General features: G+C 31.8%; 3 protein-coding genes and 1 pseudogene across 7 annotated transcripts; all 4 read right to left on the reverse strand.

The window, feature by feature from the left end:
• Window positions 1-9,369: 9,369 nt before the first annotated feature.
• LOC130967090 (putative cell wall protein) lies at window positions 9,370-9,828 on the reverse strand. The gene has a single exon (XM_057891912.1). It carries the CDS (start codon window positions 9,826-9,828, stop codon window positions 9,466-9,468), a length of 363 nt encoding a protein of 120 aa, XP_057747895.1. The 3' UTR covers window positions 9,370-9,465.
• Window positions 9,829-22,187: 12,359 nt separating this feature from the next.
• Window positions 22,188-26,832, reverse strand: LOC130969397 (probable protein phosphatase 2C 52). 5 transcript variants are annotated; one of them, XM_057895089.1, is made up of 7 exons: window positions 26,627-26,832; window positions 25,738-25,830; window positions 24,585-25,095; window positions 24,145-24,489; window positions 23,943-24,060; window positions 23,622-23,845; window positions 22,188-23,049 (listed from the first exon to the last, which is right to left on the reverse strand). In XM_057895089.1, the coding sequence occupies exons 3-7, from the start codon at window positions 24,843-24,845 to the stop codon at window positions 22,582-22,584; spliced, it is 1,416 nt and encodes a 471-aa protein (XP_057751072.1). In that variant the 5' UTR covers window positions 24,846-25,095; window positions 25,738-25,830; window positions 26,627-26,832; the 3' UTR covers window positions 22,188-22,581. The 5 variants fall into 5 exon arrangements, with proteins under 5 accessions (XP_057751072.1, XP_057751069.1, XP_057751070.1 ...); XM_057895086.1 differs by having other exon boundaries at window positions 24,585-25,122; XM_057895087.1 differs by having other exon boundaries at window positions 24,585-25,130.
• A 5,028-nt stretch (window positions 26,833-31,860) lies between these two features.
• Window positions 31,861-33,031, reverse strand: LOC130965684 (sodium/proton antiporter 1-like; annotated as a pseudogene).
• Window positions 33,031-33,264, reverse strand: LOC130966369 (uncharacterized). The gene has a single exon (XM_057891161.1). The coding sequence runs from the start codon at window positions 33,262-33,264 to the stop codon at window positions 33,031-33,033; it is 234 nt and encodes a 77-aa protein (XP_057747144.1).
• Window positions 33,265-72,089: the final 38,825 nt, after the last annotated feature.

Here is a 72,089-nt window from a genome sequence, read left to right on the forward strand (position 1 = left end):
TTGTAGCCATTTAATTTGCTTGGAATCTTCTTCATGATGTGCCAAATACACCAACGGTGAATTGTTGTGGTCATACAAGTCTCGATAACCCTTTGCATCGATGCACATTGATCAGTGAGAATCCCTTTCGGAGCATTTCCTCCCATGCAACGAAGCCAACATTGAAATAACCATTTGAATGATTCAGTATCTTTGTTTTTCATCAAAGCGCATCCAAGAAGTATTGACTGATCGTGGTGATTCACCCCAACAAAAGAACCACAAACCAAATTATACCTGAAATAGATTACGAGAAAATAGAATTAAAATCAATAAATACACCCAAATAATTATCTTACACACCCAAAAACCTCCAATATACACCTCTACAGCAGATTCATAAAACAACATGAATTCAGCATCATAAACCAGAACAGCATGTTACCTGTTTGTATTGTAGGTGGTGTCAAATGAAATAACATCTCCGAAATATTCAAAGGCAGCTCTGCTCCTTGCATCCACTCAAAAAGCAAGCTTAATGGACTGATCATCCTCAAGTTTGAGCACGAAAAAGAAATTCTGATTCTTCTCTTTTATTCTTAATAAGTATTTCCCGAATTTTTTTGCATCCTCTTGTTCCGAATGCACTTCTCTATTGATGTAATTCCTCACGTCTTTTTTGATAAAATTTAACTCGCAGTGACCCTCGACTACTGCAATAAATGATTGGAAAGTTTTGCTAGGTCTGATACCGGCTTCCTCGTTATTCTCTATTGTACGATGCACGGACATGCTTAGTTCCCTGTGCTGTTTGAGCATCTGTGCTTAATCTGGACAGTAAGGATGTAAATGATGCGACAAGACCTTCGAAATGATCCAAACACCAACATCTTTCAATACGTGTATATAAATTCTTGCAGGACAATTTAAACCAGTTGAGAAATTTGTCTTCTCGGTCGGAGATATTTTCGATTTCCATTTTTCCTCTCTGCTACATGCAATCAATTGATTCTTAATTTCGTTTTCCTTTTTATTTGTGCTCCGAACTCTTATAGAAAAACCTGCAACCTTTGAATAATCCTTGTAGAATTTTGCAGCATCTTCAAGGGTGTTAAAAGTCATCCCAACCTTGGGGACAAACTGGTCATCAACACCACAGAAGGTCTGCAAAATACACTCAAAATATACCATATTAAAACAAGCATAAACTATAGAATGCAAATACAACTATAAAACCATCATCAAAAATAAGAAAACTAGATTTATGAATCATAACTAAACAGAAACTAAAACAATTCAACTAAAATAATAAGACAATTCACTCTCCGTCAGATGAAAAGTCATAAACTGTAAATACCCCCAAACTTTCCTGAAATACACCCAATTATTACTGATCTACACCCGAATGTCTAATATAAAATGGACAAAATTATTTTAATTCTAATGAGAACTAGTACATTAGATTCAATTCAAACAAGGAAGAATAAACAACAAATATCACAGGTAAGGTTCACGTATTATTCAGCTACATAATCAAAAACTACTAATTGGATTCAAATTCAGATTCAATTACTAATTAAGACTAAATCACACCTCAGGAACTTCATTAGATTCAGTTTCAAAATCCACTTCGCTCTGGTTCAGCTGACAATCTGAAGTTGAATCATCCATTATTTTCAAAAACGATTTCACAGCTTGATGTAAAAAAATAATGGATAAACGCACAATGAAAAATCTGAAGCACGTAAATGAAGAAGGAGAAAGCAGAGAAAAACGCACGTAAAAAATAAAGGAGAAGGCAGAGAGCAACGAACGAAAGAGATCGAAGAGAGAAGGCAAGAAATTCGAAAAAAGAAAACGAAATCCTTTCAAAAAAGGAAGTTATATATTCGCGCGTTGATTGAGTTAAAATCTGTTAGAGGCGCGTGAAACATACATGCATAATAGACGCGTTTGAGCGTAACATCAATTAGAGAACTTATAAGACTTGTAGAGCACTTGTATGACAAGATTAATTATTTTCTTTTTTAATAAATATATAAGGTTCTTAAATGGGTGAAATATTCAATCTAAGTCAAGATTTAATCTTAGAAGATTTTTAAAAATATCTAATATTCTTAAGTTAGATGTAATCTATCTAAGGTCCAGTTTGGGTAAATAACTTAAATAAGTTCTTTTGGAAAAGGAGTTTAAAACATAAGGACTTTTATTAATAGCAGCTTATAAATAAGTTATTTTGTGTTTGGATTTTTAGTTATAAAAGTACTTATTTTAAAGTTGTAGCGTTTGGATAAATAACTCAAAAGATAAATTTTTTTTACAAAAGAGAATGAATATTAAAATAACAATGATAACAAATACTTTTCAATATTGAATGTTGATTTTACATAACCTAATCACTAATATTGTGTATGATATGGTAGGTGAAAATAAAAAATAAATATAAAATGTGTGTCAATGTATATTTTATTGCTGTTTTTTATTTTTTATTTTTATTTCTATTAGAACTCTCTTCTCCTTTATTGAGGTCAAGAACTTGTTATAATTAACTATGAAAATAATAATAAGCTATAAAATTACATATGAAAAAAAATAAAATTAAAACTGAAATTTCATACCACACTTGAATACAAATTTAATAATAAAAAATAGTGATAAAATGATAAAAAAATATTTAGAAGGAATATATGCAGTAAGTTGTTCAGATGTAATATTGTCTGAAAATGTGGTGGAGGATCAATACTTCCATCAGATGTTTCATTACGTAAAAATGGTGAAATTTGCAACATTGCGTGAGAATGATGGTGGAAGGTCAGTGCTTCTAGCAGACCTTGTGTGAAAATGGTGATGAAGAGTCAGTATTTTTCATAGAGTCAAGAAGGAAAGTAAATTTTTTTGTTTTAAAATTAATTTTTTTTAAGTAAGTGGTAGAATGACTTCTCGAGAAGCAAGAAGTCGTATATTTCTACTTCTTCAAAAAGTTGCAAATTAACTTTTCGAGAAGTTAAAAGTTTTTTTTAAAATAGTGTCAAACACATAGATTATGACTTTTCATAATCGAAAAGTTAAAAAAAAAAAGTAGCTTCTGCTACTTCCCAAACGGGCTCTAAGTCTTACTTAAAAAAGTCAATTAAATATTTAAGTCATTGGTTAGTGGAGTATCTAAAATTACTTCGTGTGTGTTTGGATTTCAGTTTACAAACGGGAGTTTGTATAAAAGTGATTTTGCAAACTTGCTTTTGATGAAAAGTAAATTTGTGTTAACGTGATTTATGTTTGGCAATCTTTATATCAAAATTGATTATAGTAAAATAAATATTGTTTGGATTATACTATTCAAAATCACTTTTAGATGAAAAATTACTAAAAGAGACATCAATTAAAAAATAGAATTCATATGAATAAGAAATAATAAGAATATCATAAAAAAATTAATAAAAAGATGAGAGATTAGAATACTCAAAAAATAATATAAAAAAGGTCAATGATAACAATAAGTAAAAGATATAAAAGAACAAAGTCAAATAAAAATAAAAAAGACACCTCACATGTTAAACATAAAGAACAGTAAATGATAAAAAAAAAATTGGAAAAATTATTGTAAAGGACCGCTAGGAAGATTTAATTATTAAAAAGGACCTTTAATATTAAAATTATTAAAAAGGACCAAATCTTCTTATAATATTTAAGAAGAAGAACCAAATCTTTCTATAAAGAGACAAATATATTTTTAATTATTTTTTATTTATTTTTTATAATTTTCCCTTAAATAATAAAAATTACTAAAATAATAATAAAAAATAAAATTTTAATAACAGTTTTACTAAATATTATTTTCTAAAATTGGTCATCTAAAATTTTAAATTAATAATTATTCTTCAGATACTTACACAATAATACTTATTTCGTGTTATGTATTATAGTAAATTGAGTTTATGAACCGATTCAATTTATCATGTATTTTCTATAATAATAAATTAAATTGGATTGATTAGATTTATTAAAGAATTTAGTGCAGATATAATTTTTCACTTGTTTTAATAAATTGAAATGGCCTAATTCGATTTATTTAGATATTTTATCTTATTAATAATTAAATTTATCTAATTTAATTTATATAGATATATTTAAAACAGATGTGTAATCAAATAATTTTATGTAGGACATCTGTATAACTTTAATCTCTATTTATTAACGTAAATTACCTTTGAATTTATATCATGTTTTATTATTATAATTTAATGGCTAAATTAACATGAATGCTTTTTTTTTTTCCAAAGATAGAAGACTCGAATCCGTGCGACCTCTTAATTGAATATGGGGAGACCTCTTAAAAAAAATTAACATGAATGCTATACCCCAAAGAAAATATAAAATGCATGGTCTCTAAAAATTATAATCTTTATGTTGATAAATTTTATTTTTCTTAAAATTTTAATAATTTTTATTTATTTTTTAATTTTGTGATCTTTATCCAACAAGAAAAATAAAGCTAAAAAATTAGAAAAGTAAAAAAATACATAAATAAATAATAAAAATTACTAAAATTTTAGAAAAAAAATGTTAATATAAAAATTATAAAAAATAAATAAAAAATAATTAAAGATATATTTGTCTCTTTATAGAAAGATTTGGTTCTTCTTCTTAAATATTATAAAAATATTTGGTCCTTCTTAATAATTTTAATATCAAAGGTCCTTTTTAATAATTAAATCTTCCTAACAGTCATTTACAATAATTTTCCCAAAAAAATTCATATGAACTAAAATACAATAAAAAATAAAAATATAAAAGAGAGTACTATACATTTTATAATGTCAAATAAAAAGATAATATTTTATAATTTATTTTAGTTCCATGAGTACTTTTTAATTTAGTATATTTTAGACTATAAATTTTTATTATTTATAACTCTTTTGTTACTTATAATTAATATACAATAAAAACAAAAATAAAGTTCAGTAAGAAGTACAATAAAAATAAAAAGCAAAAACAAAAAAAATTATGCAAACATAGTATATAATAATTACAACTAACAAAATATATCATATGAACAAAAAAATTATAATAAAAAGTAAATAAAATTTATATAAATACAAAAATAAAAAAATTTATACATAACATAAATATAGTACAATAAAAAAATAAAAAAATAATTTATATAAACAAAAAATAATAAAAATTAAAAAATACAATAAAAATATAACAATAGAAAATTAAAAAAATAACATCAGAATACTAAAAAAAAACATAAAAATCAAAATATGAAAAAAAGAACTAAAAAATAATAAAAAAATAAAATCTTTAACTTGTCAGTGATAGAAACAAATATGAAAGAGTTTGATGAAAAAAACAAAATCTATAACGAAAGAACATGAACTTACAAAGAACTACTGTGAAATAATGTAGTTATGGGCATCCTTTTCATAGAAGAAATGAGGGGTACAGTTGGTAGATATGAATTAAATTTCTTATCTAATTCCTCCAAGGATAGTTAATCTTCCCAACGTGAACGCAGAAGCTTAAATTTTTAGCTTCACCTGAACGTACGTTCAGAGATAAAAGCACTTCTGGGTTAGAGGTTATAAAAAATTGCCAAACATAACAATGAAACGTTCAAGATGTTCAAACGAGCTTTTTTACTCCTCAACGTGAATCTCAAACACACCCTTCTTAGTCTGAAAAGAATTGCACTTTTTAATTTAGATATGGAAGAGAGAATGGTGTAGAATGTAGTTATGGAGTATATGGATATTTTACGCAGCTGTGGTGTTCAAAATTCGGACCGTTTGATTTGTAAGAGATATAAAAATGGGACCGTTCGATTTTTTGGTACAAAAATTGGACCCTCTAATTTGTGTACATTCCACAATCTTAAAAAATATCAAAAATTATAATGTTAAAGTATATCACTCATCTTACTTCCATATCTAAATTTTTTAGTCAAAGATTTGATGTAATAATATCTAATATTTTTATATTAATAAGAAACTAATTTGATTCTTATTTGAGAAGGCCAAACAAATATCTAAAATACTTGATTAGTGAAATAGTCATTTATTCACTTAAAAAAAAAATTAAGACAATAATATTTAAGCTTCTTAATTCGATGAAAAATCACCCAAATTTTATATAAGATGGTCAGTACAATATAAAATTGTTAAATTGTATTGCGATTCACAAAGACTAAAAAACCTTTATGCAAATAATATTTACTAGACACTTATTTTATTAGTGAAATTCTAAAACTTCCTCAAATATTCAAGGCATCTTTCTCTTTCGGGGGTTCTGTTGTTGTTTAGTTGTATGAAGGGAGTCGGGGATCTGAGTATTCTTTTTTATTTTAATTTTACCAATCATTAATCTATCAGATCCAAATTTATTAACTAATGACTTATTTGGATTACGACTAATGACTGAGAAATGGGTTGATCACTTGTCTATCCAAATATAGAAAGGCTCATCCAAACCCAAAACGTTCAGTCTAAAAACAAAACCCAAAAACTGAAGTTCGACCCAAGACAAGAAAGGCCAATCCAAAAACTAAATAAGAGAGATCCTCATTTGTCAAGAAGATTCAAAGCTGCTACATTTCGAAAGCAATGGCGAAGCTCAAAGAAAATGACGATCCCAGAATCAAGAAGAACAACAGGAACCATGGCTCTACGGGCTTCTTCGTCTTCGTTGATTACCTTTTCATCTTCATTTTCATCTGTTTCTTATGCTTCATCATCTACAAGTTTATCGGCATTTGAATCCTGATTCGAAATAAAATAAATAAATAACACAATGCATCAGGTATCAACTTTACTCGTTAATTAGATGCTTCATATGTTCTATGTTCATGTCTTAACAAGCATTTGCAGCATTTCCTTGATCTCTTGATTTACTTGTATTCTCATCTTCGATTTAATTAATAATTCTATGCAATCGTGACCTACGTTGCTTTTTCTTGTTATTATTTATGTACATAATGTTGTATCATGGAAATCATTGGATGTAATTTTGGTAGTTGTATTAATTATTATTATTTTGCTGATTTTCTTTTCTTTTCTTTGGTGCAGGATATTTTCTATTTGACATGCCCTATGGCAGATCTGGTTCCAAGCTGCAATGCCATGGCAGGTGTCGGTTTTGGTTTATCAGACTCTACCATGTTTTTCTTGAATGTATCATCCTATTCTTTACTTAGAAAGTTTTGCTCTAGAATCCCAAATTTTGCATAGTTGATTATATTTTGTGAGTTACATTTGATCCCTCCTCACATTCAATTCTACTAAAACAATGTAGCTAAAATACCTATAACATTTTTCTATTTAGTGTTTTTGTATCATCTTCTCCCTTGGCTATGATAATCAAGGATGACAATGTGTGACAGCTAAAATCAGTATCAAAATATACAGGGGTTGGTTATAGAAATCCAAATTGATTTTGATTCTTACAGCAGACTAATCTCTCTTTTCATCTAAGAGTTGTGTTACTTGGACATCTATAATTCGATTTGAATTTAGATCCTCTAAAGTGAGGAGATTAGTAAAGTTATAAAGTGAGTGATTAATCGCTATTGAATTTGTAACTCCGAAACCCTACTTTCTTAATTTAAGAATGATTTACCCTTCACTTAATCACTTTGTCAATTTTCTCACTTTAGAGAAGTTTGATCCGATTTATTTGTCCTTTGAATACCTAACTCAATCTTACTTGTGGAGTTGATGAACTAGATGTCAACATGGTGTACAACTATGAAAAATGAACTAGTTACATTTCCTTTCATTTAATACTTGAATGTGTCATCTTTTCTGTGTTGAGAAAATTTTAATCTGGAGTATCATATTTTCATAGTTGATTTCGTATCACATTAACTGTAGTATAGTAAGGCAATGTAGCTATAACATTTTCTATTTGCTATCATCTTCTGCCTTGGCCATGATACAGAAGGATGACAACTAAATCAGATGAATGTAGTTTTGAGTTACATTTGATCCCTTATCACATTTAGCTTCAGTAAGTCAATATAGCTATAACATTTTCTATTCATTAGTATCATCTTCTACTCATATAGAATGATGAGAGTGTGACGGCTAAAAGGTTGGTTTTAGAGATGCAAAATTGATTGTGACAGCAAAATAATCATTCTTTTTTGCCTCATAAACATTGGAATGAGGGACTTCTTTTGAAAAATGCTGATATTCTGGTCTCTGGATCAAAGGACAAACTTGCTTAATGGTGCTAACTAGTGTCTCAATATCTTTCAAAGGGGAGAGGGCCAAAACTTCGCAATATATTGTGTAATTATGTCTATTTTTTCAATTTTCGCAATATATGGTGCTAACTAATTCTTTGCATGTGATAGACCCTTGTGTTACTTCAGCCTATTGCATGTTGATGGTACACCTACTATGGATTCAAGTGCATCATTTTCTGTCTTTCAGTATGATGTGAGATGCTGAGGAAAAAAAAATGAATTTGTTCCCATAATCCCATAGTTGTTATTCCTTCATGCATTTATTTATAACGTATCATTTATGGACAGTTAGATTTATTTTTAAGAGTGAAATTGGAAGTTTGAAAGGTCTGTGATGTGTTTCAATGTTCAGTTTCAAGGGGATTGATTATTATGTCCTGCTTGGTATCAGTTTTTTGCGATTGCCAACATTAGTTCAGTGTGATGTGTTGCTTAAATATGAAGTCTGCATTAATTTTTGGTCAATTAGTTTGCATTAATTTATGATAAATGTTATACCAAGTAGTACATATTCTTATGTGAATGCTAAAGCCGTAAAGCGCAGTATTTTTTGAATTTTAAACTCTACATTTTAACCAGAAATTTTAAACTCTCAATTTAAATCATTGATATAAAGTATAATAAAATTGAGAATTAAGATTTGTTTATAATGAAGAGTGCATCACTCTTTAGTCTTTACTAATTCTTGAGCAAGTTACCATTTCTAATAACGAAAAATTAAAGCACAGACCATGTTGAGTATGAAAAATATAAACTAACTTGATACCATCAAAGATTGGATCAACGTTCCATAAAACTACCTAATGAACTATCTATTTTGAATAATTTGTTGAATTAACCTAATCTTTTCTGAATATAGAGTTAGTTTACATCTTTTATGATTAGAACTATCAGAATTTGAGTCTTTTATAACCAAAGATGATAGTTTATTCCAAAATTTTTTTAGATATAGCATGCGTGTTAATTACCCAAATTCTTGCCACATATAGAGTATTCATTGACTAATAATTAAACAACAAAAAATATATAGATTACAAGAAAAAACCACAAAAGATGTAGCAGAGCGGTCCTTAGTGTCCAAACCAAGTAGAAGCCAGTGTGTTACAAGCACACATATTTATTTGCAGAAAGCGCACACAAAAAGAAGGAAACAAAACGGGAAAATCTTAATCAAACCATAAGAACAGTCACACCATTACAAATAAACTACTTTAGCTATTGCACTAATGCATGACTGAAACTCATGGATGAACTGAGCCTGGAATTCTGCCACCACTGCCACCGGGAACCGGAACCTCGAATCCGGGGTTTGGTACAAAGGTGTCATCGCCACCGGGAACATAACTGCGGCCAGTTGGTCCTGTTCCTGCGCCGGCTCCTCCACCTCCAATGCCCCGGGTGAATGGATTATTTGGTATAGTCCCAAGAGGTGGAAATCTCACTGGTCCAAAGCCAGGAATGTGCACTCCTCCATGAGACTTGAACAAGAATTTCTTGTCATCATTGTTGGGATTCACAGCAATGGTGCGTGCAGAAACAGAGAAAAGAAGGATGTTGGATATGAGAATAAGTGCAATGAAATAAGAGGAAGCTTTGTGAGCCATTTTTAAGCCAAGCTAGCTAGCTAATATGTTTTAATAGTTATGCTTTGTATCTTTTCTGTGTTGAAGAATGAATTGTAGTGCATGCATTATATATAGTTTCTGTTCTTCGGTTCTGATGCAGAGTTGAGAGTGAACTTTGGCGGCGAGTAAATTGTTTCTCTACTTGATGAGTAAATGTGGTTGGCGGGGATATGATCCCAATTCACAAATGCATGGGGTTGGGATACTACTACTTTGGTAGTTGATCATCACTGATTCTTTTTCAGGACAAGTTCATGAGTTAAAAAATGGTTAAAATGTTGGTGGGAATCTCCTATTATTATTACATGCTATTTGTGGAAGATTGTCACCAATGTTATGGCGGCCACTAAATGGTGCCTTCAGCCCTTCACATGGCTGATTTATGCACCGCGGTCTAATAATAAAATGCTTCCAATTGCTTCAAGCTATATTTCGGAGAAAACTTTTAACTCTTCTTAAAAAAGAAATCTTCATCATTTTCTCTAAATCATTCGATTTTCGATTATTAAAATCAGTCGTAGAGAAATTATTAGTCGGATGTTTTAGTGTTCAACAAATTTTGTTATACAAATCATTCCACACATCATATTATTTATCTATAAAAAAGGATTGATCTAAAAGTTTTAAAAATTTATAAAACTTATGTCTTTTATTAAATAACGATAAAGACTATTTTATCTATTTTTTTGCCAAAATTTAATATTAAAATTAATATGAATAACAAAATAAATAGTTATAGATTGATTTAGTAATTATATTAAAATTTTCTGAGAATTAAATTATCCAATTAAAAATTTTTTGAAGAGTAATTTAGGATATTACCTCATTTTGGATTAGTTACTAAACGATGTTTTTTAGATGAGGGTCTTCTTTGGATTCGGTGTAAAGCAGGATGCTCTCTATGCATCATCTTTCAAGGGAAACAGAATCGGCTGCTAATCATGTAATTTTCTTTGTGCTTGCTAATCATATTCCTTATTCCACTAATTCTTGTATATGACAATGACTTGTGGTTCAAAATGTCCTTATTTATCATAACTTGTGTATGTTGTCAATTCTTCCAAGTCTGGGTGGGGGGCCTAGACCTATGTTCAGATAGACCGTACGTGCATTTTCTTTTTATTCATTCCTATTGAGAAAACAAGCGGGAAAAAAGTTAATTGAAATACGTTATTGTTTTAGTTATTTAATTTGTACACTTAAAATTAGAGTAATATTTTAAATAAATCTCTAAAGATTTAATGATTGGATAAAATTGTCCTTCAAAAAAATTAATTAGGTATTCAATATCTAAAATTATTAGTATATCTCATATAAATTTCTAAACCAGATTGAGATGGTTAACACGACACCCTCTCTCTTACGTGGAGGTTGTAGGCGTGACGTGTCAAGTAAAGCAACCCATGTTACGCTTATGACACATTAATCCTTGGATACTTAACTAAAACGACATCGTTTTAGAACAATGTGAAACGACACCATTTTTAATGAACAGATTTATCTCTTCATTCGTCTCCTCATCTTTGTTCCTCCACTTTTTAGTTATTTTTTTAAAAAAAACCAAATTGAAATATATTTTATAAGTTAAGAGACTTTTTGACTTATAAGTTATAACAAAAATTTTAAGAGATCTATTTGACTTATATAATAATTTAAAAAACATTGCATTTTCTTAACAAAGTTGTTTTATATATAATAATATAATAAATACAAACTAATTAATAAAGTATTAAATTTTGAAAATAATAATTATTTTTATAAAAACAAAATAAAATTATTTATGATAAAAAAAATAATTAAATTTTATATAATTGTTTAATTATACTGGATTAACCAGTTCAACTAGTGATCTAACAGTTAAACTATTGATCCAATAATTTAATGTCTTGAGTGAATCAATTATCAATTCGGTTCTAATAACTATATTTTTATGACTAAGATACTTTATTAGGGTTCGGTTCAAATTTGTTATTTAAGATATTCTGACTTAAGGTTAAAGTTAGTTGTTTAACATATTTTGATCTAAGATACTATACTAGCTGTATTTTTTTTGGAGATACACGTCTATGAGTTCTTCCAAAAACGTAACTACAAATCCCCTAATATTAAACCATTCACAAACGCAAAAATTTTACCTTTCTTAACAACACTGTCATTTTTTTCTTCTAACATGAGTTCTTTCAACACCTTAACTCTCTCATCTAAACCACTATGAAACTTGTGTTAGATTTTTTGGACTCTCTTCCTATGTGGAGAAAAAGTTCAAATGCTAGTATCCAAACCCATGAATAGTTGAAGTGGCTGAGGTGAGTTAGGGTTGAGTGAGAGAGGTCATTTTTGCAAGGAGAACACCAAACACTAGAGAGAAGAAAAGAGAAAAAGTTATTTTCGCACATACACAAAGTTGTCTCTGTAAATTGGTCGCTGCAGATTCGTTAACCGTTGGATCGAGCTCAAATTTGGACAGTGTGTTCTACACACCTGGTTCTTTGTTTTCACCGTTCAGATATTTAATTCGATATCTGTAGTTGGAGATATTGACCACACACATCAGCCCTATTTTTGTGGTATTTTCATCTTCTTGTTCTTGTTTTGTAAGTTTTGAAGCTTAGGTTGTTTGGCTTGTTGTATGCACGTTTTGTGCAGTAATTTGTGACTCTCTTGTACCCTATTTTTCATCATAGTGAAGCTATTTCCTGGTCTTGGTGACTCGTGGTTTTTACTTCTCTCATTGAGGAGGTTTTTCACGTTAAAAATCTTGGTGTGTTAGCTTGTTTCTAATTTCTGGTTTATGTGATTTTTCTCCTACTATTGGGTATTATTGTGCTGGTGTTAATACTTGTTGCGAGTAGATATTGTTGCTCCTCTAATTCTTGCAAGTAGGGAATTGTGTTTTATTCCTATCTATTGGCATCAGAGCTCAGTTTTGGGTATTTGGTTATAATTTGCTTGAAAGATGGAGGCAAATAATTCTACTAGGATGATAAGTTTGAATGGCACTAATTATCATCTATGGAAGGGAAAAATGAAAGATTTGTTGTTTGTCAAAAATCTATATTTACCCGTATTTTCTACACAAAAACCAGAATCTAAAACAAATGAAGAATGGGAGTTTGAACACCAACAAGTTTGTGATTTTATTAGGCAATGGGTGGATGATAATATTTATAATCACATTGCTAATGAGACTCATGCTAGGACTTTGTGGAATCAAATTGAATCCTTGTATGCTTCTAAGTCTGACAATAATAAATTGTACTTGTTGAATATGTTGATGAATTTGAGATACAAGGAGGGGTCACAAGTATTAAATCACTTGAATGAATTTCAAGGGGTTTTAGATCAGTTGTCAAATACGGGAATCAAGTTTGAAGATGAGGTTCAAGGATTGTGGTTGCTAAATACTCTACTAGATTCTTGGGAGACATTTTGTATCTCTCTTACTAATTCTGCTCCGAATGGTAAAGTGAGCATGCAACTTGTTAAATGTGGCATTTTAAATGAAGAGGTGAGAAGAAAGACACAGAATTCTTCGTCACACTCTGAAATATTAGTCACTGAAATCAGAGGGAGAAATCAAAATAGAGTTCAAAAGGGTAGAGATAAAAGCAGGTGCAAATCCAAGGAAAGATACAAGAGTGTTGAGTGTCACTGCTGTCACAAAATGGGTCACGTTAAAAAATATTGCTATCTTTGGAAAAAGAAAAACAAAGGTAAGCAAGAAAAGAAGGATGATAGTGGTAACGATCGTGTATCTTCTATTTTAGATGATCTTCTTACTGTTGATATTGCTGATTATGAGTACAAGGTCAATCTTATTTCTGATGATGAGTTCAGCTGGGTAATTGATAGTGGCACCTCAATACATGTTACACCGAAGAAGGAGTTCTTCACTTCTTATACTCTAGGTAATTTTGGAGTACTTAAGATGGGTAATGATGGCTTGGCCAAGGTTATTGGTGTAAGAAATGTTTGTCTTGAGATTTATATGGGAATGAAGCTGCTACTCAAAGATGTTAGACACGCTCCAGATATTCACTTGAATTTGGTTTCAGTTAAAAGGCTTGATAATGAAGGCTTCGTAAACACTTTCGGCTTTGGACAATGAAAGCTTACTAAGGCAGCTTAGTGGTGGCTCGAGAAAAAGGTACTTCAAGTTTGTATGTGATGCATGCCATGATTGCAAAAGGTATTATGAATGCAATTGAAAGTAAAGAAGTTTGTAGCTTGTGGTATAGAAGACTTGGTCATATTAGTGAAAAAGGACTTAGTTATCTGGCTCAAAAGGATGCTCTTTCAGGTTTGAAGAATGCAGAGTTGGAGAAATGTTTTCATTGCATGGCTGGCAAACAAAGAAGATTATCCTTCAAGAAGCATCAACCTTCAAGAAAATCAGACTTCTTGGAATTGGTGCACTCCGATATTTGTGGTCCTTTAAAGGTACGGTCTTTTAGTGGAGTTATTTACTTTATTACTTTTATTGATGATCATTCAAAAAAGAACCAAGCTTTGGACTTATGTTTTGAAAACAAAGAACCAAGCTTTGGAACAGTTCAAACAATTCCAAGCTTTGATTGAGAGGCAAACAGGTAAAAAGCTTAAATATATTCGCACTGATAATGGTGGTGAGTATTGTGGACCATTTGATGAGTATTACAAGCAGCAAGGCATTAAGTATGAAAAGACACCTCCTAAAACACCTCAGTTGAATGGTTTGGCAGAAAGGATGAATAGAACACTGATTGAAAGAGTTGGGTATATGCTTACTGAAGCTAAGCTACCTAAAGTCTTTTGGGGTGAAGCACTACTTACAGCGGCTCGTGTGATTAATCTGAGTCCTACAATTGCTTTGGACAATGATGTTCCGGATCATGTTTGGTCGGACAAAGATGTCTCGTATGGTCACTTGAGAGTCTTTGGATGCAAAGCATTTGTTCATGTTCCAAAGGATGAGAGGTCCAAGTTGGATGTGAAGACAAGGCAGTGCATTTTTATTGGATATGGTCAAGATAAGTTTGGTTACAAGCTTTATGATCCAGTTGAAAAGAAGCTTGTAAGAAGTCATGATGTAGAGTTTATTGAAGACTAGACCATTAAAGATATTGATAAGGCAGAGAAGAGTCAATTACAAGAGAGCAGTGACTTGACTGATGTAGATCCAGTTCAGCTGCCTCCTTCGTCAGAACAAACAGAGAATCAAGATCAGGAGCATATGCAGCAAAATGAGCCTTTGGTTCCTAATGACCAGGAGATGGGAGATCTAATTGATGCTCCAGTAGATGATGATGCTGATAATCAACCTGAGCTACCTGAAGATCCACCAGATTTCCATCCTAGGAGGTCTACTAATGAGCGAAGACCTTCAACGAGGTATCTTTCTAATGAGTATGTAACATTTACTGATGGATATGTGATCTTGACTAATGGGGGAGAACCTGAATGTTATGCTGAAGCTATGGAACGTGACGACAATAAGAAATGGTTTGATGCAATGCAAGATGAAATGAAATTCTTGCATGATAATCAAATATTTGAACTTGTGAAGTTGCCAAAAGGAAAGAAAGCTTTGCAAAACAGGTGGGTTTATAGGTTGAAGCATGAAGAAAATTCTCAGTGTCCAAGGTACAAGACTAGATTGGTGGTCAAGGGCTACAGGCAGAAAAAGGAAGTTGACTATAATGAAATCTTTTCATCGGTTGTGAGAAGATCCTCTATCAGGACTGTTTTGAGTTTGGCTGCAAGTCTTGATTTAGAGATAAAGCAGATGGATGTGAAAATTGCTTTCCTTCATTGTGATCTTAAGGATGAAATTTACATGGAACAACCTGAAGGTTTCATGGTAAAAGGCAAAGAGGATCTTGTTTACAAACTGAAGAAGAGCTTGTATGGCTAGCTTGAAGCAAGCTCCAAGACAATGGTACAAGAAGTTTGAGTTTGTTATGGCAGAACAAGGCTACAAGAAGACTACTTCTGATCATTGTGTATTTGTTAAACAGTTTGCTAGTAATGATTTTATTATCCTTTTGATATATGTTGATGACATGCTTATTGTTGGTCAGAATGCTTCTAGAATTGATATGTTGAAGAAGCAACTTGCAATGTCATTTGCAATGAAGGACCTTGGGCCAGCAAAGGAGATTCTTGGTATAAGAATCGAGCGTGATAGAAAGGAGAAGAAACTTTGGTTGTCATAGGAGAAATACATAGAGACAATGTTGCACATGTTTCAAATGGAGAAAGCAAAGGCTGTCAGTACTCCTCTTGCTACACACTTCAAATTAAGTTACAAGTAAAGTCCATCAAGTGATCAAGAGAAGAAAGACATGGAAAAAGTTCCATATGCATCAGCCATGGGTAGTTTAATGTATGCTATGGTGTGCACAAGACCGGATATAGCTCATGTTGTTGGTTGTGTTAGCCGTTTTGTTTCAAACCCAGGAAGAGAGCATTGGAATGATGTAAAATGGATAATGAGATATCTTCGTGGTACTTCTAACATGAATTTGTGTTATAGAAGTGATAAGCCTATTCTAGTTGGTTACACTGACTCAGACATGGCAGGAGATATTGATTCTAGAAGGTCCATTTTAGACTTCTTGATCAACTTTGCGAGGAAGATGTGTTGCTTTGTCTACTACCGAGGCCGAGTTTATTGTCATTACCAAAGCGTGCAAGGAGATGCTTTGGATGAATAAATTCTTGAAAGAACTCGGATTTACTCAAGAGAGATATGCGTTATTTTGTGATAGTCAAAGTGCTATACATCTTGGTAAAAACTCTACTTTTCATTCTCGATCCAAACATATTAATGTGAGGTATCATTGGATATGTGATGTTTTGGATGCTGAGTTATTGGAACTTAAAAAGGTTCATACTGATGAGAATGGTTCTGATATGATGAACAAGGTATTACCAAGATGGAAGTTTGAAGTTTGTTGCTTAATTGTCGGATTGGCGGTTACCACCACATAGTCGTGAGGGGGAGATTTGTTGGGTTTTTTTGGGCTCCCTTCCTATGTGGAGAAAAAGCCCAAATGCTAGTATCCAAACTCATGAATAGTTGAAGTGACTGAGGTGAGTTAGGGTTGAGTGAGAGAGCTCATTTTTGCAAGGAGAACACCAAACACTAGAGAGAAGAGAAGAGAGAAAGTTATTTTCGCACAAACACAAAGCTGTCTCTGTAAATTGGTTGTTGCAGATTCATTAACCGTTGGATCGAGCTCAAATTTGGACAGTGTGTTCTACAAACCTAGTTCTTTGTTTTCACCATTCGGATCTTTAATTCAATATTTGTAGCTGGAGATATTGACCACGCACAGCAGTCCTATTTTTGTGGTATTTTTATCTTCTTATTCTTGTTTTGTAAGTTTTGAAGCTTGGGTTGTTTGGCTTGTTGTATGCATGTTTTGTGCAGTAATTTGTGAATCTCTTATACCCTATTTTTCATCATAGTGAAACTATTTTCTGGTCTTGGTGACTCGTGGTTTTTACTTCTCTCATTGAGGAGATTTTTCACGTTAAAATCTTGGTGTGTTAGCTTGTTTCTAATTTCTGGTTTATGTGATTTTTCCTCGCTGCTATTGGGTATTATTGTGCTGGTATTAATACTTGTTGTGAGTAGATATTATTGCTCCTCTAATTCTTACAAGTAGGGAATTGTATTTTATTTCTATCAACCTGTACCATCCAAAGAAGCATTCAAAAAAGCCAATTCAATTCAATCTTCTATACTTTCCTTAGCTTCGCATAACAAAAAATGTTATCAAGTTGCCGAAAAAAGAGTATAATATATATAATATATAAATCAAATAAATTTTTAAAAAATTTTGTTATAAGTCAAAAAGATTTCTAAATTTATAAAATATATGTCAATTTGGTCACCTCAAAAGAAGTAATTAGAATATGAGAGACAAAAGTAGGAGACGAATTTATTTATTAAAAACGACGTGGTTTGGTGTTGTCCCAAAACGACATCGTTTTAGTCACATATCCAGAGACTAATGTGTCCTAAGCGCGACGCGTGTTGTTTTACTTGACACGTTATACCTACAACCTCCACATAGGAGAAAGAGTATCGTGTTAATCAGCTCAACCTAATTTGGAAATCTATGTACTATATATCTAGCAATCTTAGAGACCAGAAACCTAGTTAATTTTGTTGGAAGGACAAATATGTCAAACTATCAAATCTTAGACATATTTGAGGTAAGAGTTATGCTACACATACAAGTCTTTTTGACTTACAAGTCTTACAAGTTTGGTCAAATCTAACAAAAACTACCTTCACCTACTGGAGCGTGATAACACGCGCGTCACTCAACCATTTCCAAAGTGCACTCTCACTCACCACTATGGAAGATACTTCTTCTTCTTCACGTTCATCCTTCTCCTCCTCCTCTTCCTTCTTCTTCTTCTCCTTCTTTTTTGTGTTTCTCCTTCTTTTTCTTCGCGTGTTTTATCTTCATCGATGTTTTTTTTATTACTGTTGTTGTTGCTACATTTTTTTCCTCCTCTTTTTTCTATTGATTTTACAATATTATGTATTTTTTTCTTCTTTGTTTGGTTTTTTCTCCCAAGAAGAATTATAAAAAAACAAAATAAGAAGATGAGGAAGAAGAAGCAGTAGAAGATGAAGAGGAGGAAGAGGAAGAGTTTTGAATTATGCAAAACTTATCAGAATAAAAATACACCCAAAATTTTTTAAAATACACCCAAATATCTTCGTGTTACACCCAAATTTGCTGTAAATACAGAAAAATATTTTTTATAATGCTGCACTTTTTTTTTCTTCTTTTTTTCCTTATTTCTTTCTTTCTTTTAGTTAAATGAATGTAAGTTCATTATCTTTCAAGTAATTCTGCAGCATTTCTTCTTCTTCTTCTTTGTTTGATTTTTTTTATTCTTGTTAAGAGAGTAAAACAAGAAGAAACTTGAGAAGACAAAATAAAAAGAAAAAGATGAATAAGAAAAAAAGAAGAAGAAGATGGTGATGATGATAAAAAAAAAAAGAAGAAACAGTAGAAGATGAGAAGGAAGAAAAGGAAGAGTTTTGAATTATGCAAAACTTATCAGAATAAAAATACATCAAAAAATTCTTAAAATACACCCAAATTTGCTGTAGAAAAATATTTTTTCTAATATTATATTTTTCTTCTAAATTGAACCACACCTTAGCCACTTGATTGGATTCAAAACAATAATCAATTTCGTTCTAGTTTAATTGACAATCTGAACCTGAATTATTTATTATCTTCAATAACGAGATAACTGATGATGAATGAGAAAGAGAAAAAGAAGAGAGGAGAAGAAATTTAAATAAAAAAAAAAGAAGGAGTAAGAGGAGAAGGAGGAAGAGGTGGTGTTGATGACGATGATAACGAGAAAGAAAAATTACGAAGAAGAAGAAGAAGAGGCACAGAAAAAAAAAAAGAAGAAAAAGAAGAAGAGACACGGAGAAAGAAGAAAAAGAAGAGACATGGAGAAAAATGTAAAAGCGCGTGAATATAAATGAGTTGTATAATTTATATGAGTATAGATGTATGTGGAGAATAACTCTTGAGGTATTAAGTGTTTATTGATATTCAGCTCAATCTTAAAACAGATAAAAGGCATGTTAAAGTGTGTCAACATCATTTCTAATTTTTCACAAGTAAACTTACTTATTAGGATATATCATGATATTTATATATCAATTAATTAATATTAGTTTATATTTTTATTAATGATAGAATATTTAATATTTAATATTTAATATTTAATTATTTTTTATTTATTTATTTATTATCTATAAATAAACAATATCTTGTATTATATTTTACATAACCAATACTCATAAAATTCTCTTTACTTTTCTCCTTCAATTTTTAACATGATATCAAGTATTTAATATTTTTTTCACTGATAATTTATTCACAAAACTCTTTAGTTTTTCTTTTTCTCTTCGGTCCTAAGTTCTCTCTCCTTTTTCGGTCATCTTTTTTATGTTGTTTTGTATCACGACCCTACCATTACATACGTTTCATTGTTTCGAGTTTAACGGGCCCAATCCTATTGTCAGAAGCCTCCGGCCGCACTTGCCAACCTGAATTTTTTTTCTAACTCTAGACTCGTCCTAAGATCGCCTCCCCTCCCCCACCCATTTATTGATATTCGATTCAACCTAAACAAAGATGAAATGAATATTGAAGTCTTTTAACATTATTTCTCATAAGTGAAATTGCCTTTTGATTGTTTACTTAGAGGAATAATTTACCTGAAAACAAACATGCTTGCATTGCACTTATCAGCATTTAGAAAAATTTTAAAATGTATAGATATAATATTTCATTGATTTTTAATCGTTAATTTTAATTATAAAATATATATAATATATAATTAAAATCAATAATTTAAATTTACTGAAGCACTGGTGTACTAGTATACTTAAAAGATTTAAGATTACATTATTATAAGTCTATTTTAATTAAAAGAAAAAATTGATGTAAAAAGCGAAGAGTTACAACTTAACTTATAATGCTTTTAAAGAAACAAGAAAAAGAGAGGAAAAAACTGGTTTTAACATGTCTGTTATGTCCTGGAGCTACGAGACTAATCTTTAATTATGTTGAACCTCTCTTGACTAATTCTACAAATATTCTTTATAAGACATCTCTTATTGCAAATTTATCATTATTTTTTTCTTTTGAAACCAAAGAAGCTCAACACACAAGTACTAGTAACCTGGAGATTACCAAATGAAAATTACACATTATAAATACACTTAGTAAAAGACACACCAATAGTTATCTCAATGTTATCTTCGGCATTGTCATCAACAACAAAAGGGATCATCACACCTCCACTCCTTATAGTGATTCATAGACATGTTGAATATTTCTTCGGACCCTTTTCTTATGATCTGAAACAACCTCTTGTTCCTTTCTAGTCAGACGTTCTAAACAACCGCAAAAAAACTTTTGAACTACCTGTTATACTCCTCTTTCCTATTCATAATGTCTGTTTAGTTTTGGAAATGTTCCTTCAAATTACCTGGACAAAACCATAGTCTCCCAAGCTCAGATAACCACACACACCACACTTGTCAAGTAAATTCACAGTCAAGAAACATTATTAAATAAAACGATATAATTAAAGAGCTATGTTACTGCAATATAGCAAAAATGAAACGTTATTTTAATATATTGTTATCTATTATCCACTGTCAAATAAAATGAGACACAAACAAAATTAAATTCACATTCAATTAAATAATAAATCGAAAAATATTAAGGCATTACTGCACAAACAATATTTTTCACTAAAATATGATAAATAGTAATTTTTTTTTAAATTATTTGAAAACTCAAACCTTGGTTGTTTTTGACATATTATTCATGATGCCCTCTACTCGTTTCCTAATATAATTGACATATGCTACTATATTATAATGGCAAGATATAGTATAATGAGCATTTAAACTCTAAAAAGGAAGATGATAATTCAACGAAAAAATTCAACTAGATTCACAGCATAAGAAAGAACTCTCTCCATTCTAATTAGGCATCGCCAAACCTCCAAAGAGTAAAATTCTGTTAGTTGTTACCTTCACTTCACATAGCTGTGGAATGTGAGTTAAATGGTAGGTATAACTAACCCTGTCCCTAAAAAGGTGTCCAAATTACATCATTACTCGTTTACTAATTCATGAACAGCTTTATCAGACGAAAGAAAGATAGAAAAGTCTGAAAAACACATCATTGGAATTACATAGTTCACATCACACATAATTGCAAGAATCTGAATGGAGGTTGGCTTAGCTTAGCTTAGCTGCAGTTCAAATAAGACATGTCACATTCATGTTACTGTGACTGTCGGAATTTCGATGCTCTCTTAGCCACAAATTCTTAAATCAAGGACACTATCATAACTACCTCTATCAAAGCGTGCATTAATTTTCATTACAATAATTGTGTAATAACGTTACTTTCACGTTTAATCTAGTAGGCTGCGACCACCCTTGCATGAGCTCATTATATTATTATTTGGACTATTATCATTAGTCATGGTTCGGTGTATAGAGCTTATATATAATTATAATTAGGATAATTCTAAGGTTGCCTCAATCATAATCAATTAAAAATAATCTGTTAAGAGCATACATAGCTGGCTACATGGAATTTCCTAGGTGGAACATCTTTTTAATGTGTCTATAAAGCAATACTATTTTCAACCAAGATTTGCTGGAATATCTTAGACTTAGAGCAACAAAATGTTCCTGTTAAAGTTGAACGTTATTGGGGCCTTAAATTGTGCTAAAAGGAAGAACCGCTTTTAATGGTTCCAAGCTAAGCAAGAACAAATTAGTATTGTAATGCTTTTATCATTCATTGCATCACACATAATCTATATTGCAAGAGTGTTGGTTAAAACTTGTACATACAATTGATGTGTTACTTTGAATGACATAAAGTTGATTACTTGATTACTTTCATTTTTCTTCAGTTGAGTATCTAAGAATTTGTCATGATGAAACCCATTAATCCATTATGCTTTTGTGAGCTTAATGATTAAAAATTTAAAACCTACTTTTCACCTTTTTTTGGTGTACTCACTTTTTCTTATACAATCAACTCTTCATAGTAAAAGTGAGTACCAAAAAAAAAGATCTTGAAATAAAATGATATTTCACTTGCAAGAAAATTTTTTCTTTTGCTGAATAAAGTAAACAATCTCCATTAGTTAAAGCAACAAATTTCATGATTTTGGCCTTTCCTCTGAAAATCTAGGTAGTTGGACCAATGAGTTCACACGAGTAACACCCTCCAAACCTGACCAATTTTGATCATCAGCTGATGATGCTCCATCTTCAACATCAATGGATTGTACACCATTATTAGGCTCATTTTCCTCTGAGGATCTAACTGTGAAGTTCCTCTGCAAAGATGGCTCGGATTTTAGTCCGTCGTCTGACTCGACCGGGTTTCCAGAGTGATTGCTCTGGAGGGTTGCAGAAGAGAAGCCTTGTTCGTCATAGTCGGATTCTGTGTCCATTTTACCGTCCAAAAATAGGCAGACCACGGCGCAGTCGTCCATCTTTGAAGTCGGATACTTAAGTTTCCACTCCCGGGCTGCAGCATCTACCAGAATCCTTGCGGCTGATGACCGTGTTGGTGCCGAAGATACTATCTCAACCACCTCTTCATTGCTTAAAACATCCCAGACCTGGAAAGAATCAGAATCAGTTACATTCGGAGGAGACATGGAAAGATTCCACTGCTAAGTGCTAACAAACTATTGGCATAAGGAGAAAAAGAAAATAAAAAAGTTGAAAAATCAATTATTGCAGAGAATAGATAAATTATTGAAAGCATACTTATCCAACAAAATACGAATATTTGGCAATCAAAACAGTAGCTGATTTGTTTCTTATTTTCAACTCATGAAAAATCAAGATGTTTGACATGGCAGTCTCAATCAAGTTAAATTTCATGCAGCAAAGTATGATTATGAACAAAGCTCCAAAGTTCCCACTATCATGCACAAGCTTTGCTGCCAGTTCATAAGAATTATTAGTTCTTTTCAACATTATTAAAAGCTCAGTTCTACTAGATGGTTGGATCCTCACTTTTTTCTGTTCCTTCATTTTTTTTATTGGATTCTTATAGGCCATGTTAAATAGTAAGTTAGTAACCAAATTAAACAAGAATAACGAAAAATATAGTCCAACATTTGAAAGATACAGACAAAAGTGAAAAAAAGATAATTAAATAGAAACGTGGGTTTAAAATTCTTACACCATCTGAGGCAAGAACAACAAACTGATCTTTGTCAGTAAGCAGCCGGTGAGAAAATTCAGGTATGGAAATCACACCATACTCCTTCAAGCAGAAATCTCCGAATGCTCTAGCCATCGCTAATCCCGGTGCGTCATCAAAAGGCAACCATACCCTTGGCACCTCAGGCTCATCTTGCAAAGCAAACACCCTTCCCTTGCATCGTTTAATTCTTTCTGCTTCTCCTATGAGGATTTAAAACCAAATTGAAATGGGTTAACATATAGCAAAAAACACACATGGAACAAAGAGATAGGATGAATTCTGATGCAAATAACAAACTTGGCAAATCGGGCTTCAAATCAATGGTCAACTGAATTGCCACCATGGAGTCATTGCTGTCCTTGGATCCCATAACTGCTCGAGAATCCCCGATATATCCCATGAACAAATTTGAGCCCTGGTAAGAGAAGAAACTGAGAAAACCATAATGGAATCAGAAACCATAGCTAGATTCTCTTTATTACTTTCTCCAATGTGTTACCTGCTTCACTATAGTGACAGCCGTGCTGCCACTACAAAAGCAGTCCAAATTCGGATGAGACCTGAGCTCTTTGTCCATAGACTTATATGCCTTCATGAAAGCCTCTCTCCATGTTGAATTCAGTTTATCCTCGGCTGATAAATCCTTCTGAAAGTCTCCATCGTCCGGTTTTACATTCCCCTTGAAGCAAGCTTTACCTGATCCGTTTCGCTTCGATTCAGAAGAATGCAGAAATGAGAGCAGTTTCAAAGGCAAGGCGTCCCTCACTTTGCGCGCAACGAGATGACCATGTGGACCGTGGCCATCAAAGACACCACAAAAGGTCATATCTTCAGACATAAAATCCTGCCCAAACATAGATTGAATTTGGTATGTCAATGCCTAAAAAATGTAACCAAGAATCATAAACTGTTCCTCTGATAATACAAAAACATACTTACTTCCCACACAATCATTGCATCCTGATTGATCCCTTTGCGACCCTGCTGCGTAAATATGCAAGAAGCTCTACTCTTTCCATTAGTGAAAATCCTGCTCGGCAACGACGCCAAATGGTGTAGTGAAATAACATGATCAGAGAAGGTTCTCCTTGCTTTCTTATGCACACAGCATCCGATTTCTAAGCAAGATGGATTCGCCATCTCTCCATTGCTCCGGCTGCTACAAGTACTCTTACTACTAGTTGAGACACAACACCCCATTTTCCTCAATTCCAGAATACAGACATCTGTGTTGAAAATAATGCCAAAAATCGAAATTCCTTCTGTCTGTTTCAACTATATAGATCTCACACCATATTGCTGAGGTTTCAAGTTTGATCAACTTAGTAAACAACTTTATCTCATCAAAGAATTCTCTTTTCTCTCAGGTCAAAACATTAGCCCACTTTACACTTATTTATAGAAAAAATGGGATCTTCATTCCTTGGTCAAATGCAAAATCTGGTGGCGCCTATTTGAATAATTGATTAAAAACCAGCTGAGAGTCTCAAACACAAGTAAGACATGTGAGTTTAATAGTCAATAGAGGGGTATCCGAAGACATGTAAAATTGAAACCGAAAGTTAAAATATAAAAAGGGGTCAGCAAAAACAAGCTATGTGAATTAAAAGAGGCCTAACATGTGAATAAGGAATAGAATATACTAAAAATCTGACTGGTCATTGAGAACATTTAAAAATGGAGTGCTTTGAGAACTATTTTAATGCAGAAACTGCGCCTTAAAAATTGAACCAGCAAACAAGAAAAAACAAAAGCAGAACACGAGTTAAGACCATGTAACACATTTTTTTTCTTTTATTTTTTCACACAAGTTGAGACAGTCAAATTTTGTTGTCTTTCCTTCTCACAGAAACATAGATCCAAAACATCTAAGTGCTTCTCTCTCTAGCCTTCACTCTCTCTCTCTCTCTCCTTAAATTTAAACAGAGATAAAAAGGAGAACGTGCCTGAAAAAAAAATACAAACTTTTTGTCCACCAAGATAAGAATAAAATAAAAAGAGAAAGAGCATCTAATATAATCTAACTGGAAGAAAAGAAGTAGGAACAAAATATAGGATTCGAATTTCAAATACTTTACTAATTTTCACTAACCTGAATGAGATCCACTTCTTTGAAGAACGAATGAATTCACGTGATTACAAGCATGAAAGCTAATTCCATTGAACCCGTTTACTTGTGCAAAGACTGCAACAAAGTAAAGCACAAATTTGAAGTTCAAACTTAGAGAGAAAGAGAGAGAGAGAGAGAGAAGAGTACAAAAAAGTGAGGTTTCCCACTACAGAAAAATACGAGAAGCGATAAAGTGAAAAAGCACAAAAAAGCAGAAAAGGACGAAATAGAGTTATGATCTTGTCAACAATGAACAAAAAAAAGAGCATAGTGTAGCGTAGGGGTATCAAGTAATTATCATTACCGAATAAAATATTAATTAGTAATGTAACAAAAATTGAATAAATAACTAAAAGAGCACGGGTAATTAGGTAAAGAGATGCTCAATCAAATTAAGAAAATAAGCACACAAGATGTCAGAGGAAGAACAATGAAAGTAAATTTCAGAATATAACTGAAGTAGCTGAAGGTGGTTACTCCATGAAGACTGAAGAGACATCTCGGTGTGAACTGTGAAGTTAATATTATAAATTATTAAATAATTTGACATAATTCTCTGCATATATTTGACTAAATTATTTAATTATTTATAATATTATCTTCGAGTAACTACCGTATCGTAGCTGAAAGCCTAACACATAATGCAAGTAGAAACATTTCACAATTAAAAAATATAAGAAAGTAAATATAAGAATAATAAGAATAGTTGTGAGAAAGAAGAGAAACATACACAACATGCAAATCTGCAATTAACAATGGTGCTAAAAGAGAGGAAAGAAAAAGATGCTAGTGTTAAATGAAGGCAGATGCAACATTAACCACCAAATTAACCAAGTAAAGAAATGTGTTGAGGAAAAAGAGGAATGGTAACCTTAGAAGCAGGGAAAGTGGGAAAATTGAAGAAGAAGAAGATTCCACCACCTTTGTTTGTTGTATTTAATAGTAATAATGCAGAAGATAAATGGGTAGTAATGGATGTTAGATGGATGAGTGAGAGTGAGAGTGAGAGAAGGGAGTGAAAGAAAGAGCGTTGGAGTATTAATAAGGAGAGATGAGAGTAGCTGAGTAGGTAGCGTGGTGTGGTGTGTGTTGCTGCATTCATTTAAAAAGCAGAAGTACACACAACATAAAGAAGGGGAGTGACAGAGAGAAAACTAAGCTTTCATCATGAAATCATAAATGCTATAGAGTTTTCGCTAATATTTTTTTATACGAAACAAATATTAGAGTTTTGGCTAATATTTTTTTATACGAAACAAATATTTGTATTTTTTTTTGGAAAATAAATTTATTTGATGTAATTATATGTCACTAAATTTTGCAGGTGAAAAATTAAGTAATTAATACAAAAACTGTGTGTTGGACATGTGTTAAGATGCAGTAACACATTTTTACATGTATCGACATTTTCTGCACATTTATAATAGTGTAATATATTTTAAATATTAATATTCAACTAAAACATTATTTTTAATTTATTTTTATATTTAAAACAATTTCTGTAAAATTTTAGTTTTTTTTATTATAACATATTTATTTTTAAAATTCTACTACCTTGTATCCTAAAGATATAAGTTAAGTATATGCATATCATAAAAAAATATTTTATAAAAATTAATTATTTTTATGTTTTTAATATTTAAATATATCAAAAGTATTTAAAAAAATTTATTATTATATTTTTAAAATATATCTTTAAACTACAAATTAGCTAAAATTTTTTTATTATAATTTGCATAAAATTTGTTTTTTGGTTTTAATTCAATAAAATCTAATAGGTTTTTATTTTAGTAATTTGTCACGTCTATATTTGATATTTTAGATTAACACTTAACGAAATAAATAATATTGAATTAAAATAAAAATGTTTAAATTTTACTATATTAAAATAGTAGAACAGTGTTATAAAAGTCAAAATCAAAAGATAATAATTTATGAAAATTAAAAATTTGTTTATTTCTCTTTAATTTTTTTCGCAAGATGACAACCCATTTACCGTGAGTTATTTAAAAAAAATAAAATAGTTAATTATTTTATGAGATATATTTTTGGAATTTAATTTAGATGATAATATAAAAAACATTGAATTGAATTCATAAATCTAAATAACTTTTTAAATAATTTATTTAAATTGATCATTTTTATAAATATGACAACATTATTTTTTTTTGTCATACCACAACATTATTTAGATATATGTATATTATATTATTGCTAATACATGAAAATAAAATCATTTTATGCCCATTTGATATTCCAACTCTGGGTGTCTTAATTATGACTCATGAGAGGAAATGATGAGTCTTCTGGTCACATCTCCGTGTGGTAGGCATTTTTTACTTTTATTGTTTTTATAATAAGACGGGACTAATGTTTTAAAAAAAAAAAAAAAAAAGTTACAGAAACTCCCCACCGCAATAAAAAAAAAAATGAGTTCTATGATGTCTTTTATTATAGTGTCTAAATTACCTAATTTTTTTTAAAGTAAAAAATAAAATGTTTAAAACAAAAAATAAAATATTTAAAATTTATTAAATATTATCTATTTTCCTTTTTTAGTAAGTTAGGTACAATATCAAAGGCATCATAGCATTCACAAAAAAAAAAATTGGTGTATTTGTTTATGTAGGATATTACTATAAAGATTTTATAATTGTCTTGATATAAAAATATTTTTAGGGAATTTTATTCTATTCTTTTTAAAATAAAGGGTAAATTACCCCTTGTGACATATATAGTGATTATTCACTAATTATTTTTCTACCAGAGTTCCAAGATTTACGTTATCTTCTTTTTTCTTTTCAATTGACGCGATATTTCTCTTGAAACTTGATAACAGTGTCATTTTCATAATTCCCACCAAATACACCTCTTCTTCTCCAATTTTAAAACCATAATTCCTCTCAAATCCAATCACCATTTCCAATCAATTAGGTTAGGATTTTAAACTTGTTCATATGCTTTCAATCTCCCATTTCAACGAGCATATCTATTAATTTTTCAACTCTCTTCTTTCTAAGATTTTTTTTCTAGTATTTTTCTTAAAATTCAGTCGGATCAACAATGACACTCCTCTTCAGATAACCAACCCTCATAATCTTGTATAACTATATAACAAACACAAATCAAAATATTAGTTAATCATAAAAATAATGAGTCAATAATTACCATTTTAGGATTTTTATTATCTGAATAATAATTAAAAAATAATTTAAGAGAAATTAAAGAAAAAAATAAAAAATAAAATACCTTGGTGTCTTCTTTCACGCACCAATTACCATCATTTTTAACTAATATATCACAAATTTCTATAAGTTTTTTAGCTCTCTCCTTTTTAGGATTTTCTAACGATCGTATTAGAGATAGCAATTAGATTTAACGATCTTATTCGAACTTTGAAACTCTGGTTGAAAGATAATTTATTAATAATTACGGTATATGCCACAAGGGGTAATTTACCCTTTATTTTAGAGAGGGTATGGTAGAGTTCACCAATATTTTTTATTATTAAATAATAAATTGTAAGGTTTAATTTTAATATATTATAAAAGTATTTTTTTTTAAAGTGTGGCTAAACAAACAAAATACACTTCTAATACAAGAATTTTTATAAAAAGATATTTTTAGCATCTTCATTTGAGTAGATAGGTGCCTTTTGTTTAATATTGACAATTAGAATATTTTGTAGATATATAGGTGTAGTTCAATACGCGAAAGACGTGTTAGAACAACATTTTCAGTCTCGTTATTGGAGCAACATGTAGAAAATGTGTTTGTCCAGAGATTCGTCGAAGACATAGAAGTACTCAGACAACTGCTGGAGGCGTGCTGCATCAAAGATTCCAACCAGCTTTTACAGAGAGTTGCCACATATTTTCGAAAAATTATAAAGTCCTTTTTAACACAGAAAGGATGTGTTAAAACTGTGTCTGGATGAAGAAGACAGCTCTTTTCTACGAAAATAAATCACACAATGCTAAAACTTTTTAAAGTGAGCTCAACCCTCCCCTTCCTCTGTTGCATCCGGGTGAAGAAATAAAGATATATAAATGAAAAAAATTTTAAGAGAAAAGAATTCTGCAATGAAAAAGATAAAGAGAGTTAGTAGTTTGTTAAAATAAAAAAAAAAGTGATTATGCATTAAAAAATATAAATTTGTATTAGTAAAAAATGATACATAATTATACCGTACTTAAAGAATATATTATTAATTATTTGGTTCATCTTATTTATGTAAATTAATAAATCTTATTTTTTTGTATGTAAATTTTTTAATTTTAATTAATTTTTTTTAGTATCAACATCATATGTTGATATAACATTGTTATTTTAGTATTATTATTTTTACTTGTATTTAGTTTATTATGTTATTTAAATTTATAATTATCAAATTTAATAAATAATATAAATATTAAACTATTTTCGAATGATATTTTTATTTTTTAGTATAATATTATTTTATTTTTTGTAATTAATAAATAAAGAAATAATATAAATATATAATTTTTTTTAATTTTTTTGTTATAATGCGATTATTTTTCTGTAGATTTAATAAATAATTTAAATATTAATAACTAAATAAATATGATTATTTTTCATATTTTTGTTTTTGTATTTTAATTTTTTGTTGTCATAATATGTTTTTATTTTAATTTGTATTTAGTTAACTTGATGGGTAATAAAAATATTAATAAATATTTTTTATTTATTAAAATAAATAAATAATATAAATATAAAAAAATAATTTTTTTCGGTTATTTATTATAATAATTATTTGAGGATAATAATATTATTATATTTTATTTTATGTTTATTAAAAATAATAAATAATATAATTATTAATAAATAAATTTTTTAGATAGGTATATAAACTAGTAAATAAATAGTATAATATAATATTTTTATTTTATTTTTTATTTATGTAAAGTAGTATAATAAATAATTATTGTTATAATCTTCATTCATTTAAACTAATAAATATATTTAACGAATAAATATATTTTTGTTGCACCAGCCTAACAGGAATCTTATGGTCTATAAACTTGATCCACTGGAGACGTGAAATCCGATGATAGAAGACGTCTTATGAGCAACGGGATTCCACCAGGTTTCGAGAGTTGGGGTAATCAGAGGATTTTATTCCCTTACTATTTGCTCTCATGAAAAGATAAAGGCCGGAGACTCACACCTTTGTATTGTCGGTGGGTGAAGTTACCGTTACATTAGAAGATATAGCTCATATATTTAGCCTACCAATTGAGGGAGAGGTTGTGAACAGCTAGACAGATAGCAATCATGACTTCTTGCAGAACAAGAGCATCATGATTTTTGGCAACGAACCTATTGTGAGTAGTTCCTCTAAATCTTACACAACTAGAAAATGGATAAATACAGACAGATTTACAGACAGATTTAGTCTTTATTACAGACGGATTTTTGGTTACCGACGGATTTTGTCCCTCTGTAAAAGCCCCGTCGGAAATTATTTACCGACGGATTTTTTTTTTCCGTCGGAAAATTACCGACGGATTTTTACGATTTACCGACGGATTTTTCCTCTGTAAATTCTCCCTCCATTTCCTGAAGGCGACAAACTTACAGACGGATTTTCCATCTGTAATTACAGGCGGATTTTCAGACGAATTTTCTGTCTGTAATTACAGGCAGATTTTCAGACGGATTTTCCGTCTGTAATTACAGACGGATTTTCCGACAGATTTTTCGTCTGTAATTTACAGACGGATTTTCCGACGGATTTTCTGTCTGTAAATTAAACTTTGGAAAATCATGATTACAGACAGAAAATCCGTCTGTAAATCCGTCTGTAAGGTAAAATAGATTTTTTTTTTACTTTTTCTAATTACAAAATAAACTTGTTTTCATACAAAATAAATATAAATTTAATACAAATTTTTATCTAATTTATATTTGAATATTTATAATATTTCAAAACATAAACAAATTCATCGTATTATCAAACTAAAAGAAAAGTATTATAAACAAGCAAGTCAATATAATTCAAAACATAAACAAAATATATTGATCATCAACTATAATAATAAGTAACAACCATACATCAAAGTGTGTTGATACATTAACTATAATTCAAAATATAAACTCAATGTATTGTTCAACTATACTAAGTCCTACTCCACTTTTGTTGAAAGCTAGAGATTCCTCAAATATGATGCCTACATATCCTATTACAAATAGTAATGCCATGGCAAGATCCTGCAGTCATGGTCACAGACTTGTAAACATATTCCCAAATGCAAACACTTCATGCTGAAATATACACAAGTGAATTTCAACTAAGAGGACATTGATAGACCTGATTTGCGGCCACCCAAGAATGGTTAATTGCCACTGCCCCAGTTGCAGCTGCTGCAAATACCGCAACAGCTTTGAGCAAATCAGTCTTGGGCTTATAACTGTCCTCAAAATCTTGTGAGCTTGTTTCATGGAGTGAACATAGGGGATCACAGTTTCAGATTCAGTTGGTAAGTCCTGAAAATATTTATACGTGAAGTATGAGTTAAGCACTAAGCTATAAGCAGCAGATATGTAACTTTGCCACATATACAGAGGTTTATATTTTATTTTTATTTTTAAGTGGAGTTGATATCATTAGGTTCAAATTCAACAAACTTTCCAGAAATTTTGAATCTTGCATTGGTTTTTGAGGTGCCCTTGACTCAAAATATGCAAATCAGTATCGAATATACAAATTCACAAACTTTGCTATAAATGGGTATCCATAAGAACCAGGATCTGCTGCTGGGAAGAAGCGGAGGAACCTCTGGCCTTATCTTCTGCACGCGCCAAGACATGATTACGGAGCAAGCTGGGCCCTCTGATTCTACAGAGAGAGGGGGGCGAGGATTGAAGAGAGTGAAGGCGATATCTCTATGAAGGCAGTTATTTCAAGCAAATGTTCAAACTACACAAAATTAACCAACTTATAATTCATTTCATGTTCATGAGTTGAACTGAAACATCAGTCAAGTTTGAAAATGACAAAGTATAACTTGATGACTAGAGTCATTCATTACCTGAACTAAGAATCTAATCAACTACGTCCAGTTTATGTCCTTGAGTTGCACTGGCATATCAGTCAGAATGGCTCAAGCATCAGTTTAAGAAAAGTAGAGTTCTTTTTTGTTTGAAAATTTAACGTAGGAAAGCTGAGGGTATTTCCAAAACACCAGATATTAACATACACAAGATTAACAAAATGTTTAGACAACACGTCTTGAAATCTCACCTTGCTAGGCATTATCCAGAAATAAATTTCAAAATGATGCAGATGGAGTTGAGAAGTATGAGAGGAACTTTTAGGTATTGAGTTGCGTAAATAAGACCTATGAGCTCGCCTTTGAAATATTTTGTCCTGCCACTTGAAAAATCAGATAAGCCCCATCCTTTAGGTGCTAGAAATCGGTCCTCATTTAGTATCTCCAGTGCATTTGCAAGAAGCAGGAACCCCTCAAGTAATGTCCACAAACCCATTTCCCTGCACTGCAAAGAAATCATAAGAAACTTAAAAATAACTTCAAATCATTTGCACTAGCTCTTTCATGTGTGGCTCAACTATTGCCACAAGTGTGAAATGATAAATGACTTAGACAACTTCTATCATACAAAGCTTTCTTGCAGAGGCTAGTATTGACCACCCCTCAAGTTCCTTCACATAAACTGTCTCAGTATAAGGGTCCTAGTAAGTTCTGAAAGACAAGGGATCCATATTATTCTTAAATTAGACCAGAACTATCAAAACGCAAATAGAATAAACAATTGATAATAAATAATTAAGGATGTGAAAGTCAGAAGAACAATGAGTAGTTGATGCTTCAGCTTGACAAATCATTGAAAAACTATGCTCTGGCAACTAAAAATGAAGACCACGCCATTGTAGAGCATTGATTCTATTTCTATAGCATATAACTACTCTGACATCAGCAGTTCTTTCAATTGCATTGTCTCTATTAACCTAAAATGGCAATTAATGCAACTGATATATATACATGGACAACAAGGAACCATAATTCATCATAACAAAGGAAATCAACTAAAACACGATAATCATTGAAACAATTGGAATGAAAAGATGTAAACATGTTAAGTCATGTAGATCAGAGTTCACAACACAACACAGCAAAAGGAACACCGATCAAATAACACAAAGATAAAGCTAAAGGCTATAAGCTACAAGCTCCATTAGAGATCTGCTAACAAATGCAACGAACAAAAGTGAATGTGACATCGGAAATCTCTTGAAATAACCTTTTAGGAACAACTGCCTCCTCCTTTAAGTTTTCCAAGGATTCTTGAACCTTCTTCCGAACTAGATATTTAGAAGAATCAGAATCATCCAAATTTGATAAAGATGTCACAGACCCTTCCAATTAATCAGCATCAACTGCAGACTGGTGATGAAGCAGTAGCCTCAAACTGTAAATATCTCAGATTCATTAAGATTGAATATTTATGCAGCTTATTACCAACATAAATGGCAATAATATATATTTTAGTTCTCTTGTATAATTTCCCCTTAGGAATTACAAAGCACCAATATATATAATCAAGGAAACCATCAGGCAACTACCAATTAAGAACCATAGAACTATGAAAGCGTTGTGATTATAAAGTACAAGACTCATTAGAACAAAAATGAAGTGTTAAAAAACTGAAAGAAGGACACCATCAAAACATTTCAAATTTCTAGACAGATTTCTAGACTTAAACAACTTCGTTTACCATCATATACAAATAAAATCAAGTGATGAGTAACATAATGAAAAATGAGTAGCAATTCAATTAAGTAGGGCCCTTCTGAGGCAGTGGGGTGGTACTGAAAAAAAAATCTTTCAAGTGATTACAACACAAGCAATGAATCTTTGGCTCAACATGAACAACATAAAGCTAAAAATATACAAACCTGAAAAATGACAATAGCTGCTTAAACGCATCTTCTAGTTTAGAGATATCTTCAGCAATCAAATTATTTTCATTGAATACAATGGAATCACTAACTGTAAAGTCCATTCTACTGCCAAAAAACTCAATGCTGCTTCTCAGTCTCCCACTTCCTTCATAAAAGAAGTCCCTTAGCTTTCTTCTAGTTAACTCAGTTTTTAAGTTCAGTGGCTATGAACATTATTCCACTGCTCGTCTTCAAAAGCTCAGCTAAATAGAATCATTTTGCCCTGCCATTCATCCACTCACGTTTGTCATTGTTAAAGGTTTAATTTGTCAGAACTTGCAAACTTAAAGCTTTGTGAGCTTTAGTTTGAGGGACATGATATCAAATTCAGCTGTGGCTTCTAATTAAATTGATTGTTCACTTGAAGATAAATGGCAGAAGAATATAGAAACTTACTTGGCTACCCTTCTGTACAAGGCTGGCAATATCTTCCAAGATTGGCTTAGCAAGGCACTCTAATCGGCGAATTCCTCAGAAGAATCAAGTTCCCTCTCCTTTTCATCATTCAGCTGCAGTGGTAGAGTGCCACACACATCTGATTCCAGAGGCATAGAATCCAAGTCAGAAGCCGAACCGGTTGCACTTTCAGTTCTAGCTAAGGGCAGCTTCCTAACAGCACTAAGTATCCTTGTGACTTTGAGCAAGGTCTCTTCGGTATCTCTTGAAGTCTGAGCCGGCACATCGAACCTAAAGAAATGTTCTAGAGACACCAATTTGGCAAGTTCATCTTGGTACTGAAATTCATGTCCTTCCCGAACCTGTTTCATGAATTAAAGGGAAAATCATACTAGTCTAGAAACAATAACAGGGCCAGAGCTTATATGACAGAGCTTAATTGAAGATGGTGACAGGATAATTTTGACTAACCAAAAATGCAGTCTCATTATACGACCTTAGAACAGTAACCACAGCCAAATCAACGATCATCAACGACTCCAGGAGCCTCCAATTTTCCAGATTCAGGCCAAATCAAATGCAGAATTTTCACTACTCAGTAACAATTCAGCAAAGCTAGCAGCAGAAAATTCAATAATCACATATCTCCAATTTTGGAATTCAGATTCAGAATATAAAATTGCAGAATTAGAGTCTACAACATCAAAAGCTTCAGAATCAGCAAGGAATCCAAAACTTACAGAAGAAGTTCACATCAAAGGAGAAGAAGGAGACTCATCAGATTTCAATTTTACATTTTAACCTCAACAACAAACAAAATCAACAGAGCTGGCAGATCGAGCAATAATTCAGCATTCATCTTTGTCTATTTATGCAGAAAACGAAGAAGAAGCAATAGATTTGGCTGAAGAAGAAGAATTAGCTTTCAATTTTGAATTTCAACCAGTATAATCAAGAGCAATTTCAGTTCGAGCAGGATTCCAAAATTCAATTCCAAAAACTGCAATCAAAATTACCTCTCATTCCAGAACACACAAGAGAAGAACACCTGGATCTACATTTGGCGCATTTAGAGGAAACGGCTCGGGCCGATCTGAGGAGGAAGTTGCCATCCAGGGCAGCGGAGTAGCAGCGGAGGGGTTGAATCACCGTCGGCAAAGTTGGAGGGAGATGACACTGTGCATGAAGGAGGCGGATGGGCCCAGAGCGGTGAGAACGATGACGACGCGACTACCTCCGTGACCATCAGGGCAGAGATCTTCCCTGAAGGATGAGTGCAGTGATTCCTGAACCGGTGGATGAGGATAACCAGCGAATGGCTGTTGCTGAGGTCAGTGATGAGATTGTGCGATGCGACCGGCGGCGGCAGCGGTTAAAGAAGCTCGTGGACGGTGAGAGAGCGTGGACGGAGAGAGGAAGAAGTTCTTCACTTGTGTGGAGGGTGAATGAAGCTCGAGAGACTAGGGTGTAAGTTAGGGTTAGCTCCATGTTTTCAGACGGAAATTTTTTAATTACAGTCGGATTTTTCTGTCTGTAATAATTTACTAAAATACAGTATTTTGTTTATTTAATTACAGACGGATTTTCCGTCTGTAATCATTTCTTTTGAAAAAAATTAATTTTACCGACAGAATTATTGACGGATTTTGTTTTCTGTCTGTAATTTATGCTAATTCATTTTTTTATTTTCCGACAAAAAAATCCCTCTGAAATTCTGTCTATATTTCCGTGGGATAAAATTCGTCGGAAATATCCGTCTGTAATAATTAATTTTCTAGTAGTGTTATATAAAACTAGCATGGGTTCGCCGTATCAGAGACTTAGAGAGCCATTGGACACTTTGGACTCTATTCAAAGATACGTCAGATGCCAGATTTTCTATTTGCTGGGTTCGACCCTATTCGCGGATAAGTCGACGGCCTATGCCCACGCGAAGTATCTATCGCTGCTCGGTGATTTTCAGTGGATCCACACTTACAGTTGGGGAACAGCATGTCTCGCGCATCTTTACAGAGCACTGTGTCGTACATCACGGTACGATTGCAAGGAGATGAATGGCCCTCTTAATCTTTTATTGTGTGGGCATGAGAGTGAATGCCGTGTATTGTACCCTATTCTAAGATAGCACTTTCCAGCGACTGACGTATCAGTTGCTCGGAGGTAATAGTTTCTATTTTAGTTTTGTATTTTATTGATGATGCATATTTAAATGATGGCACATATTTTAATTTTTTTGACGTTGTTTGTTGCAGGTGGAGTCATTTCGCATGATTCATGGCGTGGTTATCAAAGACCACGTCGACATTTAGGCAGAAAATAGATTACATGGAGGAGGTTAATGTTTTTGCTTTGTGTGTGTTAATATCTAACATGATATTAAGTTTTTAATTTTTTAATAATATGTTACAGTTTGTCTGGCGGTCGTACGAAGGAATGATCATACCCAACGAGTTACATAGACACCTTGAGATGTGTGACACCATTGTTCCATTATTGTAGTTTGAATGTGTCAAGTGACACCCTGCAAACCGAATGATGCATCAGTTAGGGTATGCACAACCTGTCCCAGAGTTAGCAAAAGTCATTAGAGCGGAAGAGTATTGCATCACTCTTTGTGGAGTGTAACTTCATGACTGGAGGGTTACATGCGGGATGGATAGAGGAATGAGACAACCGTCATAACACTCGGTTGTAATAGCTGCACCCCCTTTCGACTTGGAACTTTAGACCGTCGGTTGATTACTGTGATTGGTGCGTGGGTTTGTTCGGAGCACTATTAAGATTGTTGGCGCAAGTTCCTCAGCATCTACCTCAGACACCAGCACCTTAGCCAATCACCTTCGAAACGATTTACTGCTATCCGGATTGACTTATGTCGGTCTGAGATTATACCCATGTCGTATCTTCTAACAACATGCTTTCTTAAATTACTAAGAAAAAAGTGTCACGCATTAGCAGTCTCCCTCTCCATGAGGGCAAAAGCGATAGGCACAATATTCTGGTTCCATCTTGTGCAAGAGCAACCAAAAATGCACTTTTGTATTTTTCATAAAAGTGTGTGCCATCAATCTGAACCAGAGACTTGCGGTATTTGAATGCTCTAATGCATGGATTGAAACTTGATGGAAAAAAAATGTCGGTAAAGAATTTCACAAAAATAATCGCGTTGCAAGTATAGTTCTAAACCGACAAATCAATCCCAATCAAATTTAATTCGTTTGTCACAAATACAAATCCAATAAAAGTAAACCGAGAACATCGGGTCGTCTATCAAGAAATCCACAGGAAAGTGTATTTATTATTGGTTATGAAAAAGTATTTTTGGGGGTTTTTGTGAAAAGAGACAAGTAATGTAAATAACAAGGAAATAAAATAAAAACTAAGAAAAGTCCTAACAAAGATTGAGAATTGGAATTCTCATCCTCATTATCATCATCAATTGTGATGGTAATTGCCTTTTACTTTCACTTAGTTAACATCTAACAATGAAGGAAAGTCAAGTTAGCAAAATCAACTTAAGTTCACAAGTCCTAATCAAAGACTAGATTTAGTGAAGTCTAAGCCAACTAGCAATTTTCAGTCACCAATCAAAAAAAGAATTTTGATAACTCAAGAGTCTCAAATTGATCAATCCAAGTTAAGAACATAAAAATCTAATTTAAAACCCAACCAAGCATTTTATCAAATACTTGGAAGGCATAACGTAAAAATATAGAAAACTAACAAGACATATCAAAATTTAAAACTAACCAAAGCAAAGAAATAACAATAACAATGCAATTGAACAATAGGAATCATGAAACATAAATTGCATTAATGAAAATTGAATCTAACATGAAGAGTTCATAAATTAAATTGGGAAAATAAAGACATTAACAAGGAAAGATAAACTGAGATGCTAGAATAATAGGATGTAGAAGAGAAACTAAATTAAAACAAAATAGAAATCTAAATTTGAGAAGAACTAAAACTAAAACTAAGAGGAACCCTAAAACCTAGAGATAGGAGAGAACCTCTCTCTCTAGAAACCTACATCTAAACCTAACTAATGTGAATAATGAAAAGTTAATGAATGACTGATTCCCCCACTCTGCAGCCTCTAATTTGTGTGTTCGGGTTTAGAACTGGTCCAAAAACAGCCCAGAAATTGCCCCCATCATTTTCTAATATCTGCAGCACGTGACGCTTTGTCACGCGTACGCATCAGCCACGCGTACACGTTGCTTGGAGTGTGGCGCGATCACGTGCATGCATCGTCCATGCGTGCGCATCGACATCAGCTTCTCAAATCTTCATTTTCTTGTATTCCTTCCACTTTTGCATGCTTCTTTTCCATCCTCTAAGCCGTTCATACCCTATAAAACCTGAAAACACTTAAGACACATATCACGACATCGAATGGTAATAAGAGAGGATTAAAATTAGCAAATTTAAGGGCAAAGAAGCATGTTTTCAATCATAGCACAAAATTAGGAAGGAAAATATAAAACATGCAAATTATATGAATAAGTGTGAGAATAGTGGCTAAAATCCACTAAATTAAGCACAAGATAAACCATAAAATAGTGGTTTATCAATCTCCCCACACTTAAACATTAGCATATCCTCATGCTAAGCTCAAGAGAATCTTAAGAGTGAAGAGGAATGGTAAGACTTATTAAATGCAACCTATCTATATGAATGCAACTACATGCAAAAATGATTCTACCTACTTGGTTAAAAATAAATCAAATTCTCCAAGAACAAATATGAACTGGATTCCACTAATTCAAATCATAAAATGAAGTCCAAATAGACTTGCAAGAAGAAAGCTTGTGAAAGTCGGGAACAAAGAATCGAGCATCGAACCCTTACCGGAAGTGTATACACTCTAATCACTCTAGTGTTTAAGGTTCGATTCTCTCGATTCTCTACTAATCTTATTTTCTAAGGCTTGTTTTTCATCTAACAATCAACAAAATTTTGATGCACAAATACACATATCAAGAGGTCTTTTCAAGGGTTGTAATGGGGTTAGGGTCAAGGTAGGATTGTATTTGGTTAAGTGGACTAGAATTCGAATTGTTGATTAATCCAAACTTCCCACCTTACTTAAGACAATCCATGTAATCAGAATATAAAATCTAACTACCTATTAACTATGTTTACCACATATTCATGCATCCAAAATTGAGTATAGTACATATGCATTGCTATCACCATTTACTTTGGGGCATTTTGTCCCCTTTTATTATTTGTTCTTTTTCTTTTCTTTTTCTCTTTATTTTTTTCATTTTATTTTATTTTTTTTTTGCTTTTCTCAATGCATATGATTAGGATATTAGATGCAAGACTATGTGTTTAACTATCTTTTTGACATTTTCACAAAATTGTACAATATACCCAACTTCACCAATGGTTACCTCTCTTTCTTTCATTTCATTTTATCCTCTTTTAATGCTTGATATTCCGATACTTGTTCTCTTTTGTGTGTGTGCGCGCGCATTTTTTTCTCTTTTGATGGCTTATATTTAATTGATTTTAAAGTTAAACTTTATTACTCTAGTATGTAAATATTCTTATGATTCTGAAACAGCACATGTAACCATTTTTCTCGTCTCTGTAATTTCTGAAAATTAGGTTTATCTGAAGGCTCAGAAAAGTAAGGCATACTTCAAAAGGTATCAAATGAAGTTTAAGAGAAGAAGAGATATTGTATTTTTGTATTGTTATCTTTATAATTTACGCTGTGTTTCTTATCTCTAATATACTTTATTTTAAAAAAATTTAGAAACATTGATGACTTTATATAATAAAAATCTTGCAGAGAAAAAGACTGACTACCGGGCCAAGATTTGGTTGACTCACCAAGATAAGAACAAGTACAACACCGTAAAATATGACTTTGTTGTGTGATTTGTATGCTACTTTAGGTTTGTAGGTTAACATTTTTTTCAGTAGCTTGTAATTAATTGAAATTAGTTTATAGGAATATTTACAAGAATTTTTTTATGCTATGCTATTGTGGGTTTTGAAATTTGTTAAAATTGATTATACTCAAGTGTTTGTTAGTCAATGCTACTTGAGTTCATGAGTATTATCCTTAACATCGTTACTAGTCAAACAAGGATATCATTGCACAAATAACATCTGCTAGCATTACCGATGCTATTGTTCTTGTTGCAACTTATTCCCATGAGCTGCCTCACTATGGTCTTGAAGTCAGACGTATAATTATGATGCAGATACTTTATTTCTGAAAATTCTTTCTCTCCTTTCATCTGTTTGTGTCACCCATAGTTATCAAAACTAAATCGATGATCAAACCGGTCAAGTTACTGGGTTACTGGATTACTGGTTCAACCGGTGGGTTACTGGTCGAACCGGTTAACCCGGTCACTAGTCAAGCTATTAGGTCACTGGATCATTGCTCCTGTACAGTTGTTTTCATGTGAAGATGATATTTAAGAATCGTTAGATGATTCGACAAGTTTGACTAAATTATCATTTAACGATTTTTAATTATCAACTTCATATGAAGACAAATGTATGTGAGTCTTTACCTATTATTATATACTATAAATATTTGTTGAAAAAATAATATTAATAGATATCGTATAATCATAAAAAAATAAATAAATTGTGATTAATAAAATTTATTTATTTATCTTTTTAATTTATATTAAATATAAAAGTATAGTTAAATAAAATATAAATTATTTAAAAATGAGTGACATTAAAATGAAAATAAATTGAATATAAGTAAACTAAAACATCCTATATGTATTATAATTTGTACATATAATGACAAGAAGCATTGCAGCTTGGTGGTCATGCTCCTTACTTTCTCTAAATAAGGGGTTCAAACCCCAGGCATCACATTTTGGATTTTTCCAAACGGTGGAGTTGCGGAACGCTGGTGCGCCATAGGTTCTCCTTCAATTGCGACCGAGCGGTTCGGTCGAACCGATGCTCACTGGGTTTAACCGGTTTTTGCCGGTTTAGTACGGGTTTGATCGGTTCGTTCCGGTTCTCTACCTTAAGCGGTTAGAAGTTTAGACCGGGCCGATATTAGGTCCGGTTCACCGGTTTTTCGGTTGAATCGGCCGGTCCGGTCCGATTTTGCTAACTATGGTGTCACCTTTTCTTTTGCTGTTATATCTGTAAAGAACCAGAAGTTAACGTTTAGACTGGAAGAGGATTAGAGATAAAAAGAGAGGAAAGGACCAAATCGGGTACAAATTGCAATCTAACCAGCTAAGCTAGTTGTTGCATGCTCCAGCATGGCACACGATAGCCATGTCAGCACTGACATAGCTAAATCATCACTGAAAAAATGTTCAGTGACCACTATGGTGTTTGAAGCTCAATTTGGAAGACCACTATGGTGAAATTAGAACCTCAAAGACCAAATTGAGTAATCACGTGGATCTCAAGGAGCATTATGAGAATTTACTCCAACTTGGTAACACCCTATATTGGCTTAAAAGCCTAACTTAAAAGCACTATATATTATCCCGAATAATACATTCGCAAAAATTATAATTTTTACGATAAAGACAGAAATACAAATATTCTTTTTTTATCGTTATCTTTTTCCTCAGCATATTATTTTTATCAAAAAACTTTGATCTCTGCTGTCAGCAAAAGAAAACTTTGATCTTTGTTCCATTAACACTGTTATCGTGGCAAAAATCATTAATATAAAGCATATTGAGCAAATTCATATTGAAAAGAAATGCGATTCTTAATTGATTGTTCATGGATGCTTTGGATGAAATTGATCAAATTGAAGGATGAATTGGAAATGGAATTTGTTCCTTTTGAGTGTTTCATTTTTTGAGATTTTAGAGATTAGACAAAAAAAACTATTAAATGTGTTCTAAAGAGACTATCTCCATTTGGCCCTCAAAATTCAAAATTTCCTATAGTAATGATCTAGATTCAAATCCGGATACCAATTTGGTCCCTTGGTCCTTTCAGACGATGAGTCAGCAAATAAAACCGCTGCCTCCCTTATCCTCCGTGTTCTCTTACTCCTCTGTCACAGGTGCACTGCCCCTTCCGCAGTCGGAGACGACTCCAAGCCCCCACCGCCTCTCTTAATCCCTCCTTCAACGTGCCACCAACTCCTTTTCTTCCCCACTTGGCCATGACGACTTCGGCACCATCTTCTCCAGTACCCTCCCTCCTTCGATAAGAACCCCTATCGTAATGAAGCTCATGGAACAACAACCCCGCAGTAAGGTGAGCGGGATTTCCACAATGAGCTCTTCTTTGCTTCTGTGCTCCACCAATCCCCCGACATCATCGCCGTGGTGGGATTATAATCAACCCAAAACGGCATTGTTTTCTCCTTGACCTCATGTTAAACGGAAACCTCCAAGACGCTCTATTGCATATAAAGTGTCTTGAACTCATGTAGTGGAACAAGCGCTTCTCTGTTGCATTGGACTTTTCTGTTCTTTTTATTTATAGTTGTGGCCCCCTTTGATTTATAGTGATATTAATTCTAGTAATATTTTTTTTGATGTTGAATTCAATGCCATAATTAGGAAGTTTGGACTTGCCCGTTTGAAGTCAAATCCCACTTTGGATGTTTTGGACGGTGGGGTTGATTTTGAGAAGAAAACAAGGGTTTTTTGGACTGTGATGGTGGTTGTTATTGTCGTTGATAATGGCAGAAGGAGATTTAATGGAATCTCTATGGTCTCTATATGAGCCTCAGATTCCTTTGGATCCTTAATAGGAAACTCCTTCTTGCTTGAGGGACGTCCCAGGAGGTCTTCCTCACTAGGATTTTCGTCCTCCTCCTCCCTTGTGCATTCGGCCATATTGATTATATCAATGGCCTTGCACTCTCCTTTTGGATTCTCTTCTGTATTGCTTGGGAGAATACTGGGAGGAGTTTCAATGACTTTCTTACTCAGCTGGCCCACTTGTGCCTCCAGATTTCTGATGGAGGATCTTGTTTCACTCATGAAACTGAATGTGGCCTTTGACAGATCAGAGACTAGATTGGCTAAATGAGAAGTTCTTTGTTCAGAATTCTCTGTCTGTTATTGAGAAGATGATGGAAAAGGCTTGCTATTGCTCAGCCTATTGCGTCCACCATTGTTGAAGCCTTGTTGAGGCTTTTGTTGATCCTTCCATGAGAAATTTGGATGATTTCTCCATGATGAATTATAGGTGTTTCCATAAGGTTCACCCATGTAATTGACCTCTGCCATTGCAGGGTTCTCAGGATCATAAGCTTCTTCAGAAGCTGCCTCTTTAGTACTGTTAGATGCATTTTGCCATCCATTCAGACTTTGAGAGATCATGTTGACCTGCTGAGTCAACACTTTGTTCTGAGCCAATATGGCATTCAGAGCATCAATTTCAAGAACTCCTTTCTTCTGAGATATCCCATTATTCACGGAATTCCTCTCAGAAGTGTACATGAATTGGTTATTTGCAACCATGTCAATGAGTTCTTGAGCCTCTTCTGGCATTTTCTTCAGGTGAATAGATCCACCTGCAGAATGGTCCAATGACATTTTCGAAAATTCAGATAGACCATAATAGAATATATCTAATATGGTCCATTCTGAAAACATGTCAGATGGACACCTTTTGGTCAGCTGCTTGTATCTTTTCCAAGCTTCATAGAGGGATTCACCATCTTTTTGTTTGAAGGTCTGAACATCCACTCTAAGCTTGCTCAGCTTTTGAGGAGGAAAGAATTTATCCAAGAAGGCAGTGACCAGCTTATCCCAAGAGTCCAGGCTATCCTTAGGTTGTGAATCCAACCATATTCTAGCTTTGTCTCTTACAGCAAAAGGGAAAAGCATGAGTCTGTAGACTTCAAGATCAACTCCATTCGTCTTAACAGTCTCACAAATCTGCAAGAACTCAGTTAAAAACTGGTAAGGATCTTCAGATGGAAGTCCATAAAACTTGCAGTTCTATTGCATTAAAGCAACTAGTTGAGGCTTAAGCTCAAAATTATTGGCTCAAATGGCAGGAATGGAGATGCTTCTTCCATCAAATTTGGACGTTGGCTTTGTGAAGTCACCAAGCATTCTCCTTGCATTATTGTTGTTGGGTGCGGCTGCCATCTCCTTCTCTTGTTCTAATGTTTCTGAAAGGTTACCTTTAGATTATTGTAACTTAGCTTCTCTTAATTTTCTCTTCAGAGTCCTTTCAGGTTCAGGATCAATTTCAACAAGAGTGCCTTTTTCCTTGTTCCTGCTCATATGAAAGAGAAGAAAACAAGAAAAGAAAAGGAATCATCTATGTCATAGTATAGAGATTCCTTTATGTTAGTAGAAAAAGAAATGGGAGAAGAGTGAAGAAGAATGAATAGTCTGTATAAAGAGTAGGGACAGGGGAGGTGATAAGAGATGAAGAGAAGTGTTAGTAGATAAATAAAATAAATAGAAAGAGATGAGGGGGAGAGAAATTCGAAAATAATTTTTAAAAAATGTGTTAGTAATTTCGAAAATTAAAGGAAGAAATAAAATTAAAATTAAAATTTGAAACAATTAATTAATTAAAAAGAATTTTTGAAAAAGAGGGAGGTAATTTCGAAAATTAGAGAGGGAAAAGTAGTTAGGTGGTTTTGAAAAAGATAAGAAACAAACAAAAAGTCAAATAGTTAATTGAAAAAAAGATATTAAAATCAAATTTGAAAAGATTAGAAGATAAGAAATTAGATAAGATATTTTGAAATCAAATTTTGAAAAATATAAAATTTTTGAAAAAGATAAGATAAAAGATAAAAAGTTTTAATTCAAAAATTTAAAATTACTTACTTCACTAACAAGAAACTACAAGATAAGATTCTAGAACTTAAAGATTGAACCTTTCTTAACAAGAAAGTAACAAACTTCAAATTTTTGAATCAATCACATTAATTGTTAGTGAATTTTCGAAAATATGATATAAAGATAAGAAAAAGATTTTTTTTTTGGAAATTTTCGAGAAATAGAAAAAAAATGAAAAAGATATAATTTTTGAAAAAGATAAGATTTTTAAAATTGAAAATTTGACTTGACTTGTAAGAAACAACTAATTTTAAAATTTTTTGACCAAGTCAACCCAAAATTTCGAAAATTTGGAGAGAAAAAAGGAAAAGATATATTTTTTATTTTTTGAATTTTTAATTATGAGAGAGAAAAACACAAACATGACCCAAAGCTTAAAGATTTTGGATCAAAACACATGATGCATGCAAGAACACTATGAATGTCAAGATGAACACCAAGAACACTTTGAAGATCATGATGAACATCAAGAACATAATTTTGAAAAATTTTTTATGCAAAGAAAACATGTAAGACACCAAACTTAGAAATCTTTAATGCATGGACTCTAACAAACGAAAGATGCACATGAAAAACAACAAACAACACAAAACAAGAAAACATCAAGATCAAACAAGAAGACTTACCAAGAACAACTTGAAGATCATGAAGAACACTATGAATGCAAGAAATTTTCGAAAAAAAATGCAAGAAAAATTTTTAAAGCATGCAATTGACACCAAACTTAAAAGTTGACTCAAGACTCAAACAAGAAACACAAAATATTTTTTTATTTTTATAATTTTATGATTTTTTTTGGATTTTTATTGATTTTTTCGAAAATATTTTTGGAAAAACGAAAAAGAAAAGAAAAATTTTGAAAAAGTTTTTGAAAAGAAAATTACCTAATCTGAGCAACAAGATGAACCGTCAGTTGTCCATACTCGAACAATCCCCGGCAACGGCGCCAAAAACTTGGTGGACGAAATTGTGATCCTCAAAGTTAGTCTCTTTGTATTTGTATGAAATCAAAAATACCCCAAAGAGATCATGGTGTGATGAATTGGGATCTTAATAATCCCTGGTGTGATCATAACTCCGTTCAGCTTAACCAGCAAGTGTATTGGGTCATCCAAGTAATACCTTACGTGAGTAAGGGTCGATCCCACAGAGATTGTTGGTATGAAGCAAGCTATGGTCACTTATGTAAATTAATTGTGGGAATTTCAGATAGGCGTGTGGAGATGCTAGAATCCTCTCGAATCTCTACTTTCTTATCACATTCATCCAATCCTTCTTACTCCTTTCCATGGCAAGCTGTATGTAGGGCATCACTGTCTTCAATGGCTACTTTTTATCCTCTCGGGAAAATGGTCCTATGCGCTGTCACTGCATGGCTAATCGTCTGGAGGCATCATCCTTGTTAATGGCTACATCCCATCCTCTCAGTGAAAATGGTCCAAATGCTCTGTCACAGCACGGCTAATCATCTGTCGGTTCTTAATCAGGTTGGAATAGAATCCCTTGATTCTTTTGCGTCTGTCACTAACGCCCAGCCTTCAGGAGTTTGAAGCTCGTCACAGTCATTCAATACTAGAATCCTACTCGGAATACCACAGACAAGGTTATACTTTCTGGATTCCCAAGATCCTACTCGGAATACCACAGACAAGGTTAGACTTTCCGGATCCCCATGAATGCCACCATCTATCTAGCTTATACCACGAAGATTCTGTTGGGGAATCTAAGAGATATGCGCCCGGCCTAAAGTAGAACGGAAGTGGTTGTCAGTCACGCGCGTTCATAGGTGAGAATGATGATGAGTGTCACGGATCATCACATTCATCAAGTTGAAGTGCAACGTATATCTTGGAATAAGAATAAAAGAGAATTGAATAGAAAGTAATGGTAATTGTATTGAAACTTGAGGTACAGCAGAGCTCCACACCCTTAATCTATGGTGTGCAGAAACTCCACCGTTGAAAATACATAAGTGAAAGGTTCAGACATGGCCGAATGACCAGCCCCCTTGATAGTGATCAAAAGACCGAATGGTCAAGAGATCCGACCTCTAATACAATAGTAACTTATCCTATTTATACTAGACTAGCTACTAGGGTTTACATGAGTAAGTAATTGATGCATAAATTCACTTCCGGGGCCCACTTGGTGTATGCTTGGGCTGAGCTTGATCTATCCACGAGCTGAGGCTTTTCTTGTAGTTGAACGCCGAGTTATAGCGTGTTTCTGGCGTTCAACTCCGGGTTATGACGTGTTTCTGGCGTTTAACTCCAAACAGCAGCATGTACTTGGCGTTGAGCGCCACTTTACGTCGTCAATTCCCGAATAAAGTATGAACTATTATATATTGCCGGAAAGCTCTGGATGTCTACTTTCTAACGCCGTTGAGAGCGCACCATTTGGAGTTCTGTAGCTCCAGAAAATCCATTTTGAGTGCAGGGAGGTCAGATTCCAACAGCATCAGCAGTCCTTTTGTCAGCCTTTTTCAGAGTTTTGCTCAAGTCCCTCAATTTCAGCCAGAAATTACCTGAAATTACAGAAAAACACACAAACTCATAGTAAAGTCCAGAAATGTAAATTTAACATAAAAACTAATGAAAACATCCCTAAAAGTAGCTTGAACTTACTAAAAACTACCTAAAAACAATACCAAAAAGCGTATAAATTATCCACTCATCAATATCCATCATTACCGATTTAATAATAAAATAGTCAAAACATTAATATCATTTATAATCTAATTGCTATGTATGTAGGTTCTAAATTCTAAATCATTTTATTGTACTAATATATTTTTTATACAGACCTAAGCATAGGAGTACCTTTTACAAAGAGTACCTTTTACAAACACTACATTCTGTATTCTTGAACTGCTAAAATATTTTCCATCCATAAAATAGAGCAAACATAATCATTGTTGTATAAGTTATCCAACAAAAAATAGGGATGTATATGGACTGAGTCGGACTGAATCTCAGCTTTAATTAGACCTTAATTGGACCCTAATATTTTATTGGACTTATTTTGCCTCGACCTTAAAATGACTCAAATGAAATCGAGTTTGACTAGGTCGATCTCATAAAAAAATAATATATACAAATTTATAAATTTTGTATAATAAATTAATAGAAATTTATTTTAAAAAATAAATTTAATAAATATTGTATCATATTTATATTAAAATAAATTATTTTAAAATAAAAATAATATCATATCGTATAAAAATATAATATTTTATTATTGATTTCACTCTAAAAGATGTATTTTAATTATAAAATATAACTTTTGTCCCAAGTCATACTATCTGAAATATAACCTAAACTCAATTTAAAAATAACACTAAATAAAAATGATAAATCTAAATTCAATAGAATTATCTTTCCAGTAAAGTCTAAAGCACATTTTTTTTAAGTAAACAAATGGTAGGTACGATAGATAGAATTATCCTTCAACATTTATATTTAAACAATTTAAGTAAACAAATAGTAGGTACGATAGAATTATCCTTTAAGTAAAGTCTAAAGCACTTTTTTTTTTAATTTCTCATGGTATCCTTTAACTTGATAAAAAATAATCCGTCGAGCTCTATTTTAGTATAAAAAGGAGAAAAGTGACCGAATGGAGCAAGATAGAACTGAAATGATCAGCCTGACAGAAGCTTTTTTTTTTTTTTGGACGGGGCGACAAAAGCTGAAAAGGAAGCAAAGGAGATCAATTTAACGATGATCGAAGGGTGAGCCCAGTTCTTATGTAGTATTTGAGCCTAATATGTGAATGAGAACTGGAGCAGATGCAACGAGGCCTAAGTTGGAAACAACAAAATACGGTAATAGAAGACAATACTGTTGTTCACCTTAAAAAAAATATAGGATCCAAAAAAGAAAAAAACAATAGATTTGGACCTTTGGCCATTCCACCACCAAAAACAAAAAAGAAGAGTAGAGCTTTTAATGATAATTATTATATTACACTTTAGTCTATTTTACTAAAATACTAATAAAAAGATATTATAATTATATATAAATTAATGATAATTATTTTGTTTATTCAAATAATAAAATATAAAATATATTTATTATTATTCTAATAAATTTTATTTTTTTTATATTTTATCGCATAATATAAAATATTTTTCTTTGTTATACAAATATTTAATTTAAAATTATTTTAAATATTTTATGATTAATAATAAAATATTTAAATAAATAAAATTTATTACAACAATAATATATTTATATTATTTAAATTAACTAAATAATTATCACTAAATCATATTATATAGAATGATTATTGATGAATATTTTAGTCAAATAAACTAAACTATATGTTATTTTAATTTTGTAGAGAAAAAATATATATATTTTATAAATAGGGAAGAAAAAAAATATTATGTATAAACATCTCGTAGAGAAAAGGACAAAAAGAGTATCATTTTCTCTTATATAACTAAGAGAATAAATAAATAAATCATTTAATATAAATTAGTAATATGTGATTGATTTTGAAAGAAAAAAATGTGTGAGAGAGTAACACCTCACTATTGTAAGAGTGGGTGAAACTCACTTTTAATTAGGTGTTTATGTACAATGGATTCTCTTAAGTTATTCTGTATTTTTATTTTTTATTTAAAAAATAGTTTTTTGTGCGTTTTATTTTCAAAGAATATATTTTAAGAATATAATAATAAATTTTTTTATATTTTTTAATATTTTAAAAATGTAAAAAATATTTATCTTTTCAATAATCTTTAGTAAAATAGTTTTTTTATGATATTTTAAAAATATTTTCTCATAAAAAAAAAAGCAAAAAATTTTCATGTACATATACATGCATGATGCATCAATGCATCACTAATTAATTTATTTTCCAGGCCGAACTAACCGAGACATTCATTAATGGAGTTAGATATTTTATTGGCAACTGGTGGTAGTTCTATCTTCCACGGTTACCTACATATTTCAGTTCCAAATTAATAAGTCAAAGATATGTAAGTTCCTAATTTTGCCAGCTAATTGAGCTAACATTTTATTTAGCTGCTTGCATTGTTTGATCATAGTATTGAGCAAACTGTTTTGGAAGAATGCGAGGATCCGAGTCTCAAATAAAGCCGTCAAGGAAAAACTTAGGTCAAAACCTGCTACTTTTCGTAAACTCTTTTGTTGTTTACTTCCTTCGATTTTTATTTTTATTTTTATTCATCCGAAGTTAACGGGAAAAAGGGGAAAAGAAGAAAGAAAAAGAGAAAAATAAACCATTTACACGTTCAACTAGTTCGGTTAATGTCGAAATCATCATCAATTACTACATAAATTCAAAGGGTTATGAATTGTGATGCTGATTTTGTTGTATTTGTGTGTATAATGTGCATGTATACATACTTTTCTTGAGGGCTGCGATGCATTTGGCAAATAACTACAAGAAGGATTTTGGTGCCATTATCCACGAATTAGCGCCAATGAATAAGGATTTTGATGCAAATTTATGAAGATAACTCTCTATTGACTATTATTCTACCGACGCATAAATTTATGATTTGTACACGTATGAAAATAAATATATGTTGTCACTCAAATTAATTTATGTTTGACAAACAGATTTATTTAGTCTGTAAAGTTGTTTTTTACTCTCTTTTTATTGTTTTTATGCTTTATAATTTTGTAAGTAAAAAGTAATAAAACAGTTAAAAAAAGCTTTCATTTTAATTTTAAGGGTGAATAATTCTAACTTATTTCTAAGAATTGCTCCTGAAAATATATTATTCTCATGTTTATTTGAAATAAATTTTAAATTTAATTTTTAAGAATAATTTTTAGTAAAAAAATTTATTGCCAAAATTTGAAAAATTTCTCATCCAAAAAGAAAATATTTGATATTCTCATGTCAATAGAATAAAAATTATTTTATACACTATTAGTATATCTCTAATTTTTATATTTATTGTCAAAGAGCTCTCTTTTTATTGGAATTAAGGATATTTTAAAAGATGCAAAAGACAAGAAAGGCCTTAAGTAAAAAATCGTTTTTCCTACCTTTTTTTAAACTATATATAAACACCGAATCCGAATGTACTATTAAAAGTAAGAAGCTAGGAGTGTATAACCATACCGACAACCGACTTATTGCATTAAATCCTTTGTGATGAAATAGTCTTCTTTATACTACTTAATTATTATATTGATTATTTTACTTGACATTATAAATATCTAACTACTAATAAGTTTTAACTAATCCCAGAATCTTTACCAAATCAAGGGAAATTAATAGTTAAAAAAGAAGGAGGTAAAAGGTTGTGCTATATCCGAAACCAACGAAATTTAGTAAATATCATAAAGATTGGACCAAAATTCATAAATATATTAAAATACCTACTCTAATAAAAATAGTAAAAATAGTTTTTTATACAAATATTTGCTTAAAATATAATTTATTTATTTAGCCATATTTTAAATAAAAATAATATTTTTATAATATATTAAAATTAAATCATATAATCTATTATTTAATAACTAAAAAAAATTCTCACATAAAAATAACTATAGAATTAGCTATATATCTAAATTTTTTTGGTAACTAAATTTAATTAAATTAGTTTCAAACCGAACAAAAATTAGTTTTATTAGTAAAAACATGTCTACACATTCTAATTCTCCACTAATATTAACGTACGTATCTGCATTTTTTTTTTGTTTGCGTATTTTCTCTTTCTCGTCTTTCTTTGGTTGTTGTTACTATTACTTACTTATTTTTCTTTTTTTCCTCTTCTTTCTGGTGATTTTACAGTATTATATATTTATTTTTTTATTTGATTTTTTTATTAAGAGAGTAAAACAAAAAGAATTATTAGAATATGAAACAAAAAGAAAAAATGAACAAGAAAAAAATAATATGACGATGACGAAGAAGATAGAAGAGGAGAAAAAGAGTTTTGAGTTATGTAAAATTTATCAGAAAATAATATCAAAATTTTTTAACCGTGACATAAAAAATTTCTTAATCGTGATACAAGTTCTTATTAAAAAGAAGAAGAAGAAAGAAGAAAAGTTTTTAATTGTGCAGATTTTATCAAAAAAATAGCACCAAAAAAAGAGGACAATAAGTGACATGTGATGTAAAAAATAGTTATTTCAACTTGGTTGAACTTAGCTAATTTATTTAGTTGTAGAACATTTTCGTAATAGAATATTCATTAGAGTATCCACTGCCTAAATTTGTTAGCCTAAGTTAACGCATACCCTTATAATATTCTAGAAAATGCTATTAATCCTAATGATTATCCATTAATCAATCTTTAAATTTAATTTATTAATTATAATATTTTATAATAGATTTATATTCTAAATTTTTAATGATCATCCATTAATCAATCTTTAGATTTATGTTATAAATTTATTGATATATTCAAATTAAATTAATATTACAATACGTATATCAAATAGCGTATAAATAAAGATATTGACATATCCAAATTACATTAATAAAAAAAATTTCAGATCATATAAAATAGTGTAAAAAAATATCAATACAAATGCATCCAAAAAAATTACTACAGACATATTTAATATTATGCATAGATTAAAAAGATAGAATCTTTTATTAAATAGAAAAAAAAAGGGATGAAAAACCATGAAATCTAATAACCTAAAAAATGTGAATGAGATAACAAATCTTAGATCAAATAGAGTAACACAAAACAAAAAAAATCAATACAAACACGTCTAAATAAAATACCAGAGATACGTCTAAAATTATGCATAGATTAAAATGATAGAATATTTTATTAGAGAAGGCGGCGAAGACGAAGACTGCATTACTTAGACGAGTTTCTGGTATAAAGGAGTACGACAAAAAAGAATATCACTCTAATGTAGCTTACAAAGGAGCCCAACGAAAATGAGAAGAGTATGAGACGTGGAAAAAACGTGGCGTGACGGAGGAGTTGGAGGAGGAGCACAGTACGGGGGAGGAGCACGACAAAGAAGGAGTGCGGTGCAAGGAGGAATGTAAGGTGCTGAGGCTCTAGATTTTATGAGGATGAAAAGTTTAATAAAATGATACTGAAATATTAGAATATTTAGAAGGTGTTTTGGTGTTTTGAAATGTGTTAAAATTTAAAAAATTTAAAATTAAATTGTAAAATTTTAGTTTTATTTAAATTATTTTTTGAATTTATATTTTAAATTAAAAAATATTAAATCTCTCTACACGTATTTGTTTTATTTTTTTTTAAAATTAGTATAATAAAATTTTATTTAAAGAATAAATTTAAGCTATACCTAATCGTATTGTAATATTTTAAGGAAAAAGTATAGGTAATTAATAATATTTTTTAATAATATGTGAATAATATGAATTAATAAGATTAAAAGAATAAATTTAAATTAGTAGCATTAAATTAGAATGTAATGTATCTTTATTTAATTGGTGATTGTTCATTTTATTTAAAATAATCATTGTTTACCTAACACTCCCCTTGTTCTAAGAATTGACTTAGTAATTTCATTTTACTTATACTATTACACCAATAAATATTCTGTCGTAGCGTTGCAACCCATACGGCAATTGATAATGGACCTTGAGCTTTGGCAACTAATTGGGATTCCGTCTACTTTTCTTTAATTACCATCAATGCAATTGGATTTTATTTATTTTCGAGACAACATGATTGGGTGAATTAAATACAAAAACTTTCTACATTTACATTGGGAGAAAAGGATGTGGGGTTGAAGCTAGATAAACCTAACATTCTTAAAGAGTGGGATGTTGTTTATGGTTTTCTTCAAGTTTCCAACTACTGCTTACTTGCATCATCGGCAATTTAGCTTATAAGTAGCTTAATGTGTACTAATTACTAATCTTGCTTAAGCAGTAATGATATTCTTTTGCCACACTGATCTTGTTTTGCTTATAACCTTTTATTTGGCGTTTGACTTCGGAATTATTATCGTAGCTAGGTAGGTCCTCATTTTTGACATGTCTCACATGGTTAGTTATAGCTGCATTATTATTACCTTGTTTCCTATAAAAAGGAACATTGAAAATCAAATCTCTTTTTTTAAACATTTAATATCCTAATTCCCTGTTAACACAAATTTCACCACTTTTAAACTTTTGTACTATGATACACACACGCATATTGATACAAACATAGAATATAATACAACATAAAACACATAAATATATAAATTTAAAATTTTTATAAGACACAAATACATGACATATATATAAAATATAAATATATTTTAGATAAATTATAATTATATTTTAATATTTTATTAATATTAAAATATAAATTATTTTAATAATTTTTAATTATATAAAATATTTAAATATTTTTTGTTTTAATAATTAATAATATATACTAATTCTAAATTTATTTCAAAAATATATGTTAAGAATAATACTAGACACATTAATATGTGATGGTATTTAGGTATGTTCAAGTATGTTCGAAGAAAAATTTTTTACTTTTTATTAAAACACGATTTGACACAAAAACTACGAGTGTCAATAAGTATCATGTTTGAAATATTCCGACATGCGAATACGACAAATAAAAAAAGTATTTATATTTCATAATTTTAATTAATCTAGTCTTCTTTATTTTTTTAATCTATTTGTTAAGCATTTATTTTTAAATATTTAAATAATACTACTAATTAAAAATTAGATTTTAAAATTGACATATAAATAAGATTGCTACTTACATAGTTACATGAATATATTTTATATAAACATAATAGTTGAGATATGAACACATATTATATTTAATAATTAGTCAGTCATATTAAAATCATCTATCAGTTATATATTATTTTCACATAAAAAATTTTCAAATAAGTAATCACCTACTATAAACTTTACTGTCATCTCCAATCAGCCAACCACATCAACAACTTATTAATCCCAACTTTTCAAGTGGTTTATTAGTTTATATTCTATTGAAAAAAAAAGTTTAAAAATTAGTAGAATTTATTATTATAATTTTAAGTTAACTACCAATTTAATATCTAAAAAATTTAATTGTTGACAGAAAAATTCCTAAAATATATTACCAACAAAACAATTTTAAATGATTTGAAAATGTAATAAAAATAATAAATTAATATCATATTTTGTAGGTGACAAAATAATTTTTGTATTTAATAAATAACTTATTTTTTTATCTAAAATTTTGTTACAATACTTAAATAAATATCTAGAAGGTGTCCAAAAAAATTCGACCCAAAATTTAATCTTTAGATTTTTTATTTTTTAAAAGCACGTGGTTATTCATAATGATTTTTTTTAAAAAAATTTACTTAATATAAAATTATTAAATTTTAAGAATAAAAATATCTTATTTTTTTAATATTAATTATTAAAATTTGTTTCAAATCTTATCTTTAATTTTTTTAAAATATATATTTATTATTTAATTTTTTTATCGTCTTTTAAATATTTTAAAAATTTATTTATCGTTAGTATTTTTTGAAATATTATTTTCATCGACATAAACGTTCGAATACCATTTCGATAATTTATTCTTATAATTTTTAATATCTTATTGTATTGGACCAGTTTAGGTTCCTGGAGATTGGATGTTTCTTAACTGCTTTTCCAAAGTATGTACGTATGTATTGACCCAATCAGTGTGGACTTTTCTTTTTCATTTCTTTCCTTTATTGTTTTCATTATCTTTTATATTAATTGAGAAAAAATCTAGTATACAGAAAAATAGGTCAGTTTATCATTTTATATAATCAGTCATGTTATATATTTAAATTTTTTAATAATTAAATTTAATTAAATTAGTTTAAATTTAATAAAAAATATTTTTTTTTTCATTTCTTTCCTTTCTTGTTTTCATTATCTTTTATATTAATTGAGAAAAAATTTTGCATATAGAGAAATAGGTCATTTTATTATTTTATATAATTATCATGTTATACATTCAATTTTTTTTGACAATTAAATTTAATCAAGTTGATCTAAACTTAATAAAGATCTTCTTCTTTTTCTTCGTGTTCTTTCTTCTTTTTCGCGTTCTTTTATTACTGTTGTTGTTGCTACTTTTCTTTTCCTCCTTCCTCTTCTTAATGAATTTGTAGCATTATGTATTTTTTTGTTTAATTTTTTTTATTTTTATTCTTATTAAAAAAATAAAATAAAAAAAATGATGAAAATGTAAAATAAGAAGACAAAAATAAACCAAAAAAGATGAAGAAGATCATGACGATGAAGAAGAAGAGGATAAGGAGTTTTGAGTTATGCAGAATTTATCAGAAAATAACATCAAAATTTTTTAAACGTGACACAGAAATTTTTCAATTTTGACATTGAAATATCTTAACCGTGACACAAATTCTTGTTATGATGATGGTGATGATGATGATGATGAAGAGGATGAAGAAGGAAAATTTTGAATTGTGAAAAATTTATTAAAAAAGAACACGGAAACCTTTGTTTCTTCTTTTTCTGTTCTTTCTAGGGGTGAGCACAGGTAGCGGGTATCCGATTACCCGTCCGAACCCGAACCGAACCAATTAAATTTGTTCAGGAATCAACGGATAATCGGGTCCAACCCGAACCAAACCGATTGTATTTATAAGTGATTGGTTCGGGTATCGATTTTGGGGGTACGGAACCCGAACCAACTCGCGAACCCGAACATATATTAGTTAAATAAAATAAATAAATAAATATATATATATATATAGCTTTTAGACTTTTAGTGAGTTTTGAAACCTGTAACCCTAACACTATGTCATGAGCGGCGCCCTCCCTTTTACACTCTCAGTGACTCAGTCTCTCACCTCAAACAAACCCAGAAACCCCACAAGCTACAGAGGCAGGCGCATTGTCTTCCTGGTAACAGGACGCAGCAACCACCAACCAACTTCGTCTGCAGTTCCCTCTCTAGCAACCAACTACTTCTTCGGTTAGTCGTTCCCTCTCTAGCAGCCAACATCCTCCAGGCTCCAGCATCGTCTTCTCGGGTCACTCAGTCAGGTTAGTATACAATTTTTGGGGAATGTTATATGTTACAGTGTTAATTATTTTATTGAATGTTCAATTTTTGAATTTATACACTCTTAGTTCTTTGTGTGCATGCATTTTCAAGTCATGTTAGGGTTTTATACTTTGTTTTTGGTAATTCATTTGCTTTGGTTTTAGTTTGTGATTGTCATTGTTAAAAGTGCTTCTGAATTTGAGTGGTTGGTCATTTTTTGAACTCTGTCATTTGTTCAGAGAAACGAGATTGGGTTGGTTGAAGGCAAATACAGTGAATCTACACAATGTATCAGCTACTTCACGAATTCGTAAGTGTTCAGATCTGAATCACAATACATTATTCCTAATATATATATATATCTTATTCTTCTCCCTAAGTTCCTTGCTTTTAAATTTGGTTGGTAAATTTTGAATTGAAATACCTTTTTTTTCTGATTTTTTGGAACAACATTAGATATTATATTTCTTTACCTTGTGTATTTAGTATTAAAATATTTCTGATTTTTTGATTCACAGTACTTATTTTAAGTGCCACAAAAATACAATGTAAAACTTTTAATTTATTATATTGATTATGTTTATATTGTCAAACCAATGAACTAAATTTGTAAATGGTGTCACTGTCACATTCAATTCCCACCTATAACACAATTTAAAGCACTTATCACGTTCATAACAGTTGCACACTTGCACTAATATACAGTATACTGGATTTTGACTTTTTTCCTTTTATTCGAATCAAGTACTAATTAATGAATTATTTTATGTATTTTGTAGATTCAGAAATGGGAAAAATTAACTCTAAAAGTGATACAGTTGTTGGAAGTACTTCTTCTCCAATTGCAGCCATTCTAGCTGCTATTGACGATGGTTTTTCTGGTGGAACATCACAAAGTCCAGCTCTTCCACCGTTGCCTGCCTCAAATTTTTTATCGGAAACACAGACTGAAGCTGCTGGAATTACTGGCGAGCCTCCAAAAGAGGTAAAACGTAAATTCAGTAGGGTACCTAGTAGTGTTTGGACTCACTTTTTTAAAACTTCTCCTAATGAAGCCTGCTGTAACTATTATAAAAAAAATATGCATGCAATAGTTCTAGTCATGGTACAACAAACTTGCATAAACATTTAAGGATTTGCATTAAAAACTCTCAAAAGCAAGTTGAAAAGGGGCAGAAAATTATTGCACTTGGGAGCCAATTTGAGGATGACCCTAATGCAATTACTATGAAGCTTGTTGATTTTAATCAAGAGAAAACTCGTCTTGCTCTTGCAAATATAATCATTGTTGATGAACTTCCTTTTAAATTTGTTGAGGCTCAAGGCTTTAAACAATTTATGAGTAAAGCACAACCTAGGTTTAAGATTTTCTCTCGTTGGACAATTGCTAGAGACTGTATGGCTTTGTTTAGATATGAGAAAGAGAAGTTGAGAAATTTTTTATCTGAAAATTGCCAAATGATTTCCCTAACTACTGATACTTGGACCTCAATTCAGAATTTGAATTATATGTGTGTGACTGCGCATTATATTGATGAGTCTTGGACATTGCACAAAAAAATTTTGAATTTTGGTCTTATTACTAATCATAAGGGTGAGACTATAGGGAAAGCCTTAGAACAGTGCTTGTAAGAGTGGGATATTAGAGACTATGTAATGTAACTGTTGACAATGTTAGTGCTAATGGTGTTGCAATTTTGTATTTACTTAGAGGCATGGGAGATTGGAATGGGTCAACATTATTAAATGGGGAGTTGATGCATATGAGATGTTGTGCTCACATATTAAATCTAATTGTCGGTGATGGTATGAAAGAGATTGATAGCTCAATAAGTAAAATCAGAATTGCATGCAAGTTTGTTAGGTCATCTCCTGCTAGGATGCAAGCTTTTAAGAGGTGTGTTCAAGAGGCTAATATAACTTGTAAGGTTAGTGTAGTGTTAGATGTGCCTACTAGGTGAAACTCTACCTATTTGATGCTAGAGGCTGCTGAAAAGTTTGAATTGGCTTTTAGTCGACTTAGTTATCAAGACTCATTTTATTTGTTAGCACTTGAGTCTGAAGGAGGACCACCTGATGCTAATGATTGAAAAAGGGCACGTGTGTTTGTGAAGTTCTTGAAAATATTTTATGATGCAACTCTTACTTTTTCTGGTTCTTTGAATGTTACATGTAATAATTTTTTTCAATAAGTTGTGTGACATTCAAAAAACTTTGAATAAGTAGAGAAAGAGTAATGATGTTGGTTTGCAAAAGATGACAACACAAATGAAAGTGAAATTAGACAAATATTAGGAGGGTGATGGCATAAATTATTTTCTCTTTGTGGTTGTTTTTCTTGATCCTCGTTATAAGTATGAGTATGTTGAATTTTGTCTTAATCGGGTGTATGGATTGAATCAAGCCAAAGATATGTTGAAAAAGTTGAAAGATATCATTCATAAGTTGTTTGAGTATTACTCCATGATATATCCCCTTTCGGATGGTAGTTCTTCTGGTAGTTTTAATTCTAGCATTGCCTCTCATGATCATAGGGTTGGTGGTAAAAATACAAATGAGGAGGAAGATAGCTTTAAAGATGAGTTTAGATTGAGGGTTAAAAAAAAGTAAGGTGAAGTCAAAATGAATGAATTAGAAAGATACATGGAAGATGATGTGGAGGATAACATTTTCGGTTTTGATATTTTGCGTTGGTGAAAGTTAAAATCAATGAAGTATTATGCTCTTGCTCACATGGCTAGAGATTTGTTGGCTATTTCCGTCTCTACCGTGTCTTCTGAGTCGGCATTTAGTACTAGTGGTCGTGTGCTTGACCAATTTAGAAGCTCATTAAGTCCTTCTACTATTGAGTCTCTAATTTGCTCACAAAATTGGTTGAAGACTCAAGAGAAGATGTATGATTTAAAGCAAGAACTTGAGGACCAAGAAAAATTTGAATTAGGTAACTATTTTTAAATTGGATTTCTTTAAATTATTATGTAATTGTTGTTATTGTTGAGTCTCTAATAATAACTTAATTACTATTAATGTAGAGCTTTCAGCTTTAACAATATCTAATCAAGCCATTGGAGTTGATGTTGTTTACAACAATTTGAGGTTAACAATTTTTTACTAATTATTTATTTGTTGAATTACTTTTAATTAATCAATTTTACATATTGACATTAGCTAATTATATGCTGATTTTTTGAAGGTCACAACTCCTCTCTTGAATATGCTTGGTTGATGGAGTGAAGACTTTGAAAACTGGACAAATATTTCTATTGTACTTTTGTATTTAGCTTCTAATGTTTATATTTTAATGTGTTTTGGTTTTAGCTTCTTTCAAAGAAAATTCACTAGACTTTTATATTTAACTTCTAATATTTCTATTGCACTTTTATATTTTCATTAGACAAAAATTATTCACTATTAATATGTTTGGATTTTGATGAGTTTAGTTTTTAATGTATTTGGTGTTTAATATGTTTGCATGATTTCTATTGATGTTACATGTTTATTGTATTTGTTGAATTTTTAAGATAAAAATAAAAAATTTGCCAATTTGATTTTTTCATGAATTTCAAATTCATCGGGTACCCGCTATCCGAACCGAATCAATTTGCTCTTAATCGGTTTGGTTTGGTTCGGGTACAAGCACAAAAAAATGTAAATCCGAACCAAACTGAACTAATTACTTTTTGATCGGTTCGGTCCTAATTTTACCTCGAACCCGAACCAAACCGACCCGTGCTCACCCTACTAGTTCTTCCTCATTTGTTATTGTAGTTATTTATTTTTTTTGGTTTAATTTTTTTATTTTTTCTTGGTTTTATTTCACTTAAGAGAGTGAAATAAGAAGAATTATAAGAAAATGAAATAAGAAGGAGAAGATGAAGAAGAAAAAGTTGAAAAAGAAGAAGAAGAAACCGTAAAAGATGAGAAGGAAGAGTTTTGAATTGTGAAGAATTTATTAGAAAATAACACCGAAATTTTGTAACAATAACAATAACAATAAATTTTTTAATTTTAACACTAAAATTTTTCTATCAAGCACAAAAATGTCATTTTTAATGCTGCATTTTTTTCCTTTTTTATTCCTCTTTCTTTCTTTCTTTCTTTCTTTCTTTTCTTCTTTCTTCTATCTTCTATTGCTCTTACTTTTTCTTTTAGGAACATGACTATATGCCTAAATACGTCTCCGAAAAATTTTGCGTCGGATGTTTTCCTCCCCAAAATTTTTTTATTATATTGAGGTCCTTGAACTTTACAAAAATAAGACAAATAAGTCCCTACCTTAGTCATATCTGTTATTTTTATTTGAACAAATAAGTCATCAAAAGTATGACAAAAGGACCTATATATCTTACTTTTGTAAAGTTCAAGGACCTCTAGGAACATTGCTTCTCGTACAAAAATTATTTTCAGTGTTGTATACTTTATTGTGGTTACTTTGATATATGATTTTGTGGTTAATATTGTTCGTTCTTATGCTATACAAACAAGCACACAAATAAAACTAAATCATGAATAAAAACACATTCAAATCAGTTTTGGATCAATCAACGCCATTAATATGACTTAAATAACACCAGAATCACTACAATTATATACGATGACCTAATTATACCAAATCCAAGTGAACGAGACTAAATACACTTCAATTAACTCAGAAATGCACTGAAATTAACTCAAAAATGTACCGAAATCATTTAATGATTGCGACACATAAATACAATTAAAAAATAAGTATTCACATAGGACTGAATCATAAACAAAAACATATCTAAATCAATTCTGGATCAGACAACATCATTAATATGACAAAAATTCTACGAATAATAATAATGATGATGACGATAACGATAACGAAAATGACGATACGTATAAGAAGAAGAAGATGATGATGATGATGATGGAGGAGGAGGAAAAAAAAGGAAAGAGGAGAAGAAATTCAAATGACAAAAGGAGGAGGAGGAGGAGGAGGAAGAAGAGGAGGTGGTAGAAGAGGAGGTGGTAGTGGTGAAGGTGATAACGAAAGAGAAAAATAATGAAAAAAGAGGAGAAGAAAAAGATGTAGTACAAAGGATGAAGAAGAAGCGGTAGCATGAAGAAAAACATGCGCCGTAAATTTAAAATATTTTATAATAATTTAGTTAGACTTAATTAAATATTTTGGTTGATTGTAAAATTTTATTATTATATAATATATAATTTTAATTATATATCCTTATCAAGAATTAATTAAAGGATTAGTTTAACAAAAGTAGACAGAAAATACTTTACTAAGATAAGTAATAATTTCGGCCCATATATACGACTTCCGTTTTGTTAATTAAAACCTTCCTAAAAAAATCAGTGTAATTTTTACACAATTATTAAGCATCAAGATTATATACTTGTTACGGTTAATAACCTCAAAATTATTTTCGAAGTTTTTTTTTTTGTAATAGAAAAAATAGTCTACTAAAAATAATTACTTTTAGTGATCATAAACATTTTTTTTTTCTTCCAGAGCATGCTTACTTTCAATATTTATTTTTTATTTTAAATATGTTCTATTTATTTACTTTTTTCTTGTAGAACATGCTTATTATAGTTGAACTCTATTTACAATCATAAAACAACAAATACACACAATGAAGACAAAACAATATAATGATCAGTCATCAATCATATTTCCATTTGCATTAATGCAAAAATGAATGCATTGAGATGAGTTTCAAGACAAAGGTGTGAAATGGCGACCTTAATTTCCGTCATGGGACAACATTGAATGGTGAAAGCACATAGTGGGACAAGCTCTCTAGGTACAGAACAATAACTGAGTGGGAATGGCGACAAGGGACATTGCACAAAATCGTTTTTCTTAAAATATAATGGTTCTCAATAGTTTTGCATGTTGAGGATATATTATTGTTGTGCCAGACAGAGACTTTTCTTCATTTTAATAATTACACAAAAAGAAAAATAAAATAAAATGCAATAGTAGAAGCATGATAGCAAAGTCACATTGTGGAATTGTGATAAACTCATTTCTTTTGTTTTGTATTGTATGAAACATTTATCTTATATTAGCACAAGGTGTATCTACTATCTAGCAATGCCATGGCTTGCTGGGCAATGCAGAGTTGCATGCACAGTCAATATATAAAAAAGCAAAAGTCTAGGAGCAGCAATTTTTGTGTTTTTTGGCCAACACTTAACCATCAAAATAAAAGTGAGTGATCCTCCACCATTAGATGTAATCTCACACCATTAAAAATACTATTGATGACCAATTGATGGTTACAAAATACCAAAATTGCTAGCCCCTAACATTCCTCTATAAAAAATAGACCCTGTCAAAATTGTGTTCTTCCATGTGTCTCACGTGTGTTGAAAACTTATTTTAGTTTCTCCCTCTATTAATTTATGAATGAATAATATAAGAATCTTACTAAAGAACCAAAGGAATATTGTACAACATGTACAATGAAAATAAGATAAGGTAAACAATTTATTAATAATAATTCTATCTGCGTCGTATCGAAAATTAACTGAGATATTATGTATTTATGTATAAATTAAATAATATATATGTTATTTAATTTATTTTTAATATATATTTATATTTTAATATAAATTTTATAAGAATAACGGATTTGGTAATTATTTTTTTTTTTATATACACCTAACATCAGTGACGGAGCCACGTTTGTGGGAAGGGGGGCAATGGCTCCTCCCAAACCTCTAAATTTTCAGTTTTGTTCCCTTTTAATTTTTAATTTTTTTCTCTTCTTAACTTATATTTTTTATGTTTGTCCCTCCCAAAAAAATTCCTAACTCCGCCCTTGCCTAATACTATTCAGGATTTATTATATAGTTACTAGTGAGACTTACGATGATAAATAATATGTTTTTAAATAATAAAAGCAAAACAACCAAACATATATAAATAATAACAGAAATAAAATAACTAAATCTAATTATTAAACATACGAACAGCACAAATAAATAATAATACAAGTTATAATATATAACATTTTAAAAATGCAATATGAAACAGATTTTCATAAATTATTATCGATAAATGTATCGAATAGTCGTATCAAATAATATCACGGAAACAAATTATTGTTTTCACAAGAATTACGGACTAAGCAATAGTAATTAAGCGATTAATCTAGTCAGACAATTAAAATTTAGAATTTTAAAAGTAAAATTATTTATAATTTCTCCAACCACACACATACTTAATTATAATTATTCCTAGAAATCTCAAGATGGGCATATTATTATATTTTTATATTTGGTTTAAAGTTTAAAAAGTTATTCCCAAACAAGTTTGATTTCAGAAAATCAAAATACCATCATGTCAATTTCCACCTTTTTTCTGGATATATTTAATTCTCATGGGAATAGAATCTGAGTAACAAAGTAGTACTTGAACCACACACATCTTTAAGCTTAACAAACCACCAATTTTTTATTAATTAATTATGAAAAAAGGTGAAGTACGTTCACTCATTTAAAAACTACACAATTCACAAGAATTAACCCTAGTTGATTCCAGGTCACTTATCAAGTCTAGTTTCAAAACTTAAATAATTGTGAGAAGGAATTTTCAAGCTTAATTTCAAAAGTCAAGTTTTTAATATAATAATTAGAATTCAGTTAATATTAGAACTATTTTTCATTAGATTCAAACCCTTGTGATGAAGAACGAAAACTCTTTCTTAAGAAAACATCAACACATTAATCAAAAGTAGAAAATTTATAATGTAACACCCTACCATACAGAGCTTTACGCTTAAATTCGTAATTAGAGGTGGTGAGGTATTACGACATCTAAAAGTAAAATGCGAACATATGCATATATGAAAAGAAATTTAACTAGGAGTCTTGAAGAAAAGTTAAGCAAAACAGAACTTGAAAGTTGCATCACATTTGAAACGGTTAAGCGTAGAAGGGATAGATAACAATGCACGGAAAAGATAATATACATACAAACATAGAGGTCCAAAGATATATAGCAAGCTCCAGATTCGACCTGCGAAGCAAAAGCTGGCCAGAGTATATATATACATATACAACCCAAAAGTTTACCAAAAGACAAAATATAAATCTTATTTCTCGAAATCAACCTCTCAAAGAGACAAAATACAAATATATATAAAGTGGAGAACATATATACATATATATAAACTAGATACATAATAAAAGTCCCCAAAATTCGTAGATCTTCGCTTCAAGTGAATCTTCAGTATCCTTAGCGAGGTACCTCACATTCTACATTTGAAAAATAACAAAATATGTATGGAATGAGAACGGGGGGTTCTCGGTATGGTAAAGGTACCCATATAGATAATAAATAATGTCCTCAAAAGCTATATACATTCCAAAACTTCAACAACCCATATTCATATACTAAAGTTTTCACTAAACCAGAAATATGGTTACTATGTCTAAGGATCCTAATTTAACTCTTCGTTTTCCGTTTTCTGCAAACCTCCAATTCACCAAGTGATACAATCCTCAGCGCCTCCTTCACTCGCCAGAGGGATCTCTCAGAAGCAAAGACAAGCAAGCCAGACAAGGAAAAACACAACTATGGAGATAGATACAGTAATTAGATCAAGTAGCAGTTAATTACAGTTTAGCAAATAAGCAAGCCAAAACAATTGCATACTCACACAAAACATACAAGTGCATATGATGCATATTTGTCCTATGGCTCATGAGTCATCTGTTGGTTATCTAGCCAAACCCAACATGTCTGGTAGCGAATCCTGGATAGTCTCTACATGCGTGTATCCCCAAGAGTCTATGCATATATATATATAATCAATCATTTATCATCTCATTGGGAGAATTTGGGGAGTTAAAGTGCTAGTCACATCTTGCAACAGAGTATCGAGTCTCAACCTGGAGCAAGTGGTGGCAAGCCACTACATCTACCCAAGAAAACTCGTGCTTCAGATAATTTCAAATGCATATGCCACATGGATCTTTTAGTCATAATTCATCAATATCATCATCACCCTTATTCATATCTCATACAATCACAATTCATTAATATCATCATCATTCTTATTCATATCTCATACACCTTTACCCACGTCTTAATAATTCAATTTTTTACTTCATCAATCTCCTTCAATGTTAACCTAACTCTCTTAATAGATTCTCTTTCTTTCCTAAGCCTGACACTAGCTATCGGACCTCAAACAGGGGTTACAGATATTTGAAAAGCTAGAGGAATGGTTAAAAACTAAAAAAATGCAATTTTCAGCATAACAGGTGTCATGCGTATGCGAGCCACCTGATACCTACGCGAGAATTTGTAAAAAGACAGTGCCGTGTCTGCTTCCACTACTCGTGTACACGAGAATACTGGGTAGAGAAGAGATTCTGTGTACACATGAGTATAAAAGTGACATTGTCGTGTACACAGCCAGCTTTTGCGTACGCGAGTGTGTGGCAAAGCCTAAAACTCGTGTCGCGTGACACTGTCACGTACACAAACAGTTTTGCCAAAAAACTGCTAAGTTCAGAAAAATTTAATTTTTACCAAAAGTTTAAATCCTCTAGTTTTCCAAAATTCTCAATCCAAAACCAACCAAATCACAACCAAATCAATACAAATTACTCATACACACTATCACATATTTTTTATTCAATTCACAATTATTCCAACACCTAAACACATCAATTCATTCAAACAATTTCCACACATATTTCTACCAATTTCACCAATCATTATTTACATCACATTTATACATATTTAACCAATTAAATCTAACAATTCAAAGCATTCAAGTCTATCTTATGGCAACTAGCCTAAGTTTTTACGCTACATCATATATTAACTACAGGAAATTAAAATCATACCTTGGTCGATTTTCTCCCAAGCTCAAAAACCTCAAAAACCCTCTTCGTCACAAGTTTTCAAGCCAAACCCTACAAGTTTCTAGCTTCCAGAGTTCTAGTTCTAGTACTCTACTTCACCAATTTGACTTCAATTCACATGAATTCAATCTAACTCCAAACAATTTCATACATAACAACAATTTTAATTGTAATACCCGGTCTAACCGAAATTAATTAAATAATGAGTAAGTAGGAGCGAATATGGTTGGAAGATTTGGCAATTGGAATTTGATGATTTCAATATGATATTTGGATTCAGTGAATTTTTCCGAGTCGGAAGACATAGTTTTCTGCGTAAAAGTGCGCAGTGGAATTTTTGACCGGCAGTATCAGCTGAGACCTGTCTGGTACTGCAGCTGAGAAAATTGATTATGAGTAAATAGAATTAAGAAATGAGGAATTATAATTAGGGGAGGTAGAAATATTTGAAGTGCGATTTAAAGCGCTAATCTTAAGGGTTTGGGGCCAAAATTAGGCCAACGGACAAAAATAAGTGAACTGGGCCTAAGTGGGCCCAAGACCCAACATATATAAACATTAGTTATGAGCATTTCAGCTCATTTTTACCCTAAAAGAGGAGTGTGGGGCGCTGATTTGAGAAGAGAGAAGAGAAGAGGAAACCTAACTCTCTTTGATCTTCAAACCACCATAACTTGAGCTAGGAGCTCCGATTGACGAGCCGTTTGCGGCCACGCGCGCTCTTCTCATCCTCTACATTTCTATCTAAGTTTTGTGGTGAGTATTCCATTCATCTCTGCCCAGTTTTCGAATTTCACCACTGTTACACGTTTTTTGGGAAGTTAGTGTTGAAATCTTGTGATTTTGGGTGTTTAGGGATACTCCAACATGGATTCTAAGTGGGTTCTATCCCTACTTCATATGGGCTGAGGTAAGAAGTGCTCAAACCCTTGTGATTTGTGATTTTTATGAGCCCTAGGTTGATGTATGTATGTGATATTGGTTATGTTAGTGTATTTGATGATCTTGGTGCACAATTGGGAGATTGGTGTTGCTTGAGGAGCTTTGGTGAGGCTTGGAGCTAAGGGTTGGTGGAGACTTCCATAGGAGAGGCTCAATTGATTTGTCTACAAGAGGTACGGTTTAAGTTTCAATTAAGTACCGTGTGGTGTGATGAGAATTCCTAGGCTAGATGCCCCTAGGATTAAGTTTGGATTGTGTAAGTGGTTGATGCTAATATGCATAGTTGGTATGTAATGTGAATGATGATGTTGAGAATTGTGTGGCCTTGTATGCTTGGTGTATTGAAAATTTGATGTATGGGGTAATGAGTATTAATTTGTGGTTTATACATTTAAATTGTGAAATTGGGCCGGAGGCCGTATATTTGGGCCGGAGGCCGGAAAAGGGTAAGAAAGGTAAGTGATGTGTGCATTGTATGATGACACAAGTGATTGGATGAATTTCATATAATGAATATATGAATGATTGGGTTGGTTATTGAATAATGAGGTTTGAGGAGTTGAAGTGTGGAAATTGGTAAACTTTGGGTGAAATAGTATATATGGGGTATGTTTGATTTTGGTTGAGATATATTATGTGGTCATATATGAGTATGATTATTGATGCCTTGATGGTATGATAATGTGTGAGATATGTATGTTGTGATATATGCTTGAGAAATGATTAAGGTTGATTTGGGGGTGAAACCACGTGACAGTGATATGATATTGATTATGTACAAGGGATTTATTGGAATTGATGTTGTGAGAATTGGCATGAGGAGTAGTAATGATATGTCAATATGTTTGAGTTTGAGCCACTTGGGTGAAGTGGGCTAAATGATGAGTTAGTGATTTGGTATATTGTGGTTATGTGTCAATGTGTGAGTTGAGGAGGCTTGATGTTGAATTTGATACATTTGATTGATTTCAAAGAAAAGGGATGAATTGGCATGTTTGATGATTTTGAAAAGAGTTGAAAATGGTTTGTTTGAAAATGGCACTTTGGTTTATATGAAAACATGGTTTTGGGCATACTTTGACGGGATATAACTTGGACTACGGATCTTTGTTTTGTGCCAAATCTGTTTAGAAATGAAATTGGATCCGGGATGTCCATGCCTTCGAAGAACGGGTGAAAACGATTTAAAATGAGGAAGTTATGTCCGTCGGAAGATTGGGGGTTAAATCTGTGAATTCTGCAGTTTTTAACTTAGAAAATTTTTAGCAGAATAACCCCTTGCGCGTGGGCGCACTTGGCGCGTACGCGCCGATCTTCCAGAAAACGCCATCCACGCGTGAGCGTGATGTGCGGGCGCGCCGATAGTGCTGTTTAGAAATGAAATTGGATCCGGGATGTCCATGCCGTTCGAAGAACGGTGTGAAAAACGATTTAAAATGAGGAAGTTATGTCCGTCGGAAGATTGGGGGTTAAATCTGTGAATTCTGCAGTTTTTAACTTAGAAAATTTTTAGCAGAATAACCCCTTGCGCGTGGGCGCACTTGGCGCGTACGCGCCGATCTTCCAGAAAACGCCATCCACGCGTGAGCGTGATGTGCGCGGGCGCGCCGATAGTGCTGCACCCAATGCCCAGCCATTTTCCCGAGAGTTATGCCAGAACTGTGCCGGTGTTGTGCCTGGGGCACGAGAACACCCGCGTACGCGTGGTTGATGCGTGCGCGCCGATGGGCAAGTTTGGATCCACGCGTTAGCGTGCATGACGCTTACGCGTCGATGAGTTTTAAGGCCATCCACGCGTGCGCGTGGAGTGCGCGTACGCGCGGCTCTGTTTTCATCCCAAAGTTGATTTTTGAGTTTTGAAAGCCAAATCTCATACTTCTAGGCCTCCGATCTCACCACTTATATCTTAAATCATATGACATGTCTAGCTATTAGAAAAGGGCTAGTGAATGAGGGAACTTGCGAGTGAAGCAAGGGGAAAATGAATAATCAATGAGGATCATTGATGATTATGTGAGATGTGGAGGATGGTGGTGGAAGTGCTTGTTATGCCATTGGCCGAAGGGCCGTGATTGTTTATGAATTGGCTGGTTCTGGATTGAACCGTGAGCCGGAATAGCTGTGTATGCTATGAATATTGGCTGGTTATGGATTTAACCGTGAGCCGGATGGCTGATATGGATGTTGATCCATGGATGAGAATTCATGCATGTTTATGCTGAATTATTGATAATTGTGATTTGCACTTTCACTATCTGAGATGCGAGTTTCCCTGGGTAGTAGCAGTGGCTAGTCCACTTGCTCCGGGTATGAGACGGAAATTGATGTTTATGATAAATGAGTTAATTATGGAGTTTTGAATGAATAACTCTGATACCTGGGTAGTAGTAAGGGTTGGGGTTCGTCCCACTTACTCCAGGTTAATGTTTGAGATTTGATAACAATGAGGATTGATAATATGAATTGAGATTGAATGAATATGTGCATGAGATACCTGGGTAGTAGCAAGGGTTGTGGTTCGTCCCGCTTGCTCCGGGTTAATGCTTGAGATACCTGGGCAGTAGCAAGGGTTGTGGTTCGTCCCACTTGCTCCAGGTCAGAGATTGTGACGCCTGGGTAGTAGCGGTAGTAGTGGTGATCCACTCGCTCCAGGTTGAGCTGTTAAACACCCGCCTGGGTAGTAGCCGCAGTAGTGGTTGTTCCACTGGCTCTGGGTTGAGGGGTAGTAGCAAGGGGGTTGTAGCTCACCTACTTGCTCCGCAAGGGGTGTTCCTGTCCATGGTTAGCTACCAGGACGTGTCGGGTTGGCTATATAACCGACAGATGATATCATCAGCCATAGGGCAGGCATACATCATTTGCATATGTTTGAATTGTTTGGGTTTGCCTATTTGTTTTGGATTTCTACATTATATATGCTATGTTACCTGATTATGTGCTACTTGTTCTACTTGTACCTTATTTGTGTATTACTTGTCTGTATTGCTTGTGTTTGTACAACTGAGAGATCCACATGTTGGTGTCGGTGTATGTTGGGGGCTGTTCTTGATGAGATGAATTGATAATGCGATTGCATGACGATGATGATTTTTGAATGAGATCATTTGAGCCCCCTGGGTAGACGCAGTGATGTGATTTCACTAGCTCCAGGCGAGGGTATGATGTATTGATATAGAGTTGCTGAGGCAGAACAACTGGTGATGGCTTTGCTTATGATTCTGAGTCTGATTCGTGGAATAATCAGAAAGTGGGAACGTGTGTAACATGACTAGATTTATCCCCTTACGACAGATGCCTATTTATGGATTAGTGAGAATCTAGGCTGGATACTTGGTGAAAAGGAGTTTAGGATGCTTAGTGAGTTTTT

This window comes from Arachis stenosperma, chromosome 3, assembly GCF_014773155.1.
Source record: "Arachis stenosperma cultivar V10309 chromosome 3, arast.V10309.gnm1.PFL2, whole genome shotgun sequence".
NCBI lineage: Eukaryota > Viridiplantae > Streptophyta > Magnoliopsida > Fabales > Fabaceae > Arachis > Arachis stenosperma.

Coding starts and splice junctions, on each gene's coding strand:
- LOC130966369 (XM_057891161.1), bottom strand. CDS start 33,264: ATGGGTTTGTGGACATTACTTGAGGGGTTCCTGCTTCTTGCAAATGCA.
- LOC130967090 (XM_057891912.1), bottom strand. CDS start 9,828: ATGGCTCACAAAGCTTCCTCTTATTTCATTGCACTTATTCTCATATCC.
- LOC130969397 (XM_057895089.1), bottom strand. CDS start 24,845: ATGGGGTGTTGTGTCTCAACTAGTAGTAAGAGTACTTGTAGCAGCCGG. Junction 24,490..24,584: donor ATGCAATGATTGTGTGGGAA/GTAAGTATGTTT, acceptor ATGTTTGGGCAG/GATTTTATGTCTGAAGATAT. Junction 23,846..23,942: donor TTTGAAGCCCGATTTGCCAA/GTTTGTTATTTG, acceptor AAATCCTCATAG/GAGAAGCAGAAAGAATTAAA.